The 72089-nt window shown below is 39.6% G+C and overlaps 2 protein-coding genes across 4 annotated transcripts in view; both read right to left on the reverse strand.

Moving 5' to 3' along the window:
• Positions 1–18374: 18374 nt before the first annotated feature.
• MRPL3 (mitochondrial ribosomal protein L3) lies at positions 18375–47077 on the reverse strand. Its single transcript, XM_042475789.1, has 10 exons — positions 46843–47077; positions 45472–45653; positions 44104–44195; positions 43310–43408; positions 36259–36358; positions 33337–33397; positions 27767–27875; positions 27325–27402; positions 26604–26681; positions 18375–18932 (listed from the first exon to the last, which is right to left on the reverse strand). Exons 1-10 carry the CDS (start codon positions 46935–46937, stop codon positions 18783–18785), a joined length of 1044 nt encoding a protein of 347 aa, XP_042331723.1. The 5' UTR covers positions 46938–47077; the 3' UTR covers positions 18375–18782.
• Positions 47078–60032: 12955 nt separating this feature from the next.
• Positions 60033–72089, reverse strand: part of CPNE4 (copine 4) — a 218179-nt gene continuing 206122 nt past the window's right edge. For all 3 annotated transcript variants that reach the window (XM_042477130.1, XM_042477128.1, XM_042477131.1), the window contains 4 exons: positions 69882–69933; positions 67123–67256; positions 64633–64869; positions 60033–60575 (listed from right to left, as the gene is read on the reverse strand). In XM_042477130.1, the coding sequence (XP_042333064.1) occupies positions 60444–60575; positions 64633–64869; positions 67123–67256; positions 69882–69933 (555 nt within the window). In that variant the 3' untranslated portion in view covers positions 60033–60443. The remainder of the gene's footprint in view (positions 60576–64632; positions 64870–67122; positions 67257–69881; positions 69934–72089) is intronic.

Raw genomic sequence — 72089 nt, forward strand, 5'->3', positions numbered from 1 at the left:
GTCTTGAGCTTTAAAAGTCAGTAGGAGTAATTATACAGGATCAAACAGATGTGGTGCTGCATTAACTGATAAATCATCTTCCCCATCCTCCTGAAGTTCAGTGGCAGGTGTCACTTTCTTTCAGATAGAATTGCCACAGCCTCAAAGCACATCTTTTTGGCCTAGGTGGCTGAATGATAGAAATTGTGTGCCTCTGCAGCTGCTATTTTCTTGTTTTTAATCTTTGTTACAGTATATTTCTAGCTCTTCTCATTCAAGCCACTTTTAAGCAAACTAGGTGCAGAAGGTAGAATTCCAGATGATTTTCTGGTGATTTTGTATAGATGATGAGACTCAATATAGGAAATAAAGGAGGAGGTGGAATCAATGATAAAGTTGGGAAAGGGCATTATTAGCAGTTGGGCCTCTAGCCAAGTAACACTGCGGTTCAGGCTTTTCTATTGTTGATAGGTGTTTTCCAAGATCCTAGAAAGTAATTTTAAAAACAAGCACCTAGAGATCTGAAAATGTTTTTCTTACTTTTAAAACTCACTCGACGTTGTAGGCATAAGTGTCCGGGATTGCTGCCAGCAATCTCTGACTTATGCTGATAATCAAGCCTACAGCCAACACATGTAGGCAAAACAAACCTTGTGGAGAAGCAGTCAAAGAGCAAGCCGAGGAAACAAGCCGGTGTCGGGGTTGCAGAAAGTCAAGCGTGCCGAAAGACGAGCCGAAGTCAGGAAGCCAGAAAGCAGCGTGGTCAAAACAGTCCGAGGTCACAATAGCCAAGAGATAACAAAGGTCCGGTCCGAGGTCAAGGTAGCAAGGAAGCAAGGTAACAAGATGTCTGGAGCTAGAGCGACAGCAATCACACCAAGGGCTCATGCAATAAACTCTAGCAACCAGCATTAGTCTCTCTCCCACTTAAGTAAGGGAAACTCTCCCTCGTGCCACCTGAGGCTGGTTGGCTGATTGCCTCTCGGCAATCCTCTGTGATCTGCGTCTGCAAGAACTCTCGGCTCTTCTCTCTTTGTAAGAAGGCACCTGCAGGCAAGCTTCGTCTCCAGACTCACCACTAGGCTGTGGTACCGAAGGAAGACTCTCTGTGGCACTAGGACCTGGTTGAATCTCCTCCTCTGGGACTGGAGGATCACAGCTGGGACCTGGCAGGGCAGGAACAGCACCTGGCGTTGCCTCAATCAGCCCTTGCTCTAGAGGAGGCTCATCCTCCTCCTCATCCTCTGAGAGCTGATCTTGGCTGGCCATGACAATAAGTCCATATAAATTGGAGGAAGGATTTCAAACTTGTGGTCAAAGTTAAGCTTTGACCACAAGTTACAACTGTTTCCTTGGCCAATTTAGTTGCTGGTTCCATATACAACATGAAATTTACACCGTCAGTGGCAGAGAAAAGCAAAGTAATCTGCCATCAAAGAAATGGCCTCCCGAACATTTTCTGATTGGACAAAAGAAAGGAAAGTAACAATCTCCAGGTGTACCAATCTGGATGTGAAATGGGATAATTAACTGCTGCAGTGCACAGGAAAGTGATGATTTCTAATGTTCTTTTCTCCTTTTCTGCGGAGAATGGAGCTATAAAAACATGGTTCTTCCTGGATGTTGATTTTAAGCTATGTAATCATTTCCCTTTCATCACAGCAATGGCTGCTATTTTTTCCTCTAGGAAGAGTCCCAGATAGAGCAGGAGGATGAGAAGGAAGAAAAGTACTTTCTTGATTTGTCCTTAAAAGCATGTGCTAGTTACTACCCACAAGTTGCTCACCACAGGCAGAGTGCCATTGGGAGCCACGATGGGGTAGGAGTACTGTACTGTACGTGAAAGCTGGCCTAAGAATAGGCCATTTTATAAAGTTCCATGTAGAACTTAAGTGCAGTTGCTAAGAATGAAACAGATGGGCTCCTTTCACTACCTGTAGCCTCTCCTAATATAAAAGCCGAAAATAGAAGTGTGTGGAGGTGGTAGGGGTTGGGTGCTCCAATGTTGCAGGCTGGGAATAATGCAACCCTCTTAAAGTTGTTGGATTACAACTCCCATGAAGCATTCTAGTCTATTGGACATGCTGGCTAGGGGTCCTGAAAGTTATAGGTCAACCATGTCTGGAGTAGGTTTCTCAGATCTGGGGAAGGGGGAGGAATTTTAGAGAGCAATGCCTTGAATGGTGCATGTATTTATGTATTTTCCAGTTTACGTAAACTTTGTGTTTGTTTGTTTTTTAATTTGAATAGCACACACTATGCAAATGTGGTTGATGTTGCTTAATGGCATCATCAGGGGCTGCACTTTGTAACATCACCATCGTAACATCACCAGGGCCTACTGTCTATGACTTCACAGTGGTTGTCCCTAGATTACAGATTTTTATCCTAAAATCTCAGGGCCTAGAATAGTCCTGGCATGACTGCACTGTACTCACTTCTTCATGTGAGTCCTCTCACACCTTCAATGGACACATAAATGCAAGCATAACTGTGCCTATCTGTGTCCCTGCTGGTCATGTGTGTTCTCAGATTCAGCATTAGGGAAGTCTAGGAGGATGCTTTTCTCTGCCAGTGTGCAACTGCAGCAATGGCGCCTGTTGGATGTCTGGCTGTCCCTCAGCCTCCCCACCCGCATCCTTCCCTGGCCATTGAATGGTTGTGGAGAGATGCACCCAGGCAGGAAAAATGTAAGTGACTTGAGGAGGGAGGAGTTGAATTCATCCATCTGCCATGACCAGAAAGTGACCTTCAGTAGTGGAATAGTCTACCTGGAAAGGTGGTGGACTTTCCCTGCTCAGAGATTAGATGGTTATTCCTCAGGAGTGCTTTAGATGGCTCTTGAATAATGTGTTTATTTTATTTATATACCGCTATTCCAAAGATCATAGCGGTGAACAGCAAGTAAGCTAATTAGCAAGTAAGCTAATTTGCCCCCAACAGTCTGGGTACTCATTTTAGCAACCTCGGAAGGATGCAAGCCTGAGTCGAGCTTGGGCCCTTTTGCTGGTCTTGAACTCACAACTTTGTGGTTTTGAGTAAATGGCTGCAGTACAGGCATTTAACCACTGCGCCACCAGGGCTCCTTTCCAGCTCTATGATTCTATTATTCTTACTTCATATGTTATTCCAGAAGTTAAAAACTGAGTTAGTTATACATGTACATTGCTCTGTTTTAACAAAGTATTGGAAAGGATTGCTATCACATGCACTGGTAACCTCAAGGGTGGACTTTTGCAATGTGCTCTACCTTGATCCCCAGTTCATAAGCTTCAGTTAGTCCAAAACAGAGCAGCCAGATTGATCACTGGTACATCTAGGAGTGAGCATATTATGCCGATATTAAAATCACTCCACTTAGTTTCTGGATAAAGTACAAAGTATTGGTGATTAACGTATCTTTAAAGACCTGCATGGTTTGGTCCAAGTTACCTATGGGATCACCTCCTTCCATATAATCCACCCCATACACACAGATCTTCTAGGGGACATTTATTTCAATCAGCCAGAAGTCACCCAGAGGACATTTTCATTGGCCATCCCTACACTGTGGAATGACCTGCCAGGAGAGATTTGACAGCTAAACATGTTATCTAAATTTAAAACAGTATTAAAGACCTGTCTCTCCAAGCAGGTCTACCCAGTCAATTTTAAACTATGCATTATAAATTGATATATTTTAATTTGGATGATTTCAATGTGTGGTAGTTATTTTAATTTTATGTTTATGTGTTTTCACTTAGGTGTTTAATGGTCAGTTAGATGGTGTATTTTAGACTATGTTGTACTCCACTTTGAGCCTTGGGGAGAGGTGAGTAAGAAATAAAAATGTATTATTATTATTTATTATCATAAGCTTTTGTTACTCTGGTACAATAAGAAGCTGGAAAGGTTACCATCTCTTTAAAGATGCATCCGTATGTATGACTTTTGCCCAATCTTTGCATCTCCTCCTTTGACTCACATCACGTATGCAGAAATCACGTAGAAGGCTACAGGAAAAGGTGAAGACATATTGGATTATTTCAGAATCTTATTACAACAAGCTTAGAATAGAAGAGAAACTGTGCTTCCCTAAAGGACAATGGGCTAAAAAAGGTTGTTTGAAATGCAGAGGTCAGGAAGAGAATATTGAGTTTTTATTTTATGAGAACATTTTTAATAAGGGCATTGGGTTGAGCTAAAATTGATCCAGACATATGGACTTAGAAGCAGGCTGTGCCTGTCCCATCTGTATTCATCTATGAAAGAATAGATATTATTTTTTCAGCCTGACCATGACATCAACTAGAAAAATGACACAGGGTTAAATACTGGCTAGTATCACAACCCTATTTAATGCTGTTTTCTTAGATGGCCACATGAAACATTATGTTCCTAATCCTAATGTTAATCCAAGATAGACTAGACCTATTAAATTAATGGGATTTACATAAGTATTCATTCACCATTCAGGAATGTATTCAATGGGTTTACTACCAATGGTACAGTGGCAGTCATATTTTCACCTGTTCATTTCCATAATATGATTTTTTTGTTCTCTTTTTACATAACCTCAGTCTAATGACTCACTAATTTTTCCATCAGTCACCCCTTAATTTCTTCTTTGATCAGTATTGCAGTCAGGCAGACCAAGGAGAGACAAGAGACTTCCCCATCCAACGTTCTCAGCTTACAACCTATCTAAGGCTAGAGATCTTCTATGTAAATATTGCGAGCTTGGAAGATTGCTTTATTGAACTACTACTCCCAAAACCTCTCAGCCAGCATGGCTACTGGAACTGTAGTCCCAGCTTTGAAAATATTTGTATCAGGATTCAGTAGCCATGAAAAACTAGATTCAAAGTAGGTTTGCATTAGTTTTGTTAAAAACTTCCATTTTCTTTTCATTCACATTTTCCTTTTATTCATTCATTCATACTCAAAGAACCTGGATTTCTTTTTTCATATTTCTAGAAACTTATTTAATTTAATTTCATGGCATGACCAGAAGTTCGTGGCTAGAATCCTGTGTGGGAGCTGTATCTTACTACTAAGTGGACTTACATGTGCAAGAATTAGAATTGTGAAGATGCACAACATCCATATCCATTGGAGGGCTACTAGAGGGCCCAGTGGCACTGATGCACAATGGAATCAGTGCTCATCACACTGGTCCCAATGAGCATCAGACACCAATGTGCATCAGGGGCTCTTGCTGATGTCCTGTTATGCGTCTTCACTATTCACTAACAGGATTTCTTAGTCCCTCTGCTACATAGGTCAGTGTGCACAATTTCATGTTGCGTGAAACATGGTGTTTCACATTGGACTATGCATTGGACTATGCCTCTGGAGACCGGGGTTCAAATCCCAGCTCAGCCATATAAACCCACTGGGTGACCTTGGGCAAGTCACACTCTCTCAGCCTCAGAGGATGGCAATGGCAAACCCCCTCCGAAGAAACTTGCCAAAAAAAAGACATGATAGGGTCTCCATAAATTGGAAGCCTTAGGATCTCCATATGGTGGAAATGATTTGAAGGAGCACAAGAACAACAATTAAGAAAGGTCATATAGGATTCCAGCAGTAATCTATTGTTCTTGTAAATTCCACAAAAGCCTAATATTCAAGTAAAATCTTCATGCCTGTTCAAAGTATTGGTATTTTCTCTATCTTCCCTCCTCCAGTTTTGCTTAAAACCCTGAAACCACTGACAAAACATATCATACATTTCAAGACTCATCAAGTTGACTGAAAATAAAAGGCTGGGGGTGCTGACAGATCCTCTTTAGGAATCTTTTCCATGGCTTAATTGGGTGAAAGAAGAAGTGGAAGCACTCAAGTACGTCTGTGTTTATTGCTTGTATTTATTGCCACCCAGCACTGCAGTTGCTGTGTTGCAGGCATCCAATTGCTGTGATACAAACCTCATGGCACTCTTCCTGCACAGGTAGTATTGACAGATTGTCTTGAGTACTCATCTTGACGTAAAACAAAATAAAATACATAACAAAATCTCACCTCAGATGGGGAGGGAGAGAGGAGGCAGCAGTAGTCCTGCAGAAAATAATCTAGTTAATCAAGTCAAATGTTTCTTTGCTGTACCATGCCATAGCAGATTAGAAACCGGCTAAATGAACAGGATTGCCCCTTGAGCCTTGTAATCTTAGTGCAATGTTTATCTGGTTCTACAATCTGTATAACTTGTTCAGAGCTGTTTAACAGCAGCAGCAAAACAAGCAGAATTGATGATGGTGGGCGGTGGTGGTGATGAGATAAGGATTAGGAATAATGGGACTAGTAAGAATTAAAGACAACAGTAGTCACACTAGGAGTAGCTAAAAAGACATTAAAAAGATAGACTTTCAAACAGGGTGGTTAATATAGTTTCCAGAAACAAACAAGAGTCTGGGGAATCAGTCCCCATCAGTCAGATTAAGCCTGGCCAACAGTGATAGTTCACGGGAGTAGTAGTACTTAATATGTGGAGGGTGAAAGCTTTCCCACTCTTAATGTAAGATCCTAAAGATTTACCAAAATTTATCTCCAGCCCACACAGCCTTTTGTTTATCATTTGACAAGGACATGCAAAGCTGGGGAAAATGGAGTGATATCTTGATAGAGATGTCTGTTTGACCACATGGTCTGCCATAGAGGTGGGCAACATATAGCCATTCAGATTTATTGGGAAGGGGACTTTGTCTCCCATTATCCCCAGCCAGTGATGGGAGATACTGAGAGTTTTGGTCCAGCAACATCGGGAAAACCACTGTCAAAATGTGTAGTTCGCTATTTGACAGGCTTCAGGAGATGATATGTAAAAAAGGACTGGATTCACAAAATGTGCCATTGCCTTGTGGAACCAGATGGGGCTGTGCTTTATTTCTTATTCTCTTTGTTCATCCAGAGTTGCTTAGATATTAAAGGTGTGATAATCAGGGAGAGAGGGAAGGGAAAAGAAAGTAAAATTAGTCTCTATACAGATGATGTTCTTTTGTTTCATTCTGATATAGAACATAATATAATAAAGGCATTTTAGTAGAATTTCATAAATATTCATGTTTTAAAAGTTATTTTTTCCTTTCCATTTTTCCTTTATTGTCCTTACCTTGGCTACCCACAATTCCCTCAAGGAGATAATTGTTAATAAAATGATAACTGGAAAAACATGGGAGTCTACAGATTAAAAGAGGTGTTTATTAATAGTAGACCAGTTTCAAGCAAACAGTTGAGGACCTGGCTTTTGCCTGAATTGTCAGAGACTGAAGATTACAATTGCATCCAAATGGACAATTTTTTTTGTTTTTGTTTTTGTTTTTAATTATTGAGATTACTGTTTAAATAACTGTGTTTAAAAGGTTTGTACAAATCAATAATTGAAAAATCATATGGTTCAAATAAGAGTTTTAAAATTGTATGGAAATTTGATTTAGCAAGTAGTAGAGCCAGTATGGTGTAGTGGTTTGACTATGGTTCTGGAGTCCAGGGTTCAAATCCCCGCTTAGCCATGGAAACCAACCTAATGGACCTTACTAATACTGCCAGTTTTTTGAAGGTGCAGATGAAAATTTAAATGAAGGATGCTGGCCCTCCACTATTTCATCTTTGCATGCAAGGACAAATAACTACTGCAAATTTTCTTTTAGAATTCTTCTTCTACAAGTACACATGGCAATAACATAAAGTCAACTTATATTTGTATGATGACAGTGTTTAATTATGTTATACAAAATTATTTTTAAAATCTGGAAAGCCACAAATTGCCCACCTTCATCTACTGCAGGCTACAATTTCTATGTAATTTATTTGAAAGTAAGACCTACCACTGAATAAATCTGCCTGGAATCACAGTTATACATCACAACACTGTGCCATCTTCATTGGCATTTGGTCCAGTTTTGATCCATTAACACCTTTCCTAACTTGGAGCCATTTGTGTTTGAAAAACTACTGCTTCTCATGCATTTCTCTTCAATGGCATCATCAGTGGCACTGCTTCAAGTAAGCATGAATAGTGATGTATATTGGATGACTCTCGGAATTGGCCTTTTCAGTTATAGTCACTTGGTGATGGAATACCTTCCCCAGAGAGCTATGTTGGGCCTCTGCCTTACTCTTTTTCAAGCACCATGTAAATACATTTTTGTTCTTTTCAGCTTTTTAGAAAATGTCAATAGATTTCTGTTGCCATGCTGTGTTTTCAAATAATTTGAATTCTGTTTTTAGATTCTCATGCTATATGCTGTTTGTACATACTTGTCTCTGTTGGTTTTAAACAAATTATGACACTATACAGGAATAAACATACAATTGGCCCTTCACAGTTGCAGGTTTGACTTTTGTGGATTTGATTATTCACAGAATAGAATATTTGCTGCCATCTCTGCTGCTGCCCTGTGTCATTTTTAATAGGAACCGTGAGCCTCGCAAGATTGAAAAACTGCAAACAAGGCTTGTAAGTCCCTATTAAAAATGGCATAGGGCAGCAGTGGAGTTGGCAGCAAGTCCCGTTAGCCACCCACTTGAAGGCATCCATGGTGGGTTGAATCTTCAGATTGTACTTTGTGTGTGTGTTAAATATGGTTTTGAGGGTCTAGAGTTATTTGTGGGTTTTCCATTTTGTGGGAATCCTGCACCCCTAACTCCAGCTAATGTGGAGGGCTAACTGTAGTTGTACAAACTGTCTCTGCAGATGCATAAGCATGGTTTCTAGTACTGTACAGGAAATTGTTCTGGGAGCATGGACACTATCACACACTTTTGCATTGGTAGGTGCAGAGCTATTTGACCATTGTACAGTGGCTGAGTTTGGGCCTCGGAACCCATTGGCCAGTCAGCTGTGCAAATGAGATCCAGCATAGCCGTGCTTGCATATATTTACACAAAAATCTTGGCCACAGAACACAAGGCACAAAGCAATTTTTTTAAGATACTGTATGTGGCAAATCTCACATCTTGAATTGTGTACAGAAGCCAAGGAATTAAACAGGTCCACTGAGAGCATGTGTGGGGGAAGTGCAGTTCTTAGGCTACTTGCAGCCACCACCCCCACCTAATTTCTCCAGAGTCTAAAGAAAAAAATTAACAGAACATAAATGGGAAGTCCACTTCCAGGCCATGTCTTTTGGGGGAAAAAAATGCACCTCCTGGGCCTAAAACAGGGGTTTCACAAAAGTTGGCCCTTTTCCTCACAGAGAGAATTTGGAGAAAGAATTTGATTTTTAATCTAGTTACTGGAAAAGGGGTGCAGCCTTTTGGCTTCAGTTTTCTGAAGTCTCCAATGAGGCCCTCAGGAGTTTCCCACCTCTGAGCTAAGCCTCCATAAACAGTACAAAGGACTTCATCACACGGAGGCAAATTGGAGGCAAATTAGTTAAATCCCAGGCAGAAACAAGATTTTAAAATACGCAAAACATCCACTTTTGAGGGTTATTTTTCAGAGGTGTTGGCATCAATGAGAAATAACGTGACATTAATCAGAATACAAAGTCAACAAAACACACTCCTTTTTACTTTTGGGAAGTTCCTGAAATTAAAAAGGAATGGTTTGGTTGACTTTGCGTACGGACTAATGTTGTGTCATTTCTCATTGACATAAATGTCACCTGAAAAACGACCCTCTTTGGGGCGTTATTTCTAATTTCTCTTCACATTAAGTTTCTGCATTGGATCCACCCCATGTGATAAACTCCAGTGTCAGTTCATGGTACAATAGGACATCGCTCTTCTGAAATTCAGAATCTTCCTTTAGTATGCCTTCTCTACTAGTTACATTGATTGTGCTGGGCAGAAGTGAACTGGTAATTTACATGCAGGTCTGATTCTCTGTGTTGCTCACAGCACTCAGGTTGAAATCAGAAATATCCCTGCCTGCTGCCCCCGCAAGTATTTCCCCAGATATATGTCAGTGTAAATGATAGAATAAACTTGACCCTAAGGGTTTGAATCAAAGCTGAGAGCCAGTTGTGCATAACAAACTGAAGCAGACAGGTGTGATTCTCAGATGCAGCGGCACACGGGGATGGGTGGGTAGCGGGAAGAAGGATGGGGAGGGGAACTGAACTGTGTGGTCAACAGGCTGGGAACACAACCGTACACATTTTGCAAAAGTCAGGTGGAAATCTGCTCAAGGATACAGAAGAAAGCACATGTGACAGCCTGAAAGGTAAACCCAAAGGACCTGAGCAAGCGAGAGAAATAACAAACATGGTAAATGCTCAGGCAACCAAGAAAAAAAAGGTGTGTGTGCGCATGCACATGATGGAGGAAGAGGAAAGAGGTAGAGACTGCAAGGAGACCAACTTGTTTCGTATCTGAAACAAATCCCTATTGGAGAAGGCACAATTGCTATTGTCAAAACTATACTTAAAATTCACAAGGACAGTAAGTTAAATAATAACAACAACAACAACAACAACAACCCCGGGATGTCTGTGTCTAGCGGGGCTGCAATCCTCGTCTTACTTATTAGATGCTGTACAGGGAAGTAAGTGGGACCTCCTTCCACCGTGTTATTTCTCCACCTGCAAAATGTATTACATTGTATTAAGGATCACTTTTTTTTAAAAAAAAATCTGAGATGGTACATCATATTGTGTATCGAAGACCAGAAGTAACCAGTTAGTTGTAATTTACAGTATTTCCCTTCCCCATTACAAAGGTATAACTGGGTTACACTATCTAGCTCAGATATGGTTAATCTCACTCCATTTGTGATGTAACTAATTTTTTAAGTTATGTCCAAAGCTATAGGGATATGGTCTCTTTAAATGGTGGAGGAAAAATATTGCATGGTTCAAGCACTGGATATTGTAGTACCAGACAACAAGGAAGAAAAGTAGAGAACGTGGCCTGTACTGTAGATGAGCATCTTGTAGCATTCGGCTGTTTTTTCCCCCAAAGGAAAAACAGCAATTTAGATTACTTTTGTGAAATGGGAAAGCAAAAAAATTATTTTTAAAAAATGGTAGCTATAACAGTAACTAAATATTAAATAGAGTGATAACATTGCTTTTGGTGTGGGGAGGGGGGGAATAAAGGTTCCATAACTAACCAATTATTTTTTCAAAAACATTTCCCAGGTTTTTCTGAAGTTTGAAGGTAACTTTCTAAACCCTCCCAAACAGCTACAGACCAGCTGGGAAAGACATACCTAGCCCTCTGCATGCCCATTTTCTCTCTTTTCCTTAAAGAGCCTTGTATTCCCCACTTCTCCCACCCCCACCCTCCAAAATTATGACACCCACCTTCCTTCCTTCCATCCTTCCTTCCTTCGACCAGGGATGTAGCCGGGAAGGGGGGGGTTCTTGGGGTCTAGACCCCCCCCCTTTCCATTAGAAAAATGAATGGCGTGTGCTGCTGCACCGCCGCACCCAAGCCCCATTATAATGGTGGCACTTAGTCTGGACCACCCCCCTTCCTAAAATCCTAGCTACGTCCCTGCTTTGACCCTACATTTCCTTTCTATCATCACTGCAAACAATGGCTCTTTCTATTTTTGAGGGCATCATAGCAGAGCTAGTGAAAAACCCAGCAGTCCTTCTGAATCTTTCCTTTGGCTTTTTGAACTGCCACTATATTCTGATGAAGGACGCATGGTCTGTTCATCCAGGGAGCCAAGCAGGGGTGCTGAACCACACAGTTTGACCCAGTAGGTAGCAGCTGTCTTCCTGTTATTTACACTTCTTCAAAACCTCCTGCAATCTCAACCCTAGAATGCTCATTAGAATGCTGTTAATTCACCAAATACACACACACACACACAAACCCACAAACAAAAAGATATGGATTAAGGCCTTGTAAATAATTCACAGCTTTCTGATATACTTCAGATGGAATTGGGAGCACACAAACCAATTACAATTCAAGCAATTTTTCCCTCTGTAGAATACAAATGAAATGGGTTAGGATTTGGTGCTGGAAACAATGAATTTGCCACTCAGTTGCGTCCCTTTCATTGTACAATTATAGCCCTGAAATTTCCATTTAACCGCCATGGCTGCATCCTATGGGATTCTTTATTTTGTAGTTTGGTGAGGCACCACAGGTCCCTGGCTGAGAATTCTAAATACTTCTTGGTCAACTGCAAATCCCAGGATCTCATAGGATGGAACCACAAAGTTCCATCATGGAACTGAACGATTTTCTAGAACGGTATGTTGGAACAATGTTCCTTTAAAGAGTTGTAAAATATTTTGTATGGCTAGAATTGCTGAGTCAGAGCACTTGGCATGACGCAAAAACCTATGACAGGGGTTGCATCATGCTGAGTAGCAACAGGTGATGACTCTTAGCCAACTCTGTATATCAGTGCCTTTAGTTAAGACACTTGTGGGTTGAAGATAGTGGGTTGATGGTAACAGATGGAGTAAGTTGATGGGAATCTTGAGGACCATTTGTACATATTGCAACAAGATAAAGAACCCCCAAGAACCTGGAAGAACATCAACAGTGCCTATGAGTTTATTCAAGTAGTCAGTGGGTTACCAACACTTAAACTGAACTGGTGCTTCTATACTCTGCTACTGTTAGCTACTTCTGAGAGTGTTTACTTCAGACAGTGCTGTAAGTTGGCATCTCTGGTGGACCTAGAGTTTTGTTTTTGTTACTCCACATCAGCAGGATATAGAAGAGAATCAACACAGTGTAGTGGGAAAGGCTGCTTTTAATAGTAATTAGTACTAAAGCAGGAGTAGGCAACTGTGGGGGACAATGGAGAGTCTTGGGTGCTAGTTTTCTGCACCCTGAACCCTTTAGGGGTTTCATGTGCATTAAAAATAAACTGGGAGTGGCTGGAAGACCCATATCTGGTTTTGAAAAACAGCATGCCCATGGACATTTTACAGATGAAATTGGGACATGTGTAGCCAAGCAATATTAGAGTGTGGTCCAGATGGCAAAAGTTATTAATGAGAATGTAGAGGGAAAGTTGGAGGAGGAGAAACCTTTTAAAAATAGCTGCAAAAGTAGGGGACTGTCCCTGCCAAATCAGGACAGTTGTATAAAACAGAGATTGGTAAAACTGAACATGGGGGGGGGGATTGGTGAGGGGGGGATTGTTCATCTATTTTAAATGTGAATTGCCATTCCTGGCCACTTTCACAAGTGGCTATCCGGAATGGTGTTTTGCTGGCCAGAGTCTGGGAGAACTAAAGGCAGTAACAACATGCTTGCAGGCCACATAGAGCAAGTGAACCCATGCTATTGAGCTGGTTCACTTCTGATATGCCCTTCCAAAAGGGATCCACCATATCCCAACCCCATTTGCTCATTCAGGGAGGTTTGTATTGTAAGCTTCCCAAAAGCCTCTTAATGTTGCTTAATTTCTAGGTCTTCAAGCTATAGGCTTCTGGAAGCTGACTTTGCCTTTTGTTTTTGTATTTCATACTGTCTGTGATTTTTAAGTAATGCTCACTAATTTCCCTTCTTTTTTTATTCATGATTGTGGCTTATTTGTCTAAAGGTACCAAAGAAAGGGATAAAGAGATACACACAGGCCTCACACAAATACTGTACAGAAACATGGATGAGGAAGAGAGAATGAATAAGAGGCTGAAAGACTGAGAGAGATGGGCAAGTGCTTGCTATCATATTGTTCTAAGCAGTGGCAAATATTCTGAACACAATGCTGTCTACAGCATTTTCAGAAGTCAATTGGATTGTTTTTGAATTCCTTTTGGACCTCAACTGTTGGAGTGCGCACCACAGGATCTGGGCAATAACTTGTTTGAAATCAGTATGCTACAGCAGCTGCACAGTGGAGAATTGGATTGCCCCCCGTGACCCGAGGGCTTGTGTGCCTGACCTTTCTAACTTTATTAATAATATATAGCAGCACATTTTCCCTTTACGGCTTGTAGATGTTTTACTGCTGCCTAAGCATATTGAAATGCCAACTGCCCAACCCTTGGGCTGAATTTAATGTAGTCCATCATTTTGTAGTTCATTTGTCAAACCCTAGAGGAAAGACTTGGTTAAAGGAAAGGCAGAAGAACAGAAAGGCTTTTAAATGGTTTTCCTTTCACACCCAGGGGCCTATAGCAATTACTGTAGCCTCCTTCTGATGTTGTTACTACAGATATGCTGAGTGATCACATTGGCAAGGGAGGATTTATGGTGACAGACTCCACCTTTGGCATACATACATTGAGCCACATCTTATTAGTGATGTACACCTGTATAAGTGTGGCTTATTTGTGTGGCTGCCCCTTTGCAGCCTGTCCAAAACCTCACAACCAGCTGTTGGCAAGACCTAAGAGGAGCCGCAGCTGCTGCTTGCCAACATGGAGGCCATGCAGATGATGGAAATGTAACTGCTCTGAGGGGAAAGAAAAGGAGAGTGCATTCAATCTGCGACTGCATTCTTTCTTTTACCCTCTGAGCCATGACCAACATCTACTACTACTACTATTACTACTTCCTCACTAATGAACAATCAGCAGTGGATTCTCTTGGGTATTGGCAGCTGTAAGGGGAGGACATGAAACTTTGTGGGCAAAGCATTAAGCTCTGTCTGCTCAATGCAGGATCTAAGCCTTGTAGTCGTAAAAGATAAGAGGTTATTGTTTCCACTTCAAGACATTTTGGTGATAAACATTTGAGCTTAGTTTGGAGAATTCAGCTAGAGACAGTCCACATTTTTACCAGTATGAGGCAGCCACTCCATTGTGCTTATTTAGTGCATGCAGTTCAAAGCCTGGTTTGCAACCAGGATTGCAGCCATTCCAGCTTGCCTTTCTTACATCCCTTTTGTGAAATGCAATCAAAACCTAAGGATGTGGCTGCCAATTAGCATAAAGAAATCAGATGGATTGCTTGACATTTATAATTTCTTTTTGAAATTATTATTCCTTAACCATTCCAGATTTTAGGGATTTGGCCTATCAACAAAATACCTGGAAATGTGAGCACCATATGCTTGTTCTAAGATCCACCATGGAAACATAGATGTGAGCAGTATGAAATTCTCACAGTCTTTAAAATCTTTATGGATAACCTGGCAAGGCTTTATGAGGGGTGCTAGAGTGCCTGAATCCCTAAAAGGTTAGATGAAAGATGAGACAGATAATGGAACCAAGGTGGCTAGTGAGAATACCAGCATTGTCCAGTGGGAACACAGGACAGGGCCTTCTCTTCAATTGCTCCTAGACTTTGGAACTCCATCCCTAGGAAGGCTATGATGGTTTTTAGCTTCCATGCTGCTTTCCTCTTCTTTTACTTTATGAAACAGCTTGCATTGAATAAAGACTGCTCTGCTTGTTTTGCTTTCTGTGTTTTTAATAAAGAAATAATGGTTTTTGCTGCAAAATCAGCTTGTCCTTCTACCTCATTTTGACTTGGACTCGCTCTGGTTAACTGTTTTTAAAACCTTTAGCCTGTAAAGTCCTACAGAGAGGTAGTGCCTGGAAGAGCTTTCCCCACAACCAGTAAAACCAGTGCACTGCTCTTAACATTTTGATAGTTTGCTATTTCATTGGCTTTCAATTTTTTTGTCTTTTTAATTGATTATTTTAAAAGGTTTTTAATTCTATGGCTATTTTAATTGCATTTAACAATTGTTATAGTCATACTTTCTTTGTACATGCTTTTATTGTTTTAAATGTTTGTTAGCTGCCTTTAGGCCCTGATTTAGAGCATGGGTTATAAATGAATAGATAATATTCGCAAAGATGACAGAGAACCAGATCATGGAAATAACTAGTTACAGAAGTTACAGAACAACTACACCTTAATGAAGGATATATTTCATCCTGCTGTATTCTGTTTTTTTAAAAAAGAAATTGAAGGAACAATTTGTTACTTCCAAGAAATAAGGAAAGCAAATACGTCCTTAAAAAGAAAAATCGAACCAATTCACTACAGTAGCGACTATTCTGCAGTCAGGCTTCGAACTATCTTTTCCCATGGGAACAATCTGAAAATTAGAACATTATGAAAAAGAGTCTGAAAAGTTAAGCAACTGTTTATGCCTGTGTGTGGGCATGCGCTTATGTGACATGGTCACAAAATGCCTTGTAAATTAACATGTCTATAACTATTAAATGATATGTGGGTTTCTTAACTTCAGATTAATGGGCTAGGTATAGAGTTTCAAAACATCATTTATATTCACTATGTGGGGGTTAAAATGGAATTGTTCATTAAAAACCTATTATCTCTATAAATAAGCAATTATTTTTAATAAGATAAAACATTTCATGTGACATGATTAGTATGAATTCATATTTAAAATATTAACCTGGATAGGAATTAGTAAGTGTGACCAACAAGGCATTGTATTTCAGTCAAAAGAAGCAATATTCATTCAGATCAAATCAGACTTTGAACATTTATTAATGTGATGGATTTCAAGTTAGAGATGAGCAGTGATGGAGAACAATTCTTTCACTTGTAAGTGCTTTTTGAGGGGGAAAAGCAGATAATTGAGGGAATAGCTAGGACTGCCATCGAACTGTAAACAGGACAACTTGTAAATGCATTTTCAAAACAATTCTGGTCTCATTCTTGTTGCTAGGGGGAACTAAAAAGGAAGAAGATGGACTTAACTGCACATAAGCTTGTGTTAGTGCCTGAAAATGCAGAAAATCCTGTGTTTATTAGGAGCGAGAAATTGGAGTGAAATTCTATGTTATATGTTATACTCCAGATCCACCTGTTACTGAATACTTTGGGGCAGGGAGAATCCTTGGGCTTGCTAGATAGAGGCAAGTAATCCTACAAAGATTCAGGCAACATCCTCTGCAGGTCTGCCTTTAGAGGTTCCCCATAGTCAATGCTGTAGCTAGTGCTCCATTAAAGAAAGTGCTTGTCTTGTTGACTGTCAGATCTGTAGCAAAGATGGCCAAGGAAGCCACCAGGTGGCTTTCATGCAAAGAAGTTTCTCATCTAGCACAGCCTATTGGAATCATTTAAATGTTATACATGCGAGGAGTTCTGTTTCAGAAGAGTAATCCTCCTCATCTTCATTTTACATTAAGGACAAGAAAAGCAAATGTCTCAAAGCAGAAGCAGCATTTCCTAAGTATTCTTTACAGAACATTTAATGCTATTCTGAAGCTGTGTTCTAGAGAGCCTTAAGATTTCTTGAAAGCCTTAAGCTTTCTTGAAAGTTGATTGATTCCTCAAGTGGTTCTAATTTTGTGGTGGCAATTCTCAATGGATATGCTGGTTAAGATTCTGGGACATAATTCTGAATGCGTACACATCGTCTCCTGGCCCAACGCCCCAAACCAATTTTAAGTGCCAGTATCTACAGCAAACAATGGTCTGTTCTGCTGGTAGCAAAGCACAGCAGATGACATTTACAGCCCCTTCCTACCAGCAATCTGTAGTGTGACAAAAAGTTGCAACAGGGTTCCTGCTTCTGGTTGTATGGCAGATCATTTAAGGGGTGGGGGTGGGGGGCTGAAAATCACATCCTGCTGCATCTAGATCACCAGTGGAACAAAGCTCTGTTACTCAGTGTGGCTGCTAGCTGTTAAGGTAGGTTAGTGAAGGCATTGTTGCAATAGGGCCACAACCATGAACATGAATACTGGATGCTTACAAATGTGTAAGACTAGCTTAAGCATTTGTAAGCTAGATGGCATCAGCAGGATGACAGCTGGTATTTCTGGGCCTATTCTCCATGGCCATATCTTTCAAGACTATTTCTACATCTTGTGAATGTTTTAGGATCATCTGTGATATTTACAGGATTTCTCACTACCATGGAAAGATTCTTTAACTGAGACATTAGCAGGGGAAAGGTAGGAAGTCTGAAAAGCCAGTGTAAAGTGAACTTTTCCATATAAAGCCTCTAATCCAGTTTATACCTTCATACAGAAAAAGAAGGTATAAGTCTCATGATAGGGCTGTCTCAGAATGGTGACAATCATTGCAAAGCTGGTTCATTCATATCAAAATTGATATTTTTGTTTTGTCAGGTTTTTTTATAAAGTGTGTTCTCCATAAACCTAAAGATGCTTTATTTGAAAGCAGATCCAAAAGATTAAAATGGGTCCTCACACCATAGATTTTCTATTAATTCCCTAGGAAGGAAGGGGAAGGAATCAGAGATTAATAGTGCAATCTTATCAAGTTTAGTGAGACTAATTTATATGTGAACTTGCTGATGACCCAGTAAAATGAAAAGAATAATACTGGGAAAAAGTATATCTGATAAACTTTCTTTAATTACTGGGTTAATTTCAATCATTTTGGGCAATTTCAGCTTGTTCCTAGTTCTACTTTATACTGAACATAACTTTAAATAGTAGGATATTTTTGGATGTGAATTTGAGAGATACCAAATGCCTGTCAGTCTAAACATCACAGTGATATTGCAATGTCACTGAATGGTGGCAAGATCTTTTCCAGCAAAATACTAGACATTTCTGAATTATCAGATAACAAAAGGAACATGTAGTGAACAATTTTATATATAGTATTTTTATTAACTAAATAACATTGTTTTCAGGAGGGGAAAAACAAACAGAAGTATCCTTCTGTTTCATAGTTCAATTGAAGCAAATAGTCCCAACATTATAGACACATTAACATTCTCAGTTTGAGAAGTTCTGACATTAAAAAAAAAAAACCTCTAAAAATTGTTAACTTGTGATGTCTTCATTTATAATTCTTCAGCCTCTTCAGTTTTATAACAGATTTATACATTTTAAATTTTAGAATCCGCAGTTACGAAGAAAATGCTTCACAAAATCACCACTTGTCAAAGGTTATGTGGGCAAGTTGATGATGTCAAGAAACCCCTTCTCCAAGGACTTCCTGCTTTGTGGCTTCAAATAGATATTCATGATGGGAAATCTTCAGGATGTCAGTAGCTAACTGAATGTAATGGAGGGCTCAGTGAACTGGAAAACCTCCTCATCATACAGTTCATCAGGCAGCTGCTCTTCTCCATCAGCAAAAAAGGTTGGGAATGGGAAGTTCTTACAGTCATCTCGGTAATGTGGTAAAGATGAATCACTGACCTAGAACACAACAAGAGCAACAGAGTTAGATTGAGGAGAGGGAAAAACAAAACAAAGCACAAAATTATTGCTAGAATAGGCACTCACTCACTAATGTAAATGGCATCTGAATCATTTTTGCTTCGCTTTGTTCTCTAATAACAAAGAAAACTAGTATTTAAACTCACACATCTTATTATTTACACTTGGTACATGACTCATCATTAAGTTGTCTAGACACCTTACAAAACTGATTTAAAACACTGATAATTTGAAGGCATTATTAACAAGGGTTGTTGCTGAGTATAAGAGGACAGAGCCCTGTTCCAAGAGAGTTAAAATGTAAAGTTTAACACAGGAATAGCCAACTGACAAGGGTGGGTTTGCAATGACCTTCCATGGAAATTTGAAGGGCCACAGTCAATCCACTACACCCTACTCAACCTTTAAAAAACCTTTTCCTCTTTTTTATTTGCCACCAGGGGATGTGGACAGCAATTTTTCCATATTTTTCACCACCACTGGGCTGTTTTAGGCCCAAGAGTAGCCTTTCTGTAAAAGTGGGAAGTCAATTTACCTCCTCTTTAGAGGTCCTGTTTAAAAGACACTGATGCTCTAGGGGAGAGGAGCACTCTTGTCCATACTTGCAAACTTTGTGGCTGTATCTTGATTGAGATTCAGTCATGTTGCTTGCAATGCTAGCTGAGGGCTCTTGCTTTCTCTGGGTGAGGAAGGCCACAGAAAAGCAATGTTGGGCATTCTCAGCTGGCAGATCAAACCCAGCTGTGGCACTTGGAAGCCTAGATAGGTTTGCCTGTATGAGCACCTTCTCTCCCACTCAAATTTGTGTTGTCCCCATCTCATGCTCCCAGTGGGCTGGATGAACTGGTTGTGTAATTCTAGAAGGAGCAGTGTGCAAAGAGAAAATGGGTAAGCCTGTTTAGACCTAGTCAATCACAAGTAGTATACATTTCCCCTCAGAGGATCCCCTTGTATTTCCATGTCTTCCCCAATGCACCATCAAATCGTAGACAACACCAAGATAAAATCCCTACTATGATAGAACTAAGTCACTGATCTGGCACTTTCTTGTGCTACCATGTTGAAAAACATGAGTTTGCAGCATAGATCCTCGTACAATTTTAAACAGTATGCATTTGAAAATGAGCTACTAGGAATAAAAAATATTACTAGGTTTTGCAGAAAAGTAAATGCACTATCGATACCTAGACAAACACACACAAAAGATTTTGTGCTATGGTCAGCACAGCTGTCAAGTAGGAACAGAATCAGCTAAAATCTCTTGAGCATGTGGCAAGCTGGATACTCAGGAATAAGCTGATGTGTCACAACTCACTTTGAAGTTCACTAAAGCTCTGGGTTGTAGCAGTACTTTTGTACTATCTGAAGCAAGCTGCAAGAACTCACATAGCAGGAACAAAGAGTACGAAGACTGAGATCTTTTTGCTTCAGCAAAAAAATATTTTGGATAATCAGCGGGCTGTGGAGGTCATACACTGAATATGTTTCTGAAAGACTTCATTGTTCTCAGCTGTTCCTGTGATAATGGTTACTGGGTATAGCACAGCCTGCTAGAGAGAAGAAGCTCTCTCAGATGACTTTCATGTACCTTCCGGACTCATCATTTCCCAATCCTGCTGCTTACATTAATTTAACAATGTTGTGAGCAACATTTCATTGTTTAATGACACTGGACCTCAGAGATTTATTTTTTAAAAAAGATCATGCCCTAGTTACATTCTGAGGAAATCCAACATCATATGCACTATGGCTTCCTGTCCAATTAAGTTCCAGTAGCCAGAGGCATCATGCGCCACAATAACTGAAGCATTTCTAAAGCTTATTTCCCGTATAATGGGCTCAGGTGGAATTCCTACATACCCACAGGTAAATGCGAAATTTCCACCCTTGGTGATAATAATTAAAGAACACACTAGAGGACAGGCACAGCAGGACACACAAATACGCTGAACATTTTCAATTCTGTTCAGTCTGGCTTGAACTAGGAATAAAAGTATAAATAAAACCCAAAGTACAAACTATGTTACTAAAATCATATTAATTTTTGCAAAGAATCCGAGAGTCCATTGTTCAGAACTTTGAAAAATAAAATGAACACAAGCGTCTCTAACTAAAACATGCTTTTGGATTAGCATTCCTGTTTAAGAGAACACATTAGGTGACATACTGTCTGAGTGCTAAAAGATACATTAGTGAAATCTGAAATAGATCAATGTTCACTTAGAAGAGACTTGGCAGTTTTAGGATTATGCCCCAATACCATAATACCATTAGTTTATGGTAGTTCAAATCTGTTGGGAAACGCGTTTTCTATAAATGGACATCTACCAAGGTGTACAATGGCTTAACAGTTGCCAAGCAACCAAATGAAGAGGCCAGCTGTGCTTTTTTATGCACTCAAGACCATAGCAACATTTTTTATACTTTCACAGCAAATTATCTTCAAAACTGAGAAAAACATCCTAACAAAAGAAAAATCCATCAATAGTTCTGATCCAGTCATTGGCAAAGATCTAAATTTTCTAGTTCTGCAGTTGACACCTAGAGACAAATATCATGGAAGACTGGCCTAAAAGTGGAAGCATACATCAATTGTTAGGACAATCTACACCATGAAAAGCACTCTAAAGCATATTGGTCAGAGTAAATTGATTAATCAACAAGGCCTTTTATTGTCAGTAAGGCTGGTTATGGGAAGAACTAGAGCGTAATGAGTGCCTTTAAAACTGTGCCTGAGAGAACTTGGGGAAGTGCTGTGTAAAAAGAAGAGAAGGGTTGACGTCTTGTGCTACTTGTAATACTGCTTTCTTTTACCATGAGCTTTCATGTATTTCTTAAAAATGTTGGTGGAATGCAATTTAAAAAGAAATGGATTCAATCTGACAAAAGCTTATGTTAAAAATAAATCATTTTTGAGATGTGGAATATAAGAACACAAGATGCAATTTGTGCCCACAACAATCTCAGTAGTATATACACTGTTGAAAGGAAGGTATCATAAATTAGAAAGAGAGGTCAGTGTCCTAATGTTTAATGTCACAATGGGTTGTATTTCTCCACAGGACAAAAACTTTTAGAATTGGATCCAAACCACTGACTCAGTTTAATAAAGTCCATTTCATGCTATTTTAGATAGAAGACTATGCCTGTAGTAGGATGTGAAAACAACACATAGAACTTTTATCAATATGGACATATGGAAGGAGCCCTGGTGGCAAAGTGGTTAAATGCCAGTGTTGCACCACTCATCCACAAACCACAAGGTTGTGAGTTCAATCCCAACCAGGGGCTCGGGGTCAACTCAGCCTGGCATCGTTCCGAGGCTGCTAAAATGAGTACCCAGCTTGTTGGAGGCAATTAGCTTATTTGTAAACTGCTAAGAGACTCCTTAGTGTGGTATGAAGTGGTATATAAATGAAGCTGCCTGGATTATATAGGGGCTTTTGTGCAGATGGACCCTGGTTCACAAAGCAAGAATAGACTGGTACACTTTTTCTTGTCATGCATACTTCATAAATATATGGCACCATGTGAATCAGATTGAACTCATCACTGTAAAAATATGAGGAAAATGAAATGTTATGATCTACAGGGGATAATTCACAACAATGAAATAGATATGGTAAGAAGATGACATTGACTTCTATGGTACTGGGAAAAAAAATGTGTATGACAGCTACATTCAAAGAGATCTTGTTCAATTTTTTTCATCCAGTCAGAGATTACTAGCTGCATAAGGCTTGTTTGCTCAGCATTTCCCTCCCAGTTTCCTGTGTTTGTAGTTTTGCTGACTGAAGCAGTGTTGTACCAAGGACTCCTCAAACTTTACGATGCAATTTCTCTACCAGGGATCTTCTAAAACAAAGCAGGACTGGAAGCAGCATGCAACCTAATTGAAAGCGACAGCTTGGTAGAGAGAATACAAAAGAACAAAGTCTAAACCTAAGGAATAGCTTTGTGTGTCCTTGGTCACTATAGTACAGAGAGAACCGAAGCTTGTGGAAGTCTCTGCCTCATACATTTATCAGTACTTCATTACAACAGTTGCCCTGGCCATTATAACAGCAGTGATAAAGTCAGTCTGGTCTCTTCTCACCATAGGCGCGTTACAGACCGCCCAAAAGTGGGCAGTCTGCTGCCGCTGTCTCCACAGCGGCCAGACTGCGAGGCTTCCTGGTGCAGCTAAAAAGCGCCAAAATGGTGCTTCTTCTTGCCACCTGGAAGTGGCGCCGCGAGGCACTAGTCGCGCACTCGCAGCGTCACTTCTGTCACGCAACGTCCGGATGCTGTGTGTCCGAGACGTCAAGATGGCGGCCCCCGTGTGGATGGGCGCTGCCATTTAGTACGCGCTCCATGCGTGCTAGAGGCGGGGGCCGTTAGGAAGGTAAGACCCTTCCTAACCCTAGCATGCCCCTTCCTAACCCTAGTACACGCAGAGCATGTACTTTTGGGCGATCTGTAACGCACCATAGTGAACAAGACAGGAAGAACTTTTTGATGGTAAGAGCTGTTTGACAGTGGAATATGCTGCCTTAGAGTGTGATGGAGACGCCTTCTTTGGTGGTTTTTAAACAGAGGCTGGATGGCCATCTGTGAGGAGTGCCTTGATTGCGTATTCCTGCAAGGCAGGGGGTTGTACTGGATGGTCCTTGTAGTTTCTTCCAATTCTATGATTCTGAAATACTGTCTGACTGGAGACAAAAACACTAACTATAAATATGTGAGTCTGCATTTTCCATCTTCTACAAACATCATCAAAAAGTATTGGAAAAGACAAATCTCCTTTGATTCAGGCATTTAATTTGACTTAAATGTGGTATATGAACCTGGTGGGGGTTTGCAGATTCAATACTTGAAAGTTACATATGTTCAACAATTCCTCTGGGAATGTATACAAGTGCTTTGAATAGTCCTTATCAAGCAGAAAGAATAGCTGAAAATGGTTCTCTGGTTCCATTTCTTAAATAGAGTGAATGCTCAAAACTGTTCCATTATGAAGTACCTATTATATTTCTCCTCTGTTGCAAAATAGTGCCTTCAGCAATTATTGTTGTTGTTGTTGTCATTATAATGTTTGGTATGTAACAGCAAAGCCTTTGACTGCATAGATCATGAAAAGCTATGCCTTGTACTTAAAGAAATGGGAATGCCACAACATCTGATTGTCTTGATGCGTAATCTGTACTTAGTACAAAGGAACAGAATATGGAGAAACAGAATGGTTCCCAATTGGCAATGGGGTCAGGCATGCTATCATCTTATTTATTCAACCTGTATGTAGAAAATCTAAGATATGCATACTACTAGAAGAAAGAAAGACCTGGAAGAATTGCTGAAGAAGATCAAGGAGGAAAGTGTCAAGGATGTATTAACACTGAACACTAAAAGAACAAAAATAATGAACATGCAAGGCTTACAAGATAATATCCTATACAATACCCTAGACAATAAAACAAATGAAATAGTTAGAGTCCCCATATCTTGGTTCATACTGATCAGAATGGAGACTGCACTCAAGAAATCAGAAGATGACTAGGATTGGGAAGGCTAGCTATGAAAGAAATGGACAGGATCATAAAGTCAACTAGATGGCAGTTAACAACAACATGGAACAAGTATTTAAGCAACTCACTTTGCTGATTCATAAATCAGCATTATTATAACATACTGTTATTTACTGGTATAAATCTTCATTATTATAACATATTGTTATTTGAGGAAGGAGACAAAAATTGAGAGAAAGAATGTAAACAATTTAGAATATGCAGATTACATCAAAGACTTGGAACGATTGCTGAACAGAGTCAAGGAAGAAAATGCAAAGGTGAGTTTACAGCTGAACATTACAAAAACAAAAAAAATAGCTGCAGATGATTTACATATCCGGCGTATAAAACGACCCCCAACTTTTCCAGTTAAAATATAGAGTTTGGAATAAACCCGCTGTATAAGACTACCTCTCTTCCAAAGCACACCAAATAATTTTTTTAAAAAACCCATCAGATTTGATTTCAATATGGTAATTTTAATTCAAATGCTTATGATATGCAAGTACTTAGCAGGAAAACTTGTATACAAAGCCCGCTTGGATTAGTCAACTCTCCCTGCCTGCCCAGCCCTCCGTCTCCAAGACTATCAGAGCAGTAGCGCAAACACGGCTCTTTTTTCCATACCCCGGGTGTCCCGGACGCCTGCAGCTTGCTCCGTCCTTCACTTACACCTTCCTGGTGAGGTGCTCCCTCACCTCATCAACGGGACTATGTTAAGTCACTTCTTTCCATGAATCCTGGTGAGTGAATTTTCTTCTACCATACTTATACAACGCCGCCCTTGCTGCTTTCATACGGTCGCCACATACAGTGGGGATGTGTTCTTGGCTGTTTTTGAGCTCCCTCCCACCATGTGTGGCGACCGCAAATTCTCCAGTCTGGCTTGGAAGTTTCAGCACCAGCCCTATAAGATGACACCTGGTGTACAAGACAACCCCTGACTTTTGAGAAGATTTTCCTGGGTTAAAAAGTAGTCTTATATGCCAGAAAATACACTAAATTTAAATGGGATGATGAACACCCTGAAACCGTTAAAGATTTTCTGTACCTTTTTGTCAATAATCAAAATGAAAACTGTAGTCACAAAATAAAAAGAAGACTAAGAACTGGAAAGGTAGTTATGAAGGAAATAGATAAAATCTTCAAGTGTAAAGATTATCATTGAATACCAAAGTCAAACTCATGTCTTAGTACTTTTAATTTCTATTTGTAGTTGTTTTTAGTTCTTTTCAATCTGCCTTAGAATTTCTATAGGATTTTATAGTGTGTTTTACTTGTTTTAGCGTTGTTTTGTAGTTGTGTAAACTGGATAGTGAGGAAATCTGACAGAAAAAAGGTTAGCTAATTTGGAATACTGTGAAGGAGAAGAGTTTCACAAATACCCTGGACTGCTAAAAATACAAATACAGTGCTTCCTCGGGTTACGAAATTAATTCGTTCCGCGGCCGCTTTCGTAACCCGAAAAGCCTTCGTAAGCCGAAATGCCATAGGCGCTAATGGGGAAAAGCCGCAATTCCGTGCGAAAAAGCCGAAAAAAGCACCAAAATTTTTTTCGTAACCCGAAAAAACATTCGTAACCCGGAACAATTATTTCCTATGGGATTTTTTCGTATCCCGGAAATTTCGTAACCTGGGTATTTCGTATCCCGAGGTACCACTGTAGAAATGAATGAGTCCTAGAGCAAATCAGTCATAAACTTCCACTAGAAAGTATAATGACTAAACTGGGACTATCATATTTTGGACATATCATGGGATGACATGGTTCACTGGAAAAGATGATAATGCTTGCAAAGTGGAAAGCAGTAGGAAAAGAGAAAGACAGTGTTACAAGTGGATTGATTCAGTCAAGGAAATGATAGCCCTAACTCTGCAAGACCTGAGGACAGTTGCTGATTACGGCTCTTGGAGGTCTAATTCCTAAGGCTCTCCTAAATTAAAGTCAACTTGATGGCAAATAATAACAACTGATATTCGTACTCTTAAGTAGCACTTAGTGAATGCCATCCCAGAAAAAAAAGCTAATGAAAGGTTGCTGGAATCCAGAAGACAACTCTTCCTAAATAATGGCATACTGGTTTTGAACAAGACTCAAGCTTACCTTTACTAAACAATTTTTATGACCTGGAACACTACCATGTACGTATATGATATTGTACTTTGTACTGACTCGCCACACCTGAAAGAATGAAATTACCAAAGTGAAATAAAAATAATTTTAGATAAACATTCTAAAAATATATTAAACAAAACAAACATTTCAAACAGTTAAAAAAACCCATTCTACATGTACAGTACAAACTGAATAAAATTACTAGGTTTAATTTTAAAAAACATCCATGTTTTAATGTATTGCCAAAATAAAGTCAATTAATTTCATCACCAAGAGGGTCTTAGAATAGAGTACACAACCTAACTGGAGCACCACAATATAGAAGGCCCTCTCCTGTCTCCTCGCACTGATGGGGAACAGAGAACCCTTTCAAAAAACCTCAGTCCTTATACAGGTGTGTAAAGGGAGATATTCATTCAAATATCAAGGTCCCAAACCACTTAGGGGTTTCAGTGTTATCGAGCAGGGTCTTGAGTTCATAGCGGAAGCATATTGTGGCAGCCAGTGCTATTTCTTTACTAACTGTAGCCTTATGTCCAGCATGTTGCACTAGTCTTATTAGTTGCCAGTGCATGAACTACTATGGTGCCTGCTATTACCTGAAGATAATTCTATATTTGAAACTGACTTTATCAAACCAGCCTAAGTATCACACATATTCCTATAGCACTTCTCCTTTAGCCTCCGCCCCCCCCCTCCCCAGCCTCACCTTTAGTCCTTTAGTTGTTCTGAACCAATTACCCAGCTGTCCAGGCATTTTCTTTCCCTTGAAGACTTTGGCAACCTTCTGTCTCAATAATAATAAAAAAAAAAGAGTTTAGGTATATTCCATAAAAATGCACCTACATATGACATTTTCAAGGGCAAAAAGAAGAGTCATATAGCAAACTCAGATATCACATAACATACTTACAGTGCAACACTTTACTAGTTTAGTCAGAAATAAGCCACATTATGCTTACTGTCACTCACTCCCAAGTAAGTGAGAATAGGCCAGCATACCAAAGCAATTAACATCCCAATAGACTCTTGATTTAAAGAGCCTTGGTTTTGATTCAAAGGACTGGATCTGATTATAGTCATTTTTAGGGTAGATGCAAAAAAATGAAAGAGAATTACAGAAAAACAGAAACACAACTAAGAATACTTACACTGTTGGAAATTGCTCCAGGTCGCCTGTGTGTTTTAGTCTGACCATGGCTAGCAGGCTGGCCTTTAAATCCCCATCTTTTCATGACTCCTTGGAAGCCTTTTCCAATTCTGAAAGCAAAGAAAGCCAAACTAAACCCATTTTGAAAGTTCCATCTAGAAAAAGCCCCCTTCCAGTGTTTCTAGAAGGGTACAGATAGCAAATATAGGCTGCTTGTTGAACATAAGGGACAAGATCAGTGATATCTGCTGGTCAAACAGTAGAATCCCCACTGCAGTGTCCCAAGGCACCCCTCTGCAACCAGTTTTTGGTTAATGTAGGGCCTGCTGTGGCAAGGAGAGGTGAAAAAAGTTTTAGCTCAAGGCCTCCATGGAATGCTGCTCAAAAATGCTTCTGCTTAAGCATAGATGGTACAGTCCTATGCACATTTCCCAAAGAGCAAGCCCAACTGCAATGGGACTTACTTTTAAGTAAACATGCATCAGGCTGCATATTGCTGTATCTTGTTCTATAAAAAGCAAAGTTCTCTCTATGGTGGCACCATCCTCTGAAATGTCTTACTTAGGACAATCAGGTAGAGAAACTCCTTCAACTGGCATTGATAGCTAAGGCACTACATTGCCCTGCAAAATTTCCTGATAGCTTGTTAATCACAAATTTGAATTTGTATTGCTCTTGCTTTGGTTTTATTTGGTTGTCACATCCCATTTGGATTACTGTCATACATTGTACTTAGGGCTAGTTTTAGAAACTGTAAACTTCAGTAGGTCCAAACTGCTGGGGCCAAAGTTCTGACTGTGGCTGGTTATAAGAAACATGTAACTTATTGGTTAAAATAGGTTCACTTGACTATCAGTTTCCCCCCCTGGACTGTCTGCTGGAGACAGGAGAGAGCTTCTTGTGGACGTTTATTCCACAGAAGGCTAAGCTGGCTCCCTCTCTGCTCTTAAGCTAATGGCAAGTAAAGACCTTTTTATTTACACAGGCCTTTGGTGATTGGGCAGAAGGGTCTTTCAAAGTTGTGTGTGTGCTGTACTTTTAACTTTACTGTTATATTTTTAAAATGCTTTTATACTGTTTTCAGTTGGTGGTGCCAATTTAATGTGATAGTTTATTTAACTGTTTTGACAGTTTTTTTTTATTATGAGGTTTGTTTTAGCAGTCCCTTGTTTTAATTTTTGTTGTAAGCTGCCTTGGGCCTCATGTCAAGAGAAAGGTACGATATAAATTAAAGACAGACAGATGACAGGTAGACATTTGAGAAGTCAACAGATCTGCATGCCAGCCCGACTTCATCCTTAACTTCAGGTGACCCCATGCAGTTGATTCAATAGATTCTAAGCCAAGCAAGACCCATCTGAGTCCTGCAGGAGATCACAAGCAAATTCTACACAAGGGGAACAACAGTCAACTACGGAGCTTTACCAGTAAGTTATAAGAACCTCTTCAAAACAATGCTCCCAACCCCATTTCAGTCCAAAGGGATATCCTTGATGACCATGAAAACTACCAGGTACTCATATATCAATAGGTGTACACTGCCCAGTAACTACTAGCAAATATCATCAACCACAGTGATCAAAGCAGTTCTTGAAAACCCAACCCACAAAAATCCGAAGAGGATCTAGACACTTTCATTCTCAGCCAGTTCAACAATGGCCTAAATACAAGTGCTAGTCGCAAATGGAGTAAACCTAATAAATCCATAGCATTTACTATTCAGATTTAATTTCAAAGGTCTATTCCACTTGAATTTAAGACAGGAGAGAGCCAGACAGAACCTGACTCTGGAGAGAAAGGTTAGATTCCTGGTTGGCCATGAAATCCACTTGGGCAAGTCACAAGCTCTCAGCCTCAGGGGAAGTGAATGGCAAATCTCTTCTGAACAATCTTTGCCAAGAAAACCCTATGATAGGATTGTCTTAGGGTCTCCATAAGTCAGAAATTATTTGAAGGCACACAAGACACAGATTTAACATCACGAAATATATAGGCAATTTTGAAGTATTTGCCAAAAATATTAACAGTTGGCCACTGAGAATTCTAAACCTTCCACTGAAATCATCAGGATATTACAGGTTTTAACTATGAAAGCCACAGTTAAGGAGCTTTTACAGTTGGAATCACACTATGTCATTTATATTTTGTTGTTGATGTGTGCCTTCATGTCATTTCTGATTTATGACAATCCTAAGGCAAATCTATCACAGGTTTGCTTGTCAAATTTCTTCAGAGGGGGTTTGACACTGCCATCCTCTGAGGCTGAGAGAGTGTGACTTGCTTAAGAGAGAAGAGAGATGTAGTCCAATGACATCTGGAAGGCTGCCACCCTTGTGCTATATCAGTGGTTCCCAAAGGCTGGTCCTTCAGATGTTTTAGACTTCAGCTCCCAAAATTCCTGACTGTTGGCCAAGCTGGCTAGGCCTTCTGGGAGCTGAAGTCCAAAACACTTGGAGGAACAAAGTTTGGGAAGCAATACATAAACCATATGTAGAGACCATTAGCCTTTACAGTGGTACCTCGGGATACGAAATACCCAGGTTACGAAATTTTCGGGATACAAAAAAATCCCATAGGGAATTATTGTTTCGGGTTACGAATGTTTTTTCGGGTTACGAAAAAACTTTTGGTGCTTTTTTCGGCTTTTTCGCACGGAATCGCGGCTTTTCCCCATTAGCGCCTATGGCATTTCGGCTTACGAAGGCTTTTCGGGTTACGAAAGCGGCCGCGTTACGAATTAATTTCGTAACCCGAGGCACCACTGTATTTCTGATCATGCAAAGTTTCAAGGATTGAATATTGTTTTTCCTCACTCATTTTGAAATATAAATGTGAAGTCAAAACAGAGTGAAAATGATCAGTGCAATAAATGTTTTAAACTAGACGCGCAATTAAAAGATGCATTTTGACAAAGCTAATTTATCCAATAGCCACAGATACCAGCAATTTTTTTCCTTGTGAGGGATTGTTTTAAAGTTGTTTTTTTTTTAAAAGTATATTTAATAGAAAGCTAATTGTTTTCACTACCGTAGTTTGTTTTGGAGCACTGATCACCTCTAACAGAAATTAGGAGGTTATTAATGTAGAATGGAATTTGCAAAGTGGAGTGGAGGGGAAAGCACCTATAGTGACAATTCATGATCTGAAGGCATCTAACTTGAAAGAAAATAGCTCTGTCAACTTTAATCAACCAGCGTAATCCCTGGTGGCATAAGACTAAGCATCCACTTCAGCATTTCATCTAGATGGATCTTTTTAAAGGGAAAATGAGAATTATCCAGACTGTCATAAATGGAATTTTTCAAGGGATAAAAATCAAAAAGCAATTTTATCACAACAAATTGTATACATGTAAGAAACTGTATCTCTGTGTGCAATTTCTCCCCTATGTCTGCTTTAAGTTTTAACAAGATCTTACTATACTGCAATGTAAAAATGTCCAAGCTATAATAAAATATAGATCTCTTAGTATTATGCACATGAACTCTACCTCTTTCTGAACACACTATAAATTCACAGCCAGTGCTCAGGTTGCACAGTCTTTGGAATGTAAAAGGAACAACCCCTGCTCCAGAAAAAGAAATGTATGTGGAGGCCCTTGGCTCTTTCCAGATGATATTTCTTATGCCCATGGCCTATGAACAAGCTGATAGGAGTAAGAGTATACCTTGGCCTTGTGTGTCTCCACCTCTCCTATTATTATCACAGAAGGTAATTCTCAAACTGACTCATCCCACATATATTTGCATGTGAAATCTGACCCTGCAGTATAGAAGATGAAGCAAGGTTTACTCTAAAAATTAGCTCAAGTATTGATTTTTGAATGGCATTCTGCCATTGTCAGTTTCCTCTATAACATTAATCCCAAAACACTTCAAAATAAATCATGACTTTTGCTGGCAAAACAAGAGAATCTGAAGGATTTCTTTAAATAAAATGGTATTGATTTATTAATTGATTGTAGGTTAAAGTCAAGATCTGAGGATAAAAAGCTACAAATAATTGCTTTCTTCCTGGTAAGATACACACGATATTAAGAAAAGCCAGGAAAGGAGAACCTAGATTGAAAAGAGACACGGTTGAACAAATCCAGATAACTCACAGACTAAACTGTCAAAAATTGTACCATGGCAGGCTAAAATTGGGGGTACACTTGACTACATTTTCTGCCAAATCAAAAAAAAATATGTAAAAACAAACAAAACTCATATATATATATATTTTAAAACTAGCATACTTTGGGGAAGCTATGCTATAATGTTTTCCCATCTTGCTTCTGTGCAGACAGAATACTGATAAGCATTCAGCCACATGTCTGAAATGGTACAACTTGATTTAATTGTAAGAAGAGGACAAAGGAATTACCGGTAATGACAAAAGGGTTTAAGGGAAGTGGGATTTGAAGGAAAAGGAGAAAAAGATGGGGCCACTGTTCAGGAAATGAATTACAGAAAGGGAGACCAACTATAATAAACACACATATATAAATCCCCTCTCTCCAACAATAGAGTACATATGTAAAACCCTGAGACCATGGAACCTAGACAACTGAAACTTACTTGACAAACAAACTTATCAAGGGAAACTTAAATATTATTTTGCTTTTATAATGTATTAATTTTATTTAATTTAAATGTGTCTGAAGCACCTAAGGGTACACCAGTGGCCATGCATACTCTGCCTGAAAATCTTTTTGTATCAGATGAAGAGTAATTTCAAACACCAAAATGCTGGGAACTTCAATCTGTTATAATGTAACAGCTATTCAGTAAAAGAATAGCATTTTTACTCAAGGGACAGGGAAATACATACAACAGAAAACTGTTCAAATAGCTATAGGTTTCTCTTTACTGTAGAAGCCGAGAACTGAGTGTGCATGTTGCATTTTAAAACCCTTCTGAGCAGTGGGAAGTGTTGCAGTGAAATATGGAAATCTCCCCAAAGCCTCTCTACACTCTTATCTTACATAGACACTGACTTTTATCTTGGATGTGAAAGAAAAAATTGCAACTATTTCTCTAGCCAGCTGGAAAAATCTTAATCTTTCAAATGCCACACTCTTCAAGAATGAACAAAAATAGAAGTTAATGTCATATCTACAGGGCAAGTAAACTTAATGAGTTGTCCAATGCCACCATCTATCTGGAGGGGGACTTGTGACTGTCCTAAAGTTACTGGAATGAAACTCCCACAGTGATGTTTCACTGCCCAAGGCAGATATGAAAGAACTGCACACCAACAACATTTGCAAGGTTCAAGGCTATCCACTCTTAGTCTAGCTCCTAGTGTTCCCAAGGGACAGTTTCATCTGTTCTTCCTCTTGCTGCCAGAGGAGAAAAGATCCAGATTTTAAAAACCTTTCAGTCTTGTAGCTTTACTTTACAGTCCTGTAGCTTTTTTTATTCATGTGCTCTTTATTAGGGCTTTTTGTTTCTATATTTCAGTATATAAATATGAGAAGCTGAATCAGAAACCCTTAAACAAAATACCAGAAAACATGTTAACACAACTACGGATTGTTCTGCGATTAAAACAACCTTCTTATATAATTAGCTATAGGGTACAACTTACGTTTTTGCAGTAACATCCACATACTGTCCAGGGCGAAAGTGAGCTGCATAAAGCGGAGTACCTTAAAACAGATTGGGGCAGTGGAGAATGTAATTAAATAGAGCAAATGCATGGCAATTCAATCAATTAGCACAGTGACTACTAAGCATGAGGAGATAAGAAAATAAAGTGAACACCACTCAAGTTACTTGAAAATGCTGGGTGGTATTTTGCTCAATATTTAAGTCAACATAAGCAAGATTTAAAACCTTGTACATTTTGCAGTTCATATGATGATGGTTCCATTGTCACAACCACAAATGCCCCCTAGAACCCACCTTAAAACTGGGGCAGCTGCAGCAAACAAAAGAGTTCTGCAGCACTGGCAAGCAGGATGCTGAAGCATTAAGCATCCAGCCCTCTCTCACCAGAAACACACAGTGTGACAAGAAGGACATCATAGAGGGTTTAGAGATGAGATGAGGAAAGAGATCATTGCTATGTCTCCCATTCAGGATCTTGACACATGTACACTGTAGACCTCTGGGTGGTGGGAGTTCAAGGAGTCCATGAACCAGGTGCAAAAGAAACAATTTTTCCCCTCTGATTTCCTTCCTCTTATTTTGAAAACTGTCTTTATGAAATAAAATTATTTTGTCTTTGTATTATACTTTGATATAGCTGCTTTTATTTGCTGCTGCACAACTCTGCTACTGTGCTCTTGAAACTTCAAAATTGATTGGACATCAAAAATGACATCACTTTGCCATGTGGAAGAGCATTTCACAATTTCAATATCTTACTGTGAGGGCAAACAGCAGCATCCTTCTCCCTGAAAGTTTCCTGATTTCTGAGCAGAATTTTCTTGAAGGAGCTTTGGTGGCGCAGTGGTTAAATGCCTGTACTGCAGCCACTCACTCAAAACCACAAGGTTGCGAGTTCAAGACCAGCAAAAGGGCTCAAGCTCGACTCAGGCTTGCATCCTTCCAAAGTCGCTAAAATGAGTACCCAGATTGTTGGGGGCAAATTAGCTTACAGTTGTAAACCGCTTAGACACTGCTTAGGCGGTATGAAGCAATATATAAATTAAGCTTGTTTGGATTTCTGTTGCCTTCAGCCCCAAGTCTAGAGGAAAAGCCAAGGCATAAAGATTGTGATAAAAATATTGTCTTTATTAGGAAGTGGATAAAGGAAAATGTATAAACGAAGTGTATAAATTAAGAGCAACTGTGAATTCCACTGCAGCTAGAAAAAGAAGTGGGCAGTATGAAGTTCTTTCTAAGAGATGAGAGTTAAATGATGGCTTATTATGGTAAGTCATGATTTGTTGTGATATGCATGAATTACAGTAAGCCTTGCATTTGCCTGTCTAACACTAACCACAGTTAGTGTTAACCATAGTTTAATTTAGAAGGCATGCCAAGGGCCTCAAGCAGATGGGCACAATAAAGTGGCTGCAGCCACTCCGGTGCCATTCATGCTGGGGCCGCATTGACTGCATGCTTCCAGGCTGCCGCCACGATTTTCAATATGACCAGTAAAAGGAGCTTCCCCACCCCACTCCTTTTGTGGTCAGGTTTGGGCCACCTTAGGCAGCCACACGGTTTGGGGCATATGTTGTCCAAATGCTATGCCCCCAACACGACTCAATGGCAGACCTTTTGGCTCATCTTTTTTGGGCCATAGTTAGCTAAAAATGGAGGTGAAAGCTTTTCTTGGCCAGGTGGAAAATGAAATAATGAGTACTGCAGTTTGCTGCAGCTCATGCACCTCTTAACAGTTTAACCCAGTGCTGAGTATGACTAATTTTTTAACATGGGATGTAGCTGCCATAAGAAGCTAGCAATGAGTCATCCCTCATGATCACATCTAAGGGAAAGACAGAATTAAAAGACATCAAGTTCTAAACATTTTTCACGTTAGACTTTTTTTCTTCAGTCTTGTCGCTATAGCACAAAAGATTTACTTTAGTTGAAGTATGTCTAAAGGACATTGAAAGAAACAGACAAAGAAACAAAGAGGAAGAGAAATGTATTTGGAAATTATTCTACATAGGAAATAGGAATACAGGAAAAATTTTGGGCACACACTATCACTCACATCCAAAATACATTTTCTAATGAAGCTGTAGACTGATCCAGTCATACGGTTTTCATTTAGAATACTGGCTAAGATAGCAATAGTGTACATCAGGTTTCTCATTCAATACAGTTCTTGAAAAAAGGAAATGCACATACAGTACTATATAAATAATACACAAGAGACTACTGTCAGATGATTCTAAGTTGTTAATGCACATTTTCAAATTACAGGAAGAGATTAATGCTGGACAACAATCTAAAGAAATAATGAAAATGTTATGAGTCTCACATAAATTAATTAATTAATTAATTTGTTTTATTTATATACCGCTATTCCAAAGATCATAGCGGTGAACAGCAAGTCAGCTAATTAGCAAGTAAGCTAATTTGCCCCCAACAGTCTGGGTACTCATTTTAGCGACCTCGGAAGGATGCAAGCCTGAATCGAGCATGGGCCCTTTTACTGGTCTTGAACTCGCAACCTTGTGGTTTCGAGTGTATGGCTGCAGTACAGGCATTTAACCACTGCGCCACCATAAAAGAATTTCTTACAATGATCTGCAGTTTGGCCACAATATTATCTTTTTTACTGCATTGTATATTAAAATATGCACTCTTTTTTTTTTAAAAAAGGTTAACAGACATGTTGGAGGACAATAACAATAATTTCATCCTCCACTTGTCTATGGAAGACAAGTGGCTTTAATCCAGCCTTTTACATGCATGAGATTTGGTCTCCCCTCACGAAAGGATATTAAAACACGTCAGCCTTCTCAGTACTCCTCTGTAGAATGGCTTTGTTCTAACCAGAGAGAATATTATCCAAAATTATATTCACAGTCCTCCATTTTGCAAAGATTACCTGGCTTAATGATCGCATTTTCTGACACTCGGAATATTGAAGTTTTCTGCTTTGGAGGGACACCAACCGCTCTGTACATTTCCATTGCAGATTCTTGTTTCTGGGAGAAACACAGAAGGCTTAAGCACCTTTTACAATACTTTTAAATACCAGGCAAATTATTATTATTATTATTAACCTTTATTTATGAAGCACTGTAAATTTACACAGCGCTGTACATGCAATCTTTTTAGTTAGACAGTTCCCTGCCCTTGGGCCGCTGCTGTTTGCTCCATGAGGGAGCTGCAGCAGCCAAACCGCGCGACTCCCTTACGGAGCAAAAAAGGAGCGCGCAAATTGCGCTCCTTCCAGGAACCCGGAAGAGACGCCGCGAGTGCCAAAGCGTGCACTTGCGACGTCTCTTCTGGGTTTGGACGTGCAGACGCAGAGCGTCCGCTACGTCAAGACGGCGGCGCCCATCTGTATAGGGCGCTGCTATCTTGACGTATCAGTTACGCGCAAGGGGCAAGGCACGTCCGGAAGTGCCGCCTCTCACGCGTAATCGTGGCGTGAGGACGGCGCCTCTTAGGCCCATCTGTAACGTGCCTTAAAAACTCATTTTCAGTAAGTCTTATTACTAGGTAAGTATGTCTATGGAGAGCCAGTGGAGTGTTTACTAGGACACCAGTTTTCAAACCTCCGCCTGGCCATAGAAACTCACAGGGTGACCTTGGGTAGCACTCTCTCAATCTCAATGAAAGGCAATGGCAAGCAAACCTTGCCTTGAAAATCCTGTGATAGGGTCACCATAAGGTGGAAATGATTTACCACATTACTGCACTACCTGCTTATACTGCTGCTATTCCACTTTTACTGCTCTGGGCCTCCTGTTGCATTCTGAGCCCTATAGTTCAGTGAGGCTTAAGAGCTCTCTGGCTGAGACTTCTAAATGCCCCTGCTTAAAATGCAAATCCCAGAATGCTACAGGAGGCAGCCAGAGCTGTTAAAGTGGAATAGCAGCACTATAAGAGTGTAGCATGGTAACCTAGTTAAAGGCACACAACATCGTGTATCTGAATTTCTTTCTCACAAAGGTCTAGTTTTGTTTCTCCTGTAAATGGAAAGAGGTGTCAATTGGTTTTAATCAAAGCAAAGTGAATGTGTAGTTAGGACATATCTACACTGCATGCTTCATACTGAGTACTGGATTAATAGGTATAACCTCTCTTTCCAAGGGATCTGACTATCACAGGGATCTCCAGAAATAGCTGTATATACATAGAATGATATGCTGAGTTTTCTGATTTATCCTGGCTTTGTGTGAATGTGCTTTGATGCACACCACTTGTTCATGCTATTCTGTGCAAATGGATAAGACCAACCAGTAAGAAATGATTCTTCAAGACATAAAACACCAGAATTTTGGTTTGTTGCTACTCAATAAAGCAAACTTAAAAGAAAACAAAATCCAGAGTATGGTGTCAGTTTATAAACTGTGTCCTGTATATGGGTGATAAACTAGGATTCGGAATTCAGACATTACAATAAGCTGTTGCTTCCTGGATAGTTTTCCCAGCACTCTGCTCATTCAGGGCAAGCCAGAAATCTTGGCTTAATGTGAATTCTCAGCACTTTCCCTGGCTTACAGTTACTATGATCTTTCAAGAGAAATACTTTTTTATGTGTGAAAATGGTTATGAATTAGTTAGCTTCTGCTTTCTGTGTATAAATACACCTTAATTCTCTGTATAGAAATCTGGCAGTCAGAGAGACTGAGACTACTTCAGGTGAATTCTATGTCTATCAATTATGGATTACAGTGGAACCATACAAGATCCTACTACCAGATAAACGTTTTATAAGCTTATCTACCAATGTTTATCCAATAAGCTTAAAGGCTGAGTAGGATTTCAATCCAGGTTTACATTGGCTCTGTCCAAATTCTATCCAATACATGACACGGAAAGCTGCCTTACTCTGATATAAAGCTAAATCAAAATTTATTATTACAAGAATGAACCTATATAAGCGTCTCCCATCCAACCTGGCCAAGAGAGGAATCTGGAAGCTTTTCAACCCATTTTTATAAAGTAAAGCAAGTTAAGCATAACATCTAAAACTGTACAAAAGTCAGTTAGTATTAACTGTAGTTGGTAACTGTTTTCAAAGCTGGTGTGATTTAGTAAAATATGGTTAACAACAGTTTTAGGAATCATACATATAATAAAAAACAGAAGTGAAAACATCTAGTCTCTAGCTGATCAGGCTTATTGTTATAAGTCTAAATTACATTTATGTGTGAATAAAGCCTAGTGTTATTTATGTACATTATAAAATGGTTGTATAATATATACAGTATTTCTGTAAGACTTAATTTTGTGAAAAGATTCTTGTTGGCTTTTAAGTGGGCTCTAAAGAACTTTTCACTCCAGGCAGTTTTTGAATAATTTATTTATACAGCATCCTCAATGAACTATGTATACTGCTCTGGTGATATAATCATTTGTTCTGCTGCCCTTATTTGAATGTTGCTTTTATTGGTGGGTTTTTTAATCTACTGTATTAATATGTGGTCATCGTTTCTTTATTATTATGTTTTCTTTTAACAACAGTAATTTAATGTTGTTTTTGTATACTCTTCCTATGTTGTTTTATTGATTACTATAAACCAATGTGGCAGGATGACCTCCCCTGAGCAATGGTTTAAAAAGCCACAAAAATACTATATAAGTAACACAACACACAATCAAAATATGAATATATAATTGTAAATAGATAGGGTCAGCATATGTTGAAAATGACTGGAAAGCAAACAACAGAGGTCCGAAGTTCCTATCTTACAGGAATTCCAATGAGCTACCGATCTGTATTATGTCAATTAAAATATTTAAAAATCCACTAATGTGGAAAGTCTGAGTAAAATAAAGTACAAAGTACTCCAAAGTCAGGAAAAAAATTGTGAATTCTTTCACGTTCTCAATTTTAATTGAATATACCAGAAACACTGTAATCCTTGATAAAAGGTGCTTTTATCATTAACCAAATGCAGAAAAAAGTTTATAAATGGCTTACAGTGGATTAATTTGGAAACTGTCCTTGAGTTTCCCTCTCAACATATTAACTAAATGGAAGCTAAATGAAAGAAAACTGAAAATAGAATAAGCTGTATAGCTGAATTTTGTGCTTTAAATGGATCCCCCCAGAAAGCAATTTATGTGACTGACAGCAGCGACACACTTGGATAATCACCATCTGTAAGGTGGTTGGTGTTGCAGAAGTCACTGTGATTTTCTTTTTCCCAAAGAAAATGCACACCTGAACTTTTGAATGAATTCATGAGGACAATTTTAAAGTTATATAGCATCACACAAAATTTAGTACTAATGGCACTGTACATCAGTTGGATAATATTAGACAATGTTCACAATTCTCTGTGAGAAGACATAGGCTAAAATTGCTTTTAACAGACACAGTTTAAAGATTCTTATATATATCCTACCCTAAGTATATTTTCTTAGATTAAGTTCTAGTATGATCAATAGAATGTACCTTCAAAAATGTATACAGGAGTTTACAGATAGGGCTGTTTAGGTTTAGCAAAAAAGTTCAGCTGGCACTGTAAATTGGGAGTCCAACCGACTGTAGTCTTTGTGAAGGACACCGGTTCAATGAATACATCTGAAGAAGGAGATGGGACCCAATCAACCCGGACCTTCAAAGCTCTCCTCAGGCCCTCATCACACCCTTCCTTCTACACCATCATCATAGTTTACATAGACTACTGTATATACTAAAATGTACATTGAACATATTCTAAGTATATCTGTCTGATGACCATCTTGTCAAAATAAGCCAATTTCAACTTAAGGCAGATCTTGGCAAAATTATCTTTTGGACTACAACTCTGCTGGAGTAATTTTTCCAAGCTCTGACATCTTCACAATCATACACCATTTCTCCAGAGGGATAGGATCTATCTTCCACTTACACTACAGACTCTGCCACATGTAGCATATGGTAATTTAAGAGTGAAATTTAATCTCTGGCTGTTGTCAACAGGGACCTGAAGACTCCAGGTATTAAATATAGATCCCATCTAACAAGACAGCTATTGGCAGCTATTTAGGGCACAATTATTTCAGCTGAATCTCCTGCATTTTCAGGCATTTCCACAAACTGTGACAACAGAAAAGTTAACTAATGTCTGCAAGATGCACATCTTGGACATCTGGCAGATCCTGCTGTACTGAGGCAAGAGATAATATTATGTGATTGAGCCTGTCACTTATGATCCACCTGTTTAGAAAAGCATGTAACAACCTCAAGCTATTCCCTCCTCCCAATTGTTGGGAAAATATTGGAAAATCATTAATTCTGAGACTGAAGCTAGTTATTCAAACTGGAGCACCCTTGCATCTGAAAATTTAAGGATTTCCCCCCATATATGCTTGCTGTCTTCAAAATAAGTAATGAACAATAAAGAGATAAAGTAATGTTTTCATGCTGATAAAACTGGATATTCAATTTGCAAAGAAAATAGATGCTAAAATATAGGCAAAATAACCTATTTAGAATTAACAAAGAACTGTATATTAACTCACCGATGGACCACTTTCTCCTGTTCTTGCTAATACCAGTTTTGTCCAAAGTAAAATGTAACAAGCTATATATTGTAACTGCACAATACTGAGAAACCTAGTAACAATTTATTTTCCTTGCTACTAAAGGGATGTGAGAATAATAGTGTAGTGTCCATGTCAATTATTTACTAAACACATTTGCACTTCACACTTCTTCCCTAGAATTTAGAAAGGCTTGTTCTCTACTGCTTCAGAGGGTAGGAGACCCAGGTCTAATGATTTTACATTACAGGAGCATAGGTTTCAATTTAACATTAGAAAAAAAAACTCTTGACAGTAAGAGTGGTTCAGCAATGGAACCAGTTGCCTAGAGCAGCAGTTCCCAACCTGGGCACCGAGGATACACTTCCCACGTGCTCTGCGGCTGCTCCAAGAAAATGAAAGAAATAAAAATTAAATGAAATCAAAGAATAAGACCCCCCCCCCCATGTAACACTAGTCCTGAACACCATTAACTTTTTAAGACATAGGGTAGGCCTCTAAGGGGCTCCGTCATAAAAATTGAGTCTAAAAGGGGTTCTGTGAGGTTGGGGACTCCTGGCTTAGTGAGAAGGTGGGATCCTTCTCTGGAAATCTTCGAAAAGCTGCTTAGATGGAGATCCTGCACTCCTGAACAACTCAATGACCCATGGGGCCTCTTCCAACTCTATGAAGGCACATGGAGATATCTCATTTTATAAAGAAAAATCCAGATAAGTAGGCACAAACTGGAATTCATGGCTAGATACAGATTGGCATCCACAAATCCTCTAAATACTTTGAAGGCATCAGACCCCACCCGATCTCAGAAGTGAATCTGAATCAGGCCTGGTTAGTACTTGGCAGGAGTATTGCCAAGAAATGCCAGATGTTGTGGGCCATATTTCAAAGGCAGTGGTGAACCACCTCTGAATGTTGCCTGAGAAACTCCCATGAAATTCATAAAGTTGCATATGTGAACAAGTGACTTGAAGGCATGCTGAATCCTAAGTCTATACCCCAAGCCCTTTGTCCACTACTTGCTATCAATTAACTAATATGAAAGAATGTGGGATCAGAATGCAATACCATGTTACATGTTTTATAAATTTCTGAGCCAAGAGAAAAAGAGTGTGACAGAAGAGAGACCAATAATACTATGTAAAAAATGTACTCCAAACAACAACAACAACAACAACAACAACAACTGTACATTGTGGTTTTATATTACCTCTACTATCACCCTATTAGAAAATCCCACAAGCAAGACATGAGCACAATAGCACTGTCCCACTCATGAAGTGCTGTAGTATGGGGGATGAAGTCGGACAAACAACAACCCTATGAGATAAGACTGCCACCAAATCTTTCATCCAACTCAGATTCCTACAGCTCACCGCACATCCCTGGATTCTAATGCTACAAAGAACAAAACTCTGCACTGTTTTGAGTTCCAGGCCAAGATATATAAGCAATGTTCAATAGCAACAGAGGCTCCTTCTAATAATACCCACAAACACATTATAAAGAGGTAGGTTTATTTATAAAGGTAGAAAACCTTGTGATGGGTTCATCTTAGGATTGCCTTAAGTTGGAAACAATTTGAAGGCACAACAACAACAACAATTAGGAAAGAACATACACATAACCATTCAGGAATACTTTTTATATACCTGGCAGCAATAAAGATGCACACAACTCTGAATACATACTAAAAGCACAGACAAAGGCAGAACCTCAAACGTGTAAAGACTTGCATTAAAACTCAGGTCAGAGTCAAGAAAAGAGGGAGATGTGAGGCCAAAAACTCAAAGAAACTAAATCCAATCTGGCAGCAAATCTCAGCATGCAAATCAGGACCCATAAAAATCAAATCATTCTGTCAAACATACTGATTCCCACCAGAACTCAGATGAAGTACTTTTCTCTAACAAGCAGGTCTCTGAGTAACCTTAAAAAATGCAAAACATTTGTGCACTGGTGCTTTGACAATTCTAGGTGATCTCTAGATGTTAGAAAACAGACCCCGTAAGAGGACACAGAAGAGAAAATGAAGGTTTCTTATTACCTCACACAACTCCTCAATCATCTAGGATGCACAGATATACCGCCTTGACTAGGTAAAGGTAATATACTGTATAGCTATTGTCACTAGTAGCCACTGGTGGCTTTATTCTTCAGGACATTTTCTAATTCCTTTTCAGAACTATCCGGTTTGGTACTCATCATTAAATCTTTTAAGAGATTATAGCAAAGGGGGAAAGTTAATTCCTTTTTTTCACTGGGAAGGCAATAGCAAACCTTTGCTGAACAAATCCTGTCAAGAAAACCCCACAGCAGGTTTGCATTAGGGTTACCTTACGTGCAAACAATTTGAAGGCACACAACAACAAACCTCACCCTAATTTTAATAGGAATGTATTGAAGAGAGACATTTAATAAAAACTGGTAAAAAAGCAATGTAATACACTTACATAAAACTGAGATACATTTTTCCCTCCAACAATCAGAGCAGGGCATTTCCCATCAAATTCTTCCTTTGGTATGTGCCGTATCACATGGCAGTCTTGAACCTTCAAAAGATGAATCAGGATAATAACAAGTTCTAAAAACTTAAATACTTTAGTCAAGGAACAAAATATTTAATTGTTAGATGTTACTGAACAATACATAAACCATAAGATGTCAAACATCAGTAACCACAATCTCCATCCCAGTAACCACATGCATACTACAGGGGTGGGCAGGGGGAGAAAGGACAAAAAAGCAGCAACACTGAAGGTTGTTTCTAACAGAAGGCAGATACAATAAAGATGGCGTAGAGATGGGGGAAAGCTGTAATAGAGATGGGACAGTGCACAGAGGGGTAGAGAGAGACAACTGAATAGTTTTGGGGAGCTGTGAATGCTCAAATAGTTCAGAGATTAATGCTTAATCTGATTCTGTATTAATAAACGTCTGCTTGTTAATTCTTTGTTTTTCAATTGTCTGGCTGTTCTTATTAGGTTAAATAGTGGTTAAATATTTTAGGTTAAATAGAACCCACTGAACGACATAACCACAAATCCATATAGGGATCTTTTTGAGGGCAAAGTACCTGATCAAGGGAGGGCTCTTAAAAGGAAAAAAAGGGCAAGGTGAGTGACAGGAGTCCAATGGTTTGGAACTGTGGGGCTATCCTGGAGAGAAACACCAGCTTGGATCTAGAAAGCAGACTTGTTTGAACTTTGCTTTAACATTCTGTTTTTCAATTGTAGATCTGCCTTACCTGAAGTAGTGTGACAGCCATTTTTTCACCCTTCTTGGTCCACAATGGCATCATTCCTAATTTTACTGCAATAACACCAACCCTTCTGGAACCTATATGTAACAGTCAAAGGAGGAGAATGTGACATCTTAATTCCCACGTGTTTAAATGTTTACCTCCTACTTACGAATAACAGAATGCACTTTAAAAACACTTGGTTGCATCAATATGCTGTAGGCAGAAAAATACTGCCAAATGAGTAAACAGCCCTGATCCCCACTCTTTGGGCCTATGTACATGCTTTTAGAAGAAAAAAACCTTGTGCACACCTTTTGTATTTCCATCCAGCCTTTCAAACAGCATTTGTGAGTTTGGAGCTAGTGTTCCTTGGATTGGGGCTGATGATGGTGGGGAAAAAAGCTAGGTAGGATGCAAGAGGTATGTACAGGCGTACCAACTCTCACACTTGGATGCTTGACTACAACTTGGCAGATCAAGTTCCAGTTTCTTGCTGAGCCATGTACCTCACTTGGTCATCTTTGGTCAGTAATTACACTGTCCTCTTTACCACCTCAGCTACAGGGTAGAATCAGGGTGTTGTAAAACAGGAATGGGCAACTGTGGAAGTCTTGGTGACCCGCATTAGCCCCACAGAAGACCTTGGAGGACCACAACCCTTCACCACATCTGCTTCTGCCAATTTTAAAAAAAAATTGGGGGTGCAGGGGGTGCATTTTCATCATACCTTGGGGCCTTCCTGGGCCATTTCAGATCCAGGAGAAACTTTAAAAAAAACAGGAAATGAGTGCAAGTCACTTCCTGTTTACTGTGTTGCAAAAAAGGCCTCTCCTGGTACAGAAATGTGTTGGAAATGCACAGCATGTGTCCAACATCCACGAGAGAATATTTGGGGACATTTTGCAGAAAACAATTTTTCAGTTGGACCAAAGCCCACAGCTGCTATAGTGTGTTAGACTGGGCTTTGGAAGATCCAAATTCTAGTCTCCATTTAGCCATGAAATCCACGATGTCAGCATGAACCAGTCATTGTCTTAGTCTCCCCTATCTCACACGTTTGTTGTCAGAGTAATGTGATGTAGAATATAACCATGAGCCCACTGTAGGAAAAGAAGGAGATAAACATAATTAATGAACATTAGCTGGCCAATATGCTGAATCCTGGTACAGAAATGTATACGCCGGGGCATGTTTTGGAGGTGAGTGCATGTTAAATGGAACAAAATTCCAATGTACCCACAACGGACCCACAATGTATTGGGTCAAACACTTTGATTTTAAACAGCTAAATAACAAAAGAATCAAACTACAATATCAAGTACTGTTCAACACCGAACTTTGCTTTAGCTTCTGATTTCAGTATATACAAACCTGACTGCCATGGGTGCAAAGGCCAAGGTTCATCTTTCAGTGGACAAAGTTTACTGGCTGTTTGAGCTTTGTATTCTTCTGTTACCAATTTTTTAAGAAACTGGACATTCTCTTTTGAAAGGTGCTCATCCCACCATGTGACATTGTTATTAATGTGTCTTAATATGACCCAGCATGGACCCCTATGAAACAGAAAAGAAGGATAATTGAGAAAATAAGATGCACTGTCACATTTCTAAATTTTCAGTTCTACAACCCTGACCATTATTTTAATATACCAACATCAAATGACCTTTTGTTGTTAAGGTACAAAATAGCTATTTATCCTGAGGCCTATTGAGAATATGATTTCCTTTTTTATCTCTAAGAAAGCTGGGGTCTTTTTTTATTAGTCCAACTGTTTTCATTGTTTACAATATTTTAGGCTATTTGTAAAGTGACTTAACCAATATCTCAACTGATAGCCGTGAAAAAGAGTTCTTAAGGTGCCAGGTGTATAATTATTAAGCACAATGATTTGACTTCTAGTACTCCTCAAAGTAAATATCGCACATTAACAGCCCATTAGAAATGGAACGCAACACAGAATTATACGCATCTTACGGACCTCTTGTGTTACATGCTAACAGTGCTTACCAAAGAGTGTGGGCATTGGGCATTGAAGGAGAGGAAATGGCTGCATGATCCCCAACTGCTGTAGACCATTATTACAGGTTAAGAATAAAGTGGTGAGGGGAGGGAAACTACATATGAGCCAGTAAGGAGGACTAGTAATGGATCTGCATTTAGCAAATGCCTCTCCAGCCCCAAATGGAAGATGGCATCCCTCCTCCACTTAGTCCAAGAAGAGTTACCAGATGTCCTCCTTTTCCAGGACGTGTCCTACCTTTTGACTTTCTGTCTAAACATTGACATACTGTATTACACTGCTATAACACTAGTATTCCACTTTAACTGCCTCTTAGGCGTTATCAAACTACAAATCCCAGAATTCCACAGGAGGCAGGAACAGCAGTCACAGTGGAATATTAGTGCTATAACAGTGTAATGTGATAGCCTTCCAGGAGGAATTCCAAAATGCCCTCCATTTTCAGCATGAATGTTTACTTATATTAGTGTTTTTCGTTTTTATATGGTAATGCCCTTACGTTTTCCTTGGCTGTCCTACATTTAGCGGCGCTTTGTCCTCCTTTGAGGTGAAGACACCTGGGGTTACTAAGGGATCCAGTGGCTCCGCTCGGGTGCCCCCAACAACTACATTTCCCAGAATTCCACAGCACGGCGCCGTGCCCCCCCGTTAAAGCACTCTCAAAACGCATTATAGATGCAGCCCCACGGACATAAATCCAAGCGCACCATCGGTTCACCTACCGTCTCCTCGGTCCTGCAGCCTCAGGAACGGCAGCGAGGGCCCCTCTGGACAGGAGGCGCGACCCCAGGCGACACAACAGCCCCGCGGCCGCCATGACAGCCTTTTCGCGTCGCTACGGGGGAAACAAATCCGCCCGTCCGTCCGGAAATGGCTTCCCTCACAGCCCTCGAACGAACGTTCCGGGCACAATTAGTTCCTACCAGTCCCGCCTGAGCTTCTAAGCGACAGCGTTTCCTCGGTTAACATCTCCAGCCAATCAGAGAGAGACTTCTCTTCGTTCCGCCCCGCCCCCACTTTAGGAGCGGCTGCTCTTTTTCTGTCGCAAGATGGCGGCCGGGCTGCGCATGCGCGGTCAGGGTGGCGGGAAGGGGTTTCCAGAGGGAAAATTCCCTGAGTCTTTTTGGCTATCTAGGGATAAAGTATGAGGGAACGACACTTGTCCCTCCCTATTCGCTAGGGTCAGGGGCACAAGACCCCCTTGAATGTTGAAAAAATGCAGATAACAAAAACACTATGTTTTTACCTGGGAGGACACCGCTCTAGGAATCTCTAGGTCCTCCAGTGCAACTCTGTGGTCAACACTTGCCAGACATTGACCATAGAATTGCATTGGAGGAGTTACAGATGTTTAGTAGAGTGTTCTCTCTAGGAATCTCTAGACCTTTCAGTGCAACATTTGGTTAAAGCTGACCATAGAGTTGCACACTGGAGGACCCAGATATTCCTAGAGAGGACATATTAATAAAATCCTTGAATAATCAAAACCGCAAATACCAAAGCCGCAAATATGGAGGGATGAGTGTACAATCTTTTCTAGTAGGTTGAGTATTGGACTCCAGATTCTGGAGGCCAAAGGTGCATTAAAGTGGTTTGACACACCACTTGAATTGCCATGGCTCACTGCTGTTGAATCCTGGGATTTGTAGTTCAGTGAGGCAGCACAGCCCAATATTTCACAAAACTACAAAACCCAGGACTGACCAGTTTCAAAGCTGAGTTGAAGACAATCCTGTTTAGGGAAGCATTTCCAGGCTCTACAAGATTGTTAGCCTATGCTGTTTTTAACCTGCGCTGTTTATTTTATTGCTTCCAATATAATACATGTATTAATCTCTATTGTTCTTAGTACAGTGGTACCTCGGGTTACGAAATTAATTTGTTCCGCCGCCGCTTTCGTAACCCGAAAATCTTCGTAAGGCGAAAAAGCCATAGGCGCTAATGGGGAAAAGCCGCGATTTTGTGTGAAATAGCGCCGAAAAGCACCAAAAATTTTTTTCGTAACCCGAAAAAACGTTCGTAAGCCGGAACAGTTTTTTTGAATGGATTTTTTTCGTAACCCGGAAATTTCGTAACCCACGCATTTCGTATCCCGAGGTACCACTGTACAGTGTACGCCACTGGCAGATCTTTGTTTTGTTTTAATTGATTGTATGTACAGCACTGTGTACATCTACAGCGCTTTATTAATAATAATAATAATAATAATAATAATAATAATAATAATAAGTATTATTATGTAGGATGGGCTCAAAAGTGGTGCCAAACTGTTTTAATTCTGCAGTGTGGATACACCCTCACGTCTGAATCCCCTTTTGGCCATGGAAATCCACTGGGTGACTTTGGGCATGGCACACTCTGTCAGCCGCAGAAGAAGGCAAAGGCAACAAATGCCCTCTCTGAACAAATCTTACCAAGAACACTCCATAATAGGTTAGTCAGAAATGACTTGAAGGCCCACAACACACAATGACGAGGGAGGGCCCTTGTGGCACTTTAAAATGTTATTTTAGCTCCTACGGTTTAGCATGGACTTCTATGTATCATTGACAGCTGAAGAGCATGGTCCAAAACACACTGCAGAAATAATCAAGTTTGAGACCGTTTTAACTGCCCTGGCTCAGTGCTAGAGAATCCCAGGAAGGACAGAGAAGGCTAAATGACTCACAAAACTCCAGTTCCCAGGATTCCCTAGCATTGAGCCAGGACAGTTAAAGCGGATTATTTCTGCAGTGTGTTTTGGACTTTTGTTGGGCATTTGGTGGTCTTCCTACTGGATCAAACCAGAGGTCTGTGTGCTCTTGTTTTCCCACATAGTGCTGCAAATAGACTTCTTCAGGAAGTCCACAAGTTCACCTAGAAGACAACAGCCACCCTGCCATGTTTACCACCTCTTCCAGCAACTGATATTGGGGAAACCTGAAATCATCACATACTTATTTTCCATGAACCTGTTGAATTGCTTGAAACTACAGCTGTCAACACATCTTGGTAGACGTGGATTCCAGCCCACCTCACTCACTCAGCCATTATGTTCACTGGGTATCCCCCACCTCCAGATTTGTTCACAAGGTTGTTGGGAAGATAAATAAATAATAAATCATATTATTATTATTATTATTATTATTATTATTATTAAAAGGTGAAGGGACAGAGTTGTGCCTGTTACCTTAAGTATATGCTCTAATATTTCACAGATGTAAACTGGGGCATGTGACCAAGCAAAATCAGAGTGTGATCAAGATGGGGGAAGTTTTTAATCAGAAAACAGATAAGTTAGGATGTGATGTCTCAGATCGCTTTTGTCTGAGCCTACTAGGAAAAGTAAAATTCTATTCATTCTCTATTTTAGCTGAGTGTAAATGGCTTTCGTGCTTTGAATCCAGTGTGCAGCAGTTGAAGTAAACCAGGACAAAGGAGGAAACTGGAAGGAGAAGAGAGAAACCAGGGCATTTAAAAAGCTGCAGAATGAAGTGGAATAGAGGATTACTTAGAACTGGCCCTCTCAAATTGGAACCGTTTGAGGGTATGCATATACTGTTTGACGCTTGGTTGAGAGGAAGTGGTTTACATGTTAATCTCTGTGTTGGTCTGTTGTTGAATGGCCAGGCCTCAGGGTGTCTATTTAATTAGTGATCCATTGTCTGCTGGGGGTTAAATAGACACAAACCTCCTTGCGTATCCTCCCAACCTGAGGCTCTGCCATTAAATAACAGACAAACACACCGATTTACATGTAAATCACTTCCTCTCAACCAAGGATCACACAGTATATATACCCCACACACCTCCATGCCACCATTCTCTGAAGATGCCAGCCACAGATGGAGGCAAAACATCAGGAATAAATTCTTCCAGAACACGGCTGCAACACGGCCGAAAACCTCACAAAAAACAGTCATAACTGAAACAATATAAAATTATTTAAAAGCATACAAAGGTTTAAAATAAATAAAAACACATCCCAGTAGAAAATGTCTAGCATGGTTATATATTAAAAGCTTGCTGAAACAAACATGTCTGTCTGCCAGCAGAACGAAAGCAGGGAGAAGGCCAGCCTAGCTTCTCATGGAAGGGCATTCCAGAGGGTGAGGGCAGCCACTGTGAAGGCTCTCCCTTGTGTCCTCACCAAGGGCTCCTGTGATGGTGGCAGGATCAAGAGCAAGCCATCCCCTGAAGATCTTAGTATTCTTACAGATTTGTATGGGGAGTTATGGCCTTTCAGATAGTCTGGATCTAAGCTGTATAGGGCAGTGATGGTGAACCTTTTAGAGGCTGAGTGCCCAACCTGCAACCCAAAACCCACTTATTTATTGCAAAGTGCCATGTCCCTCTGGCCTTCTAGTAACATACTCTGGCAAACTCTGTGCTGGGGTGATGGCACATGTGCCCACAGAGAGGGCTCTGAGTGCCACCTCTGGCACGCGTGCCATAGGTTCGCCATCACTGGTATAGGGCTTTATAGGCCATGACCAGCCCTTTGACACACAAACCTGGTTTCTGGACTGTTCGTTCTGGTGAAAAATGTCTCATCCACCGTCTTTACTGTGGCTGCTTCCATACTGCAGAAATAATCCAGAGGATTAACTGGCATGGTTCAGTGGATTATTTCTGCAGTGCGGCTGTAGCCTCCGTCTACAAACAACTCTCCTGTGTTGAAGTCACATAATATGACAACAAGCCTGTGTGTACCTTTGGAATGGCACATGGGACCTCTGTGCCAATCCTTCTGTGCATTTTTGTACAACTCATCTATGACTTGAACTATAGTTCCTTAAATAATGGAATGTAATGAGTTAATAAGAGGCTATGTGTAAGTCAGAAGTGTATATATTTTTTGCACTCTAGGTGCAAACAGCCCCCAGTATTGAATGGAATGCTTTCAAGCAATTAAAAAATCAGGCAATGAGAAGGGATGGGTGAGAAGAAGCAAATCAAAATTATAGCATATAATTAGATTATTTGACACTCTTACATGTTTTCAGAAGTGGGAGAACTGACAAATTGAAGATGTAACTTTTTCACACTGCAACTAATGTAGTACTTTTTCCCCATCAGAAAAGGCATTTGCTTTTAGCTAATTAAGTTTGGGGGACTTCAGAACTGTTTTTAAAAGCAAGGCTGGTAAAAGCACAGAAAGAAGCATTTTTTTTAAAATGGTTAGAAATGATGGAGGGGCTGAGAAAAATTTGCTCTGGGTAGGATTCATATCAGGAGCTGCTCCTTGTTTCCCCAGTGTGAGGACTACCTCGCCATTCTATTTTTAGGCATGTATTGGTTTAATTGTATGGAAATGATAATAATCTTACTAAGATATTAGCTCTTATGCCTTTTCTTTCTGTAATAAACATACCCCCCATCCACAAATCAGTGATAGTGATATGTTTTGTGTATCACCTCTTAGGGCCCGAAAAGACAGGCCAAAATAAAGCTGCTTCGGGTCATTTTCTTGGCTTCTGTCTGATAGAGTGGACTTTAATTACCCTTTTGTTGAATTTATTCATTGCCTCTTTTGTCAAATCTTGATCTTTATCTATGAATTAAGCCAGGCAGGCTAATTAATTCTGGATTGGTTTTGAACATTGACATGGCAGAGAAGCCTTTTAGTGACAGAAGAGAGAGATTTGCTTTCCTTTGAAAAGACAGGATACATTCCCTAATAGAGGACTTCAATCTTACAATAGCCCATTTATGCTGAGGGCTATAGATTTACCTTGAAAAATATTGAGGGATCTGATCTGGCCAGCCTAATGGCAGAGCAGTCTTAGGTGGAAAAGAAATCATGCAAGAGAAATGTCATGAAGGGTGAAAAAAAATCTTTCCTCTGTGGCGTCTGTCTCTATTTAACAATTCGTCTCACCCAGACCTTTAATATCTCTCTGAATTGAGTCATTCCATCTCGTACAATGAATTTTAAACCTGACTTTAAAACCCTGCGTGCCACAGTCCATTAAGCTTTGAACACACTGTCTCACATCACCTCATACATTACTTACATTCAGTTACACGACTGTCTTTTTATGTTAAAATCTTGACGCTAGCAATATGCCATGGATGATTGCTGTGCTGCATGTGGGAGTCTTCGCTTTAACTTCTCACTTAGAAAGTCTTCGTACACCAGAAGCTGTTATGCACCAGACAAACCACTGATCTATCAAACTTGGTATTGATTGGCAGCACCTTTCCAGGTTTCAGACTGATGATTTTCTTGGACTTATCTAGACCTACCTGAAGACATATCGGATTTAAACCAGAGAGTTTTGTTTGTTTGTTTGCATGCATGCATTGCACAACTGAGCTATAACCCTTCCATAAAGAAGGAGTAAGACAGCCATCAGTTGTCTTCTTATTCAGATCCTGAAGATAATCATTCAGTTTTTTGAAGACAGGATTTCTATTGTTGATTGTCTTCTGTGGATAAAAACCTATGTCACATTTGACTTTCACATAATATTGCACATGCAATGCAAATAAGTCTACAACAGATATATTCTCCCCGTCCATGTGTATGTACTTTTTAATGAGTCAGTCTACCCTACCTATCCTAATAATTTCTGGTTTAAATGGAAAAGGACTTCAATCTTCTTTGTCTAGGCACCTTCAGGAAATTTTTTACAGCCTTGGAGGCCCTCAGTGGTGACATGACTCATTAGAAAAGACCATAATGCTTGGTAAGGTAGAAGGCAATAGGAAAAGAGGAAGACCGCACTTCAGATGGATAGACTCAATTAAGTAAAGCATGGCCATGAATTTGCAAGACCCACTGTGCTATTTCTATTGCTGAGCATGCTACACTTGAATTTGATTACATTATTGAAATCATTGTAAGTTGCTTTAAGAACATCTTTGTATCTCTGCACCACCACCACCAATTGCAGGTCAATTTCCAATGGTGGATGTGGTGAAAACTGGCAATGGGAACAGTTAAATTCAAAAGGAGGTGGGACCATCCCCTCTTCTCACTTTCTCTTCCACTCTAGCCAAAGGGACAGGCCAATCTTTACTACACGTATTTACAAGGAAGTGTCTTTTCCCATCTTGTAATTTCATTGCTCTTTAGGTTTCGTGTGCCCTGGGTTTATGAAATCCCATTTAAGTATAAAGACTAAAATTAATTCTGGAATTTGAGTAGGTCTAGTTCACTTCCAACTTTCTTCCTTTTCCCCCCCTCTCATGAATGTTGCTGATGTGCCAAGCAAAGAAAGGTAATTTCGATACGGTTTCTGGGCCCAATTTTGTCATAATTATTTTTGGTGCAGAAAGGCCAGTAGCTCTGCAGATTCAGCACTCTGTAGGAATTGGAAGACTGAAAATGGATGATGCCTAATGCACTGTTTAAAAAATTCAGATGAGAATTTTGGAATAATCCCACCTATTTATCAGGGCTTGGAAAAGTTACCTTTGGAGACTACACCTTCCAAACACCAGAATGCTCGTGATTGTTGTCCAACATAATGGTCCTATGTTCTGTTATTTATGGGCAACTCATGTTGATTCAATCAGTTATGTTTAGTCTCTTTGGGTTGCTTGTTCCCATTACTACATCCACACATTCTTTTTTTAAAAAATGCATCATCTACTCTTCCTTATTCTTTTGCTGAGTGAGGCGACACATACCCACCCCACATATAGGGTTGCCATGCCTCCAGACCTCGAAACCGGGGGAAATGTAGGACAAAAGTTTCAAATGTAGGACACACAAAATTGTGTCCTACATATGAAAATTTTGTCCTACATTTCCCCTCGCCACTTGGGCTCCGCCCCCTGCTGCGATCGCAGTGAGGCCCGGGCGGGGCCCAGGCGATCGCGGCGGGGGGCGGAGGCCAAGCGGCGAGGCAAAGCCTCTGCCTTAAGGAGGATTTAACTCGCCGCCTGGGCCCCCGGCCTCGCCACGATCGCGGCGGGGGGCGGAGGCCAAGCGGCGAGGCAAAGCCTCCGCCTTAAGGAGGCTTTAACTCGCCGCCTAGGCCCCCGGCCTCACCGCGATCGCGGCGGGGGGCGGAGGCCAAGCGGCGAGGCAAAGCCTCCCTCAGCTTGCCACATCCTGCCCGGGGGCGGGGGCAAACCGGGGCGGGACCGTGCGGACCCGCCCCAAATTGGGAAAGTCCCGCTCCCAGGCGGGATATGGCAAGCCTACCCACATACATAAACTGAAAAGGGAATTGTGACAATCTTTTCCCCACTGCCTCTCTTCTTTCTACACACACAGCAGTTCTGCAAAACAATGGGGAGAAATGGACAGTCTCTCCCCTTTTCCTTTCTCCTGCTTGGTTTAAAACAAAACAACACCACTCTCTTGACAGAAGCAAAAAGAACCAGGAAAGTAGGGGTGAAAGGCTGAAATGTCCTGGAATTACCAAAATGCCTTCTGCATCACTGGAATAGAAGGTGTAATTAAAGGAGTAAAAAACACGATCTCCCTATATATTTGGTTAGTCTCAATGAGCTCTGTGAGTTTCAATGAACTTGGCACACAAATATCTTAGGTTACAATCCTAAACAATTTTTTGTTACTTTTAAGTATTTTTGGACTGCTTTGATTAGAGCCACAAGCAAGAAAATTTTGCACATGGCTTGACTGTAGGCTTCCTGGAAATATCTATTTGGGCCCCATGGGGGTATTGAAGTGAATAACCATTTGCTCTGATCTAGCATGGCTGTTCCTAATATTTTCTTAAGGTGAGATGCTTGAGGATAATTAGCTCATATACATAGCAGTCGTATTACACTTTCAAACCTCCAGTGAGCTTCCTTTCATCCATTTACTTCTCCAACACTTCTGCCTTTTAATTACTGAAGGAAAAAAAAACCATTGGCCATGGTGGGACTTCTCATTGGAGTAAACATGCATTGTATGGAACGGTCACAAATTGTGAAAACAATAGATGACAGTCAGCATGCAGTGTCCGACTCAAAAAGCAGCAGTGGAACTTGAATTTTATAAACAGGATGGTATATTCCCTTGGCAAATAATTGATCAACCAGTATCCACCCATACCTTTGTGCAATTTGATTCTGATTTAGTTTCTTGGCTAGATAGATAACTTTTATGGTAAGATTACTGAGTGAATGAGAATTCATTTGTATGGTTTTTTTTTTAAGATGCAAGATCATTGTCATAGAGAAGCTGTGTAGGAACTGGACAACAGCTATTTATTACTTTAATAGTACACTTTGGAAAACAGGCCAAAATCTTATCCAGGTTCTGGTACTTCATACCCCAACTAGAAGCACAATACTACATTTCCATTCTCCCTTTTAACTCACATGTCCAGCTAAAAAGAGAAGGAAGGGGACAGCAGAGAGAGCTGAAAAACCACTGAATGATACATTTAGATTGACATACATTGCCAGAACTGATGTTTTTCAGGAAATTGTTTTTCATAGATAATGTTGACAGGCTGTACTTCATTGTTAGACAGAAGCAGTTGACTCACGCCTTGAGCAACAGTCAACTATTATTTTTTTAAAAGGGACTTAACAGTAAACAGTTAGGGCATCTGTTCACAATGTATAGCCATGACCATATAAAATTGCTACTGGTAACTTTAGTTAGGACAATTTGTATCAGACAGTACAGCAAGAAAAACAATGATCAGATTTTGAGATAGCGAATGATTTCTGAACAAAAATTATTTTCATGGTGCTATACCAGATACTGAGGATGAGTTGGGAGTTTATCACACAGGAGGATTTTCTCTTAATTTCGAATGAAAAGAAAGTGGGGCCAGCAAATTTATGTGAATTCGAACTGCATTCAAACTGACTTCCCATTGCCCAAAAATAGCTTGCCATTGCCTGAAATTGCGCATGATCACCTCTCATGCAATAACGTGAAACTCTATGATTGCGTTTGGACTGACTTCCCACTGCCTGAAACTGCATGTGGTTGTCTATCACGCAATAACATGAAACCCCATGATGGCGTTTGGATTGCCATTGGATTATACTTCCAATTTCCCTTGTCTGATAAACTCCTTAGGCTTGTAGGGAAATCCTGTTACTGCATGGCTTGATTTGATAAACACTGAGATGCTTTACCAAGATATTTTTCCTGCTCTGTTTAACTAAAAAACACCCCCCCCACCAAGACCCTTACACTTTATTTAAACAAAATAGTAATAAAGTTAGATATGCAAATCTACAGTGACTGTTACAGTCTAGAGAAAAGGGATTCCTAAGTCTTGTTGTAATTGGAAGGACAGATTATTTGTCATTACCTTCCAAGAAAATTTGCAATTCAGAAAATACACTCACCAAGTTCAATGGAATGTATTCCCAGGTAAGTATGCACAGCATTGAAGCCTTATATACCTATTTACTCTGAAATCAGTCATATTGATTTTGGTAGAATTTACTCCTGGGAAAGTGGGCATATAATTGTAACCTCTGCATTCTGTTGTATTGCTGTTTTCTTTAATCTAATAGTTTAATATATCTTCAGTTATGTTTTATAAGAATCATGGAAGAGACCTTAAAGGCCATCCAATCCAACCTCCTGCTATGCAGGAACTCACAATCAAAGCATCCTTGACAGATGGCCATCAGCCTCTGTTAAAAACCTCCAAAGAAGGAGACTCCACCAGGCTCTGAGTGAGTGTGGTCTGTTTTTAAACAGCTCTTACTGTCAGGAAGTTTCCCCTAATGTTTAGGTGGAATCTTTTTTTTCCTGTACTTTGAGTCCATTGCTCTGTGTACTATTCTGTGGAGCAGCAAACAAACTTGCTCCAGCCTCAATTTGACATCCTTTCAGATCCATAAACATACCACCTCTTAACTTTCTCTTCTCCAGGCTAAACATACCCAGCTCCCTAAATTGCTCTTCATAGGGCATGGTTGCCAGATCTTTCACCATTTTGGTCATCCTCCTCTGGATAAGCTCCAGCTTGTGAACATCCTTTTTGAACTATGGTGCCCAGAATTGGACGCAGTATTTCAGGTGAGGCTTGTCCAAAGGAGAATACAGTGGTGCTATTACTTCCCTCCATCTAAACATTATATTTCTATTGATGCAGCCTAGAATCATATTGGCTTTATTAGCTGCTACACCACACTGTTGACTCATATTCAATTTGTGGTCTACTAGGACTCCTAGATCCCTTTCACATGTACTGTTGTCAAGCCAGGTGTCCCCCATCCTATATCTGTACATTTCATTTTTTCACCCTAAGTGTAGTACCTTACATTTCTCTGTATTTAAATTTATTTGGTTAGTTTTGGCCCAGCTTTCTGATCTATCAAGATTTTAAATTTTGAATCTGTCATCTGCGGTATTAGCTACTCCTCCTAATTTGGTGTCATCTGCAAATTTGATAAGCATGCCCACTATTCATTCACCCAAGTCAATGATAAAGATGTTGAATAGCTTTGGGCCCAGGACAGAACCCTGTGGCACCCAACTGGTCACTTCTCTCCAGGATGAAAAGGAGCCATTTTTGACCACCCTTTGAGTTCAGCCAGTCAACCAATTACAAATCCACTTGACAGTTGCCTAGGCCACATTTTACTAGCTTGTTTGCCAGAATAACAAGCCAATGTTGTCCAAAGGCAAATCTGGTGGTCATGTGTCCAGCTGAATACTGTTACCTTCCCACTGAAGTGGTACCTATTTATCTACTTGCATTTGCATGCTTTCGAACTGCTAGGTTGGCAGAAGCTGGGACTACTGAGAGGAGCTTACCCCAGGTCTCCAGCTACCAATCTTCCGATCTTCTTACCATCAGAATTGGCATCTTAACTAGTAAGGCACCACACTACCTCTTTACTTATTCTGTGCTGCATTTCCCCTAATGCATCACCTTCTCCATTTTCCTCAGGTTGAGTACCCTTTTCCTTTTGTGAGAAGACTGAGGCAAAGTAGGTGTTAATAAGTTCTGCCTTTTCTCTGCCGCCTTTTAGCATTTTGTCATCTTCTCCATGCATGGCCCTATTTCTTTCTTCCTTTTGCTACGACATAACCCCCCCCCCCAAAAAAAACCCTTTTTGTTGTTCTTAACCTCTCTATAAGCCTGAGCTCATTATGTCCTTTAAATTTCTTGACTTTCCCCCTTCACCTGCTATTTGTCTGAATTCCTTTTTGGTGATTTCACCTTTTTGCCTTTCCTTATATATGTCCCATGATTAGGATCAGATCTAAAATAGTTGATCCCCTTATTGTCTCTTCCACCTTTTGGACAATAAAATTGTTTGCCAAGCAACTGAGGAACTCTTGGTTGAGTTTGACTTCCAGAAAATACCAGGATAGTTGAAGTCATCTATCACTACTACATGTCTCCTTTCTGAGTGTGTGGTCATCTGTTCTAGAAAGGCATCATCCAATTTCTCAGTTGGACTTGGGGATCTATAGTAGTAGATTCCCACACATTGCTCTTGTTTCTCAACTTGACAACCTTTTTCAAAGGGGAAACCATTACCTTTTGTTTCTTTCCCCTTTAATTTTTAGCCAGATGTTGTCCACTTGGCTTCCAGGATTTAAGTCCTGGATCTCTTCACTGGTATAAACATTCCTGACATATAATGTTACTACTCCTCTCCTGTTTGGCCTATTTCTCTTTAAAAGATTATACCCTTCTATTAGTGCATTCTAGTCATGCGACTCATCCCACCAGGTTTCAGTGATGCCTATTACATTGTATTTGGTTTGCTGCTCAGTTAAAATATGTTTTTGTATATCTCTGTTGTATATCACATTGAAGGAATGACAGTAAAACGACTATTATTTTAAAAGTCAATCATATTCTCTGAAACAGGAAATGTATGCTTTAAAACCTTTATATAAAACCTTACAATTTAATTATGAGATTTTTCCTGCATTAAATAATTCCTCCAACTTTTCACCTACAGTGTGCCCGCATCATACACGGTTTTCAGCTTACACTGAAAGCTGTGTACTGGAAGAAGCTATGATGCGCATGCTGTGCTGCACCACATTGCATGCATACATGGTATTTCCCTTATGCTTGGCAGTCCAGAATGGATCCGCAGTGTAAGGGAAGGGCCCACTGTACTGAAAATCATAACAAAATTGACTGTGCAATAGATTTCTGCCTGGAGCACACTACTGGTGCACACTACTGCACATTGGAGGACTTCTACGGTGTAGACAAAGTTAGTGTAGAGAAGTAAGTTAGCTAATTTTTATCCCAGTTTGGGAAGAAAGTTTGAGTACAAGTCAAACCAGTCAAATAGAAGAAAATCCCCTTCAGAGTCCTTCCAGATGGATACTTCCTAGTGCTGCCAATCAAAAAGCATGGTGAGTTTACTCTGTGAAGGAAGAAGAGCTATGAAACAAAGAAAAGATCACACAATTGGGAATTATTGGACCAGCTATTGCCAAACCATCTTCTGAAGAAGTTTTTTCTTTGCACCAGTTGGTTTTGCCCGTTTTATAAGCTTTCTACTATATGGTGCACCTTGCTTTCTCATTTTGATGCATCAGAACCAAAAGGCTTGAAGGATGTAAGCAGCCTGTGTGACTGTGACCTGCTATGTCAAAGCCATGCACGATACTTCCATGGTTTCCATAAAAACTTTAACAGAAAACAAAATTAAAGGAACAAAAATGTTTTGTCACTGTCAGAAAAATGGCATGTTCAAAATATGACCACTACCAAATTCAGTATAAAATGGCATGTAGTTGTACTGGCCAATACCTACACATTAGATATTGCAACAGATATTACATACACTCCACAGAGTTCCCAAACAATCTTTTAATCTCTTAAAAACTGATTTCATGCTTGTTAGGTATACATAGATTCATGCTCTGGGCGTGTGATGTCTTAAGATGGTTTGATTTTGTGTGGGTGTATGTTTAACTTATTATTTGAAGAATGGAACTGTAGATGGAATTTTCAAGCAGGAACTTTTGTGGCAAGAAATAAACACAACAACTGCAAAACTGTTGTTTTTATTTTGGAACATGCAAAATACAGTCCATGCATCTGCCATTTTGAAAAATCTTTTCATTTCATAGCAGATAAACCCAAAGACATTTTGACTATCAACTTCCAATAAATGTTTCAAAATGCTTTACAGTGTAAAGATTATAAGAAATTTAGCAAAATTTCAACAAACCTGTATAAAAAACAGATACAGATAACTTTTCATTTCAAGGCGACATGCTGTAATGTAAAGAGTTATAATTTTGTTTTTCTCATAAAAAGTCTTCAACAGTACAATTGCTTAACCTTTACCTGCAAGCCTTTAGGCTACACATGCAAAAAAAATTGAGTTAAAAATCACCAAAACGTGCTATTTTCATTTAAGTACTGTAGTTGTAAGTAATAGCATTTCTGAACTCTTGAAAAGTGTCCAGGGAAGTTTAAGGAGCTAGTGTCCTGGAAGACTCATACTCTGTCATACATTTTGGTTTAATCGCTTTCCCATTGTAATAGTCCACCACTTGGTTTGGAACTTCAGCCAAAACACTTTTTGCTAACGCAGCTGGGGATGCCTGCAGGAAATGGTAGAAAATAACATTTGTTAACTCACATCGGGGCATCAGATGCCAATTATTTCATAATGAACAATGTAAAGATCATCACAAAAATATTGTGCTGTCAGCTTACGTCGGATTCGCCACTTCAGTCTAGCCAAGCATCTGTGGGTATGCTAAATACTGCAACTAGCTCTGTTGAACCTGTCCACTTTATTATACAGCTATGAATAACTAGCATGCTCTGAATACCATCACAACCTATGAAACAAGTGGCGCTTTGTCATTCATTTTGTCATTCACATTACAATAGTATAACTTAAATTCACAGTCCTATCTAGCACGTCAGCTGTCCAGAGACAAAGAAATTTCCAATGTCATTTCCATTATTCACTATTCATGAAAAGCCTTTACAAATCTACACAGGTCTTTGTGTGCTCTGAATATTTGTTGATTTTCACATTTTTGTACACTTCAGCTCTCCAGAGTTTCTCTTGTAGCTGTGAATCCTATGATTTCTCCATAATTATACATTTCTAAAACTAAATTCACTCCATTTGACTTTTCTCTGCTATATTTGTGAATCAAGTACTTACTGGAGAGTCATCAGATACATTCTGTAGTCTTATCTTTATTATTTTATTACTTGCATTTCATTAACTTTTTTGAAATGTACTCTGTTCAAGCTGAACTCAGTACTCACTTCCATTGAACTCAAGGGACTTACTTTGGGTAGAGACAATCAGAAATGTACTGTTACTGTACTATCAATGTGCTCATTTAGGTTTAGTTGTTTCAGAATTCTGCACGATAACAGAAAGCTCAATATCTATGCTTTAAAAATGTCTCAGCTGTTTTTTCTGTTTATTTTTCTGTCACAACTTTTGTACATCATCCAGTTTTTTAGCCATTAACATTATATTATCATGGTAGGAAACCAAATTGATTACCGTTTAGCTTAAAACTATATTGGCATTCTTCTTCACTCTGTCTAAAAATAAACTCAGTTTTCATGTAAATTCCATGATAGTGAAAAGAGTTGTTTACCTTACATTCTGGCCTGAATCCTATTAGTATTCCTAATTACCACAGAATCATTGTGTCAGTGGAAATTACACAAGTGTTTGCTCTCCATTTAACAATTAATTGAATAGGCTTACTCTAGTTGGAACTAACCAACAGGATTCAGGCCATTATTTGTGATTATGGCAAACATTATGTACAAAAATATTGTCCTTTCCAGGAGTCAGGATAGCCTGACTGTCATAAATCTGGGTACACCTGCTCTGCATCACACGTGGCATGGAATCATCTTCTCCTAAGGTATTTTCAAACATTATACTTAAAATCATATATGAGCCTCTGTGCAATGCTTAGATGTTCTAAATACAGAAAATATGAGAGTAGGGTAGGAAACCTCATGCCCTAGAGCCAAAACTGGCTTGGGGAAGCCAGAAGGTCCCACCTCATCCCACATGTCTTGATCATTGGATGTTCCTTAGTTTTTCTACAAGATTTTCTTATTCCAAAAATGGGGAATACTTTTTCTATGGCTTACCTGCTGGCTGCAAAAGCTTTCAGTCAAAGTATGAGTGAATTTGATCTCACCTTTCTGTTTTTGGCCCCATCTGTCACTGAAATGCAGCCTCCAAAGAACTTGTCTGAAATTGAATTTGCCCGTGTACCAGAATAATGTCCCTGACCCTTGCATGTGAAGTTTTTAAAGAGAAAAATTACATGTTTTGCATAACTCTCTTCCTCCATTTTCTTTTGTGACATTATGGCATCTTGTTGTGAGACTTCCTATCTTTATTCTTGTTATTTAGGACAGTTTGCAAATGGAGGGAAACTCATGATATTACAATGCATGTTGTACCTTTTGCATAATCTGCATCAACTGTAACATTCTTCAGTTGTGGAGCATACATGAACACTGTGAGATAATTATTCTAAGGAAAACTCACAGGTGAGCAGCCTACAACCATTAGTTTCTTAACTTAATGTAAAAAAAACTGTTATGGTTTTGTTTTACAATAAGACTTAACAAAAGTACTTAACAATTCATAACAAAAGTTCTTTAGTGCCACTAAACAAGGGCCATTTCATGCCTATATCATTTACAAGTTCTGGATTATTGTGTGAACTCTGGAAATCCTGCTAATAATAAGTAAAGTTCTAATAGGAAACATACAAATATACATACAAACACACCGAAAGTCACAGAGCATGGAATAAAAATATATTCAGTGCACTATAATTATTTTCTGCCCCATTTCTGGAGTCTGCCTTACACTTCAATCCTGTGCATGCCTACCCAAAAGTAAGCTTCACTCAAATGAAAATAACTTACGTAAGTGTGTATAGGCTTGTGCTCACAATTCATTTTTAATGACTACAGTATTCAAATCTAAATGTGGGAAATACAATATAAATGAGGCAACTTCACACAATGAACATTAGGCTTGTTTTTTCCTTAGTTTATTGGTAAAATGCATACACACACTTCTGTTTTAAATAATCCTACTGAATTTACTTTTGGTTAAATGTGATTAACAGTATCACCTAGAAATCTGGAAATCTTTAATATGTAAATTCTTTATGCAGATGGAAAGTGATAGTGATTTTCTTGCTGGGATGAAAGTTGGTCAACGCCAAAAATGTGGCAGCTGGAGTTTGGGTTGAAAGAACTGTAGAATTTAGTGTGTATGTGTTTTCTTTGAAAAGGCATATCACGGAACCAGGGATATACATCTTTGCTTATTTTATTCTCACATGTAAACAAACATTTTTTTAAAAAAAAATTCTGTTGGTCAAGATTATAAGATTTTGAAAATGCATTTTCCAAAAATTTTTTTTACACTTACTTAAATATTCAGTGGGAGAAAAAAGCTTATGCAAAATACATGCTGGTTGTAGAAAAAATACAGTCGGCCCTTCTTAGAAACAGATTTTTTTTATACACCGATTCAAGCATACACGGTTTGAAAATATTCAAAAAGGATAAATTTTAAATATCAAACCTTGATTTTCCATTTTTTTTAAAATAAGGGACACCATTTTGCTATGTCATTATATTTAATGGGACTTGAGCATACACAGATTTTGTTATACACAGGGGATCTTGGAACCAAACCCCAGCGTATAACAAGAGTCCACCATATTATTAATTAAACATATTTGGATTAATGTGAAATCAAAGGCTTTTACAGCTGGCATCCATAGTTTTGCAGGTTTTTTGTGGGTTTTCAGACTGTGTGGCTGTGCTCTGGAAGAGTTTATTCCTGATGTTTTGCTAGCATCTGTTGCTGGCATCTTCTCTGAAGATGCCAGCCACAGATGCTGGTAAAACATGAGGAATAAACTCTTCCAGAACACAGACACACAGCCCAAAAAACCTACGCACACACTAAAAAGAAACCTATATTGGGATTACTTTGTTACCCTCCAAACAGTTCAGTGGTCCTCTATTTTTATGACTGTCAAGGCCAAGTGTTTGCTTCCTTTATCGAATGCTTCCCACTTCAGGATAAATGAGTACACTTTTACTATGCCACTTATATGCGACTTGAGCATCCATACATTTTGGTATCCATGGGGAGTCCTGGAACCAAACCCCAGAGGATACTAAGGGCCCACTGTATACTCTTAGGACTTCATTCTGAACAAGTGAATGGATTGAGATCTCCTGATCTAGAAACTTCTGACCTTCTGATTTTAAATAAGTGCTGAAGAAGATTTTAAGAGTATACACACTGGCAGAAACACATCTTGAGAAGCACATTGAAGAAGTTTCTTGTGGATTTTATACTCAGGACAACAGCAGGGAAGGAATGCACTGAATTCCTTTCCACCACTGTTCTAATCTTACTAATTATCAGCCACTCGTAGGCAATGCAACTTGCCTTTTTAAAAAACAAACCAACCTTGTACCTTAGATACAAAAGTGCATCTTACACATGAAACCTTTAGCCCTTAGCCATGAAAGCAAGATATGAAACAGTCCAGTGTTAGAATTCCTGAACATAGGAATACACTAGTAACTTCCCAAAGAGAACACAGTGAAAAATGATCTTACATGTTTGAAGTTTCTGAATGGCACAAACTGAACAATGTCACGAAGCACAGGCTCTCCTTTGGGAGACCTCAGGATCCCGTCATCCCCATCTAGCATCTGCATGTCACTGAAATCGGCGTTTCCAACTCCAACGATGATGACCGACATGGGGAGGTGGGAGGCATGAACAATGGCTTCACGAGTGTCAGCCATGTCTGTGATGACACCGTCCGTCAGAATCAGCAAGATGAAATATTGCTAAAAGGTTTTAAAAGGAAAATCAAAGCTCCATTTCTGCTCAGCTTAAATAAATGTTTCAGAGGTTTATACCCTGTCACCCACCAGTGATTTGTTGATGTGCTATTAATGAGGGTGACAGGGAAAACTGTGTGTGTGTGTGTGTGTGTGTGTGTGTGAGAGAGAGAGAGAGAGAGAGAGAGAGAGAGAAATACAACACAAGCAAATACTTATGCCTAACTAAACAAATATATTTTTAATAGATTGTGCATGTGTGCATGCACATGTAGAAGCTAGCTATTCTGATTAAGGAGCACTGACACCAATAGCAATAGAAAACAAACATTTTATTATAGGATCACCATTAGTGATAGGAAAACTCTCTAAGGGTGCTACACTAAGCTAACCTAGAACTGGAGAAACAGGACTAAGTCACTTTTGGAATAGTGATAGAGTAAACCAACTCCTGGCTGGCATGGCTTGGGACCTGCGGCAGTGGTGGGAGCAGGCCATGCAGTCACTGTGGTCCTGGCCCAATCACAGCTGGAGCGGCCTCTGGATGCTCCTTCCCGGCCATCTGCTTCACCCTCAAGTCCTCAGACTCCCTTAGTAACTTTGCCTGCCTATTTCCTTTACATGGCTAAACTGTATTTCTAAATGCTTAACTGAAGTTTTAAGATACTGCAGTGGTAGAGATTTGGAGACTGAAGGAAAATTTAATGGTGGGCAGAATTTTTATTTGGAGGGCAATGCAAGGAAGTATTTGATAAGAAAAGGAAGGAAAAAGAGCTCAAAAGGTTCTGCTTTGGAAAAGAATCTTCCAATTGAAAGAGGTTCAGGATGGCAGCATATAATCTGAATTGCAATTTTAAATTTGCACAAGGTGGTACAAGTGGCATCCTTGGCTCCATATAGTAGAATGGCCAATCTAGTTGTTAATTCAAGTCGTTGTAAAGGGGACTGAAATGATGAATTATGACCCAGATTCAGTCGTGACTAAATGCCACTGAAACCAAAGAGTCTGATATGGAGAGTGATTTCAAGAAGATTTAAGAGATTATCGCATGGCTCCCCCCCCCAATCTGGACATGGGCTGAGACCGTGTATAAACGGATGTTATCACAGAGTTCCATGGCCAGATTGGAGTCATCTCGTGCCCAATCGGGACTTCTCCCACACTCTGCAATGAATGGAAAAGTACCGTTTTTTGGATAAGTATGGTAGAAGTCCCGATCAGGTACAGGATGCCTCCAATCTGGGCACAGAGCTATGCCATAACAGAGGGTCTTAGCCCATTCTCAGCCCGTACCCAGATCCGGAGAAAACAGCTGGTGTGATAATCTCCTTTATCCCAGATCAATGTGGATGGAATTGCCACGATTCAACTACGTATCTGAAAAACCTGTTTCCCTATATTAGTCTGCCTGTGCTGTAAGATCTGTAGGGAAGAGTTTCTCTTGGTCTGATCACCATCCCAGGCATGTCTGGTGAGAACATGAGAGAGAACGCTCTCAGTGGCCGCTCCCAAGTTATGGAAGTCCCCGGGAGGTCTGCTTGGCCCCTCTCCTTCCTGTTTTTCTACTGGCAGATGAAGATCTTTTTATTTAAAGATACTTTTGGGTTTTAGTCTATGTGGCAGATAAAGCTTTTAATGGGGCATCCGTGTAGCATTTCTATTTTATTATCTTTTAAAATATTTTTAGCACAGTTTTTAATTTGTTTTTAATGATGCTTTAACTGTTTTTAATTTATGTTTTTTTAAAATAAAAAATTAGTTTCTATTTTAATTTTTGTATTAACAGTTTTTAATAATGTATTGCATTTTTAAAATATTGTATGCCAACTTGGATCCCATGCTGGGAGAAAGTTAGGAATATTAATTGATTGATTGATTAATTAAATACAACTACAGACAGATAGAAACCTGGTACTGTGATTATATTAACGCTACGGAAACAATACTGATATAATCAAGAAGCACTATTTCTGTCTTACATGCAGATAATCACATTCTTTCATAGCCACTTATCTGTAGATACGTTACGCATCTCACCATTCTCCTGCTCTCTCACTGGGAATTGCCACAACTAGAATGCACAAAGTGTACATTGAAATGGTGGAGGGAAACTCATCTTTCTATATTTTTAATCACTCAGAAAGTGAGTGTGTAGGGAAGGTTAGAATACACTAATAGGTAATGTATGTTATTGTTCACGAGAATGCAGCTGATCTCCCACCCCTGCAAGGAGGCCTAGTTTGGTTTGCATTTCTCACCGATGCCTCCTTAGTGTTGATTTCTTCTGAAGCTGATTTAGCCACCTTCTGAATGATGGGAGCAATGTTTGTAGGCCCATAAAGCTGAAGCTTAGGGAGGCAATTTTGATATGCTTCAACCACTCCTTGGATCCCTTAGGTAATAAAAGAATATGAAGCAAACAGAGTTAAAGGTGGTCAATCAAACAAAATAGCAATGATTCATAGTAAGAGCCCCAGTCTTGTCCAAAACACTTCTGTGTGCGACGAGAAAAGGGCAAAGATTCTGCCTGTCTACTCCACATACAGATGCTGAGAAGACTGGCTACTGGTCTTTTCTAAGCTTTTATCACTGTTTTCATGTGTCTGAAGGGCTGTCACACAGAATACAGAGCAGGCTTATTCTTTGTTGCTCCAGAGGGATGGACTAGAGTAGAATCCATGCTTGGAAGCAACAAGTAAACAGTCTTGGGCAGGTTAATTTTATTAGTTGGAGCAGGCAACTGTGAGAAGACCAGTTGGGGATTATTTTCTACTTTGGAGCAACAGGGGACACAGATAACAAAACCACAAAAAGCCAATCAAAACCAAACCAAACCAAACCAAAAACAAAATTACTAAATGTTCATTTCTGCATTTGCAAAAAGGTATTCTGGGATGCTAAACTATGCAAGCAAAGAGATGCTATTTTAAAGGTGAATTGTTGAATGATTTGAAGAAAGACAATTTGCCTTTTTATGGCCAGAAGGTTTGCAGTTTTAGGATGTTTGGAGGGATGAAGCGGTAAAAAAAACAGCCTTGGAAAGATGCATTCTGCCTCCCTCCCTGAGACTTGTAGTCCCAACTAGAGTAGACCCATTGAATGAATTGTTGTAAAGACCAGAATTCTCTCTGACTACATTATAAAAGTGATTCCTGCAATTTCCCTCTCACACAAGTGATCTACAGCACTTTCCTGCCAATTTATTCTGCACAGCTGCGACTCTGAAGAATTTGTTCAAAGCAGCTCTCTCCTGCTGACCTGACCTCTTTTAGATGTTATGCCATATATAATTCATGAGCCTTGCTTTCCTTCTCACCAGCAGCATTTAACTGTGCATATTGCAGATATTAATCGCACTGTGTGATATTAGCGCACTTTGCAAATGCATTCCATTTTTACAGTCAGTAGAGGCTTTCAGTAATCATTTGGGCATCAGAAAACCTCAACAGATTGAGGCTTTTAGATTTTAATTATTAGATGGTGATATCTTGGTAGCATTCCCCCCCCCCCCGGTGTTCTTAGACAAATATTTCTTTATAGTGACATAAAGAAGTTAGCAAAAAATGCCATTTTCTAAAGATACTTTTCTAAAAGAACCATACTGACATCTGAAAAATATAATTTCTTGAAATTTTTGGAATGATTTGCTCGCAGTCTGTTGACTTATATGTCTCATTTGAAATGTTGATCTCTAACTTTTCCAGGGTGCTCAGTGTAACTGGCATTCAAGACAATTAAAATAATATTTCCATAAGCATCTTAATTGCATTAAATCAAAATAATTGGCCCACATATCCCAGTAGTGGCTACTGAGACTAGGAGTACTGTTTACAAAATTAGGAGAATTAAAAAAGTTAGAAAAATATTTCAATATTTAAAATTATCTGGAGGTCCACAGATCCCCATCCCTAGTATACTGATGGGCAGTGGCTTTTCCAGGGTTCTTTCTAGCCTTGACTGATGATGTCAAGCACTGAACCTGAGACCACCTGTATACCGGAGTACATGCTTAACAGTTGTCAGTCAGTCTGTCACTTGAGTTTTAGATAGAGGTCTTTTTTACTGTACCAGCTAGCTCGCTGAAACAAAGATTTATAATCCTACACCTTACAGTGCGCCTGTGTTATACGCGGGTGTGCCTTACACAGACTCCAGCATATGCTGGAGGCCCACGCTGGAAAAAGCCTCAGCGCATCCAGATGATGTAACAGTGTGCACGCCACGTGCCGCCGCATGCACAAGCCCCATTATCCTCAATGGGGCTTGAGCATACGTGGAATTCCCCTTACGCGGGGGGTCCAGATCCCTCGCGTAAGGGAAGAGCCCACTATACTTCTCAGAAATTAGTCTGAGTTCAAAAGGATCGATTCCTGAGTAGATGAAAATAAAATTATAATCTAACCTAATCTAAACTAAATTTTATAAATTTACAACTCAAATAATGACAGCACATAACATCTATTCATTCATCTTTCATTAGGAAGGTGCCAAAATCTGTGACTCTGGGTGTAAAAATCCTCTTGAGAGCTAGGAGAGTAGTATGCTACTCTGGCCTTACTTGTGGAATTGTGGAAGGAACAGATGCATTTGGACTGGTGGAGTCTGGGGAAGCTGTGTGTGCATGTATTTCTAGAAGCACTGTGGACTGCTGTATATACCAGGTGAATTCTTGCATAAATGAAGCATCTTTGCACAAACTGGTAAGAAGTCCAAATGCTTGCAAACCAGTCACACACACACCATTAAGCCCTACCAGCATTCTGGCTTTGTTTCAGTTTGTCTCATGCCTTATACAAGTGGTTCCCAATTTGTGGGTCCCCAGATGTTGGTGAATCACATCTCCCAAAATCCTTCACAACTGGCCATGCTGGCTGATGCTTCTGCAAGTTGAAGTCCAACAACATCTGAGGAACTACGCTTGGGAACCACTGCTTTATACATTATTTCAAGGAAATATAAGAATTAACAGAGTGCTAAATCTGATGAGCCAGCTTGTTTGCCACAACAGTATAGTTACCTGCACATTCCGGGTTGTCTTCATTAAAGTTGATTGCAAAATCATGAGAGACCTGTGAACCAAACAACCCCCACCCCAGATAAAATTTTAGTTCAGAAAAGTGATTCAGTTATAGATGGAGAGATGGATATCTCTGCTTAGTCACTAGAAATATTTCATTCAGAGTAGTTCCTTGTTTCCACTGTTGGAATTTGTAATGTGCCTCAGCAGAATGTGTTTGCCCAGAGCTGAGTCACAAGAATTTATCTTCTACTGACAAGAGGAAATCTCAAAATTAATCTCAAAACACATCACTGTGTTTACTGCATTCCTATTTGAATGCAGTAATTCAAATTTCTAATGCTAATTTCACTGCGTGTGTGTGTACTTATGTCCCTTCAAGTTGCCTATTAACTTATGGCAAACTCAAGAATCTGATAGGGTTTTCTTAGGCAAGGAATACACAACCGTGGTTTTCTTTTCTCTGAAATGTTGCTGACAGCACCTCCTATTCATTGGTGTTCTCCCATCTTAGTACTAACCAGGGCCAACCTTGCTTAGCTTCTAAGATCAGCCAGGATCTAGTGCCTTTGGGGTAACCTTAACTTAAATTGACCAGGCTTAAACATTCAGTAAATGCTCCTAGGCAAAATGTGATCTTACAACTAAGTATTTAATAGTACGGACAATGTATATAACTTTCCAGCTACATGTCTACTAAGAGAAAAATAATCAGAATTTAATATTCAGGAGACCATTTTTCCAGCTTTTTCAGAACTATATGTGATATTATATTTGTCTAATCTTTCATTTATTTCAACTTATCACAAGAAAAACAACACATTTCCCCCATAACTGGCTATTTCATTGGCCATTGTATGTCATCATTATGTTTGGAGGGGGTGTTATAAACAGCGTAACTGATCCTATCTTGTATTTTCTCCCTATTAAGATGGTAATTTAGATGGCAACTGTTGAGGGTAAAGCCAATGTTACCTCTTACCTTACATATGAATTGCAAAGAGGTTCCCCTCCAATCCCCCCCTGCCACACACACACATTTAAACAACATTCCAACACACAGAGCTCTGCAAGGCCCTGTTGCTTCCTCCAGTGCATTTCTCCTGTGAAGCCCACCACTATAAGAAATAATGAGGCATATTGGAGGAAGTGTCAGAAGAAACAACAGGGACACAACCAGTAGTTCAAGACCTTTCTGTAAAAGCTCTAAAATGAGAGGAAACACATACACTAACACTCCCACAGCAACCTAATGACTAAGGAAGCATCTTAGCATCAAGTCATTTTCTCCAAACCCCTGATAACACAAAATGCGTAACAGGGGAAGATGACAATGCTTTTTAATATACATGAATTAACATGCAAGTTTATTTTCCCATGCTCTGGTCTAAACTTAAAACAGTTTTATTGGCTATGGTTTACTGATGAGTTAGTAACCCAGTCCAGTAAATAATGTATGTATCAAGTAAGAGCATAGTACAAAGCACAAACTATAGCATGAAACTTTTCCAATAGCACAAAATGCAAGGCTTTTGTGGGCTCTTTTGCAAGACTCCCCTAACAGGACCTCTGCCTTAATGAGCCTACTTTCTAACTAACATTTTTGCCAGGTATTGTAGCTCATCTTCATCCTATTTGTTATGGCAAAAAGCCGGGAAGCAAACAGGAAACACAATTTACCACTCAGTACTCACCACAAAAAATGACATCAATTACTCACTACCACTACTGTCTCAGCCAAAATGAGAAATGGATGTACAAGTTGGTTTCAATGGTGGAGAGAAACAGGAGGCTCATGGGGATCTCCTCAGGGGGTCCCAATGGGACAAGGGACCTTGGAAGATGTCTTACCATTTTGACCCTTGTGCCAACCCTACTTTCTAGTCTAGTAGTCACACATATCATATAGTGTCCAGTCAACACATTCAAATATAACTGCACTCTCCTTTTTCTTTATCAATGTATATCCCTCTCCCCAATTTAGCGAACTACTCTTTTTACACCATCAATGAATCACAAAGCAGAGTTGCTTCAGTTCAGAACATTAATTAAATGTTCAGAGCATTCATTTAAAAAAGGGATTTCCCTCCCCCCATCTATTATATTAATTCCATCTGTTTGATATTTAGGCTGGGTGTCCATGCTTCAAAAATAATGTTTTCTAAAAATAAAATTTGTCACAATAGGAGGGGAAATTGAAAGGCATGG

This window comes from Sceloporus undulatus, chromosome 6 (genome assembly GCF_019175285.1).
Source record: "Sceloporus undulatus isolate JIND9_A2432 ecotype Alabama chromosome 6, SceUnd_v1.1, whole genome shotgun sequence".
Lineage (NCBI taxonomy): Eukaryota > Metazoa > Chordata > Lepidosauria > Squamata > Phrynosomatidae > Sceloporus > Sceloporus undulatus.

What these genes read in the sequence shown, in the direction of transcription:
- MRPL3 (XM_042475789.1), bottom strand. Translation starts at nt 46,937, where the DNA reads ATGGCGGCCGCGGGGCTGTTGTGTCGCCTGGGGTCGCGCCTCCTGTCC. An exon ending in AAAATGTATCTCAGTTTTAT is followed by an intron (nt 36,359 to 43,309) that starts GTAAGTGTATTA and finishes TGTTTCTCCCAG; the next exon opens with AAACAAGAATCTGCAATGGA. An exon ending in GAACAACTAAAGGACTAAAG is followed by an intron (nt 26,682 to 27,324) that starts GTGAGGCTGGGG and finishes TCATTCTTTCAG; the next exon opens with GTGTGGCGAGTCAGTACAAA.